At 42.1% G+C, this 53,103-nt stretch overlaps 2 protein-coding genes across 2 annotated transcripts; both read right to left on the minus strand.

The window, feature by feature from the left end:
* Positions 1-9,750: 9,750 nt before the first annotated feature.
* Positions 9,751-22,433, minus strand: LOC115405010 (golgin subfamily B member 1-like). Its single transcript, XM_030114402.1, has 17 exons — positions 22,300-22,433; positions 20,721-21,599; positions 19,461-19,940; positions 17,943-19,385; positions 17,768-17,854; positions 17,250-17,405; positions 16,053-16,169; positions 15,770-15,892; positions 15,618-15,674; positions 15,003-15,515; positions 13,921-14,142; positions 13,138-13,804; positions 12,579-12,709; positions 12,434-12,487; positions 12,191-12,350; positions 12,034-12,095; positions 9,751-10,818 (listed from the first exon to the last, which is right to left on the minus strand). Exons 1-15 carry the CDS (start codon positions 22,360-22,362, stop codon positions 12,222-12,224), a joined length of 5,121 nt encoding a protein of 1,706 aa, XP_029970262.1. The 5' UTR covers positions 22,363-22,433; the 3' UTR covers positions 9,751-10,818; positions 12,034-12,095; positions 12,191-12,221.
* A 1,326-nt stretch (positions 22,434-23,759) lies between these two features.
* Positions 23,760-47,475, minus strand: jakmip1 (janus kinase and microtubule interacting protein 1). Its single transcript, XM_030108638.1, has 23 exons — positions 46,999-47,475; positions 38,940-39,244; positions 37,938-38,270; positions 37,365-37,526; positions 35,435-35,647; positions 34,610-34,723; positions 34,209-34,355; positions 33,827-33,997; positions 32,286-32,345; positions 30,883-31,011; positions 30,575-30,703; positions 30,371-30,454; positions 29,401-29,463; positions 28,359-28,457; positions 27,388-27,489; positions 27,246-27,299; positions 27,080-27,145; positions 26,786-26,854; positions 26,508-26,585; positions 25,305-25,514; positions 24,377-24,442; positions 24,158-24,234; positions 23,760-24,058 (listed from the first exon to the last, which is right to left on the minus strand). The coding sequence occupies exons 2-22, from the start codon at positions 39,093-39,095 to the stop codon at positions 24,184-24,186; spliced, it is 2,556 nt and encodes an 851-aa protein (XP_029964498.1). The 5' UTR covers positions 39,096-39,244; positions 46,999-47,475; the 3' UTR covers positions 23,760-24,058; positions 24,158-24,183.
* Between the last annotated feature and the right edge of the window lie 5,628 nt (positions 47,476-53,103).

A 53,103-nucleotide genomic window follows, 5' to 3' on the forward strand; every position in this document is an offset into this window, starting at 1 on the left:
TTTGGCCTAATCAGCCTGCAGCTACAGGAAGAGTGCACAACTCTAGAGGTGATTTCCGTGAAATACCGGCAAGTAAATAAATGAGGGATGTTTTCCCCCCCCTCAATTAATCACCTGATTTTCTTACCATTAATAAATTAAAGCCGACAAAGACTAACTGAGCATGTGCAGAATAATGGCTCCATGAGACACCAAGAATAAATTATAACTTCAGCTGCAGATCAGATCAACACTGTTCAGGTCTTTTCATCTTGAACCAGAAAATGTACAGTTCCTCTTCATTTCCTCCTTTCTGTTCTCTGAACAAAGGTGGAGAGTTATAACATATTCATAACATGGCACTTGAGAGGATTCTTTCGCTCCCTACATTCGACGGTCTTTTCTACTCATAATCTCAGAGAGTTTAAAATGGAAACCTCATTCTAAACACTGTTAGAATCTTTTTACTTTCGGGCTTGATTTGCATTTATTTTGAATCAATAGAGCTTAATGCATGAAGGAATTTTGGTGATCTTTTTTTTTTTGTTAGCACTAAATCTCAATTTGCAGGGTAAAAAAATGTTGTAGCTTCTGAGTAAACTGTCTGAGTGTGCCGTGCAGCTCCAGTCTCATCCAGACTTTTACCAATAGGTGGGACGTCTATGACAGATCTTGGTCGAAGAAGTCCTGATGTACAGGACAGGTTTGAAAGTATTCTCTTTCATCTCAGACTTTAATCTTTCTTTCTTTTTGTCAGCACATATTTCAACACCGAGCACAAAAGCACACAATATATGTGCAGTGAATTTTGAAACAGGACAGAAGAAACACTGAATCTGAAGCCTGTGATCAGGTGAGTTTTGACAGCAGGTTTTCAAGACCGCTTGTATTTTCTTGGATCTGCCAGCAGAGGTCAATGCTGCTCTTACAGTCTTCTAAAGCTAAATCCACTGAGAAAATCAGCATCCACGTTTCCCTCCAGCTCCCAGGAAACACAAACCAGTATATTTGACCCTCCTCATATAGATACTGAGGCTGGTGATGAAAGAGGAGCACAGCTGTTCATCATGTTGTTTATTACCGTGAATCTCAAACTGTCCTAAAATGCTGACTGGTAAAGGTCATCAGACAATAAGTCTAACTCAGTGAAGAGTTTAGCAAAGCATCTCAACCTCCAGCCAACAGATTTCTGTATATGAGTGGAGAATATTATTAATTGTTCGGGCAGTGAGTGCGAAAAGCCAGGAGTGGATGCAGAGATGGATGTTTGGATCAATGTCCTAAAAAAGGCATTCATTGATTGATTATGCTTGCTTGTAATTGACCGTGCAAGAATTCTGAAAGGATGTAATAGGTTTGGGTATTTTAAAGCACCGCAGACTAGAAGCAGCAACAGAAAATAACCACTGATTTATAGAAAGCAGCATGAGGAGGTTGTGATGTTTCTTTCAGACTTTAGGTTCAGCAACAATGTTTTACATTCTACAGGGAGAATTATAAGCTGTCTTTCATTGTATTTACCGTCTTTTGTACCTTCCCTTCAATTTAAAGTGCAATGCAGTGAATAATAAGTGCCATGCTTAGAATAGATCACAAAAGCTTTCCTCACTTTCCTCACTTCTGTAGACACTTTTATTATGAAACAGTTCTGTCATCTGACCTTCCGAAGCCTAATGGAAAATTATATTTAGAAAAACAAAATATCATGAAATTAGATGCAATTAAGTATCATTAGAGAAGCATAAAACCAAATGAAACTGCATTATCACTGTTACACTCTCAGTCCATTTATGCCAGATGGCTTCATAACAACTATCCAGTTTCTGATGCAGGCAGTCTGAAATTGATTTTCATGGGACCCCAACCCTCAGTAAACAGTGAGCGTTAAAAAAAAAAAAAAAAAAAGATAATATGTGTTATTATCATTAGTTATTAAAAGCTGGGACTAAGCACAATTAGTATTTCTCCCTCTGATGTTTATCGACTGTAAAAAAACGGGGACACGGTCAGCTTCTCCTCATACCCAATTAAGACAACGTCAAACACTGAGTGGGAATAGGCAGTAAATACAATCCATAAAACTGCAAAGTGTAATGGCTCTTTAAGCGGCTGGTATTTGTGTGTATGTGTGTGTGTGTGGGGCTTTATGACCAGTGTCTGATCAGATGAAGCTCTGTGAAGTGTGTGTGTGTGTGTGTGTGTGTGTGTGTGTGTGTGTGTGTGTGTGTGAGAGTAAATGTCTCTTGGCAATGCAGCTCATTTCCAAGTTGCCTGTGTGTGTGGGCGTTTCGATAGTGTTGCATGTCATGGGTAATTTTTCACACACGTACATACAGTGTGTGGATGTGTTTGTTCATGAAAGCTCATCAGCCAGACTTTGTTTTTTATGATTTGTGACAAAGTGAGGCTTTACGTTGCTGTTTACTGCTGCTTCCTCCCCACAGACTGTATGAGTTGTTCTGCTAAAGACTCATTTGTTATGCAACCAAACCTCAGCGGCAGCTCCTTCATGACGTTATGAGTGTGTGAGACCTTGAGGGCAATTCTACCCACCGTGGCTGAATGCTCAAGCCCTCCAAAAGCATGTGTGTGTGTGTGTGTATGTGTGTGTGTGCATTTGAGTTCATCTTTGTGTTGTTACTGTATATGAGTGAGTGAGTGACTTCTTTGACGTTTCCTATCCCTCAAGACAAAATGTCAATTGGTTCATGGAGTATTATACTGTAAGTGTGTGTGTGTGTGTGTGTGTGTACCTCCAGGCTGATGCTGCACTACATATGGCTTCTGAAGGCTTTTGTATGTACCTCTTGATGTGTTGCAACAGTAAAATCACCAGAAAAAGACCTACAGAGTGTCTCTTGAATGTTGTGAACAAAAGATGGGGATTTTAACCCAAAAAAAAAAAAAAATTGGACCTTCAGAGATTCAAAAATGAAAAAGAAAAAAAGGGATCGCCAGAGTAAAACAGCCCATCCTTCTCTCAGCATCAGCCTGAGCACAGCTGCTCTGCCTCCCTGCCACACAAACACGTTTTATTACTCACATTCATCATGGCAGCTCACTCAGACACATTCGGCGCTCTACATCAACTTTATCTTTCCTCTCTATTAGCTGCTTACCGCCTTCATCTCTGTCTCCTTCTCCCGTCTCCCCAGAGAGCATACACCGAGCAGAACGAGGTCAACAGCAGACAAAAGTAGAGACGGAGGAGAGTGAAGAAAAGAGTTGCAGGAGCAGGAGACGAAAGATGAAGTGGAGTGAACTTTGACTTCTGCTTTAGTGGCACTGAAACATAAATTTGTGAACTTGCCTGCAAGACTGTTCCTCTTTACACAGAGAGCACAGTGAACCACTCTGAAGTGCTATTTATGCCTGCAATGTAAAGACTTCACTCACATGAACGCACAAAACAAATCTCACACTGAAGCACGTACCTTTGATGAGAGTCCCGGTGACCAGTTTGTGCACGGACATGGCGAACTTGATGAGTCCCTGTTTGCAGCGTTTGGCACATCCCGCCATCCTGACAGTGACCCGGGACACAGCAGGCTGAGCAGGGCCAGAGCAGGACAGGGGCTTCCAGGTCCAGGTCAGCACCGGCAGCAGCAGCACCGTCGCTCGTCAAAGTGGCAATCAATACAACTTCTTGTGGTGCAGTTTATGAATCCGAGCTCTTCTCACTGTGCCGCCTTTCGTCCTGCAAAGCTGGAGGGAGAAAAAAAAAGAAGTGGTGATCTCCCTCTGTTCTCCCCGTTTTCCCTCCCCCCACACATCCTCCTCCCCCTCATCCTCCTCCTCCTCCTCCTCGTTCTGCATCCCACCTCTGAATGTGTCCAAATTAGAGAGTGAGATGTGTGCATGTGGGGAGAGTGAGGATGAAAAGGAAAGGGGAGGGAAAGCGAGACAGATTGTAAAAGGTGTTAAAGAAGTAAATTCAGTGTCAAAGTGAAACAGCTACAGCTTGTTAGAGATACACTTACCAACCCAAGTTTCTCAAAAACTTCCTTCCAATCTGCAGTCAGACTTTTGGGACTGGAGTAATGAAGGTATCTCATGAACTCTTGTTGGGGATTTTTCTCTCTCTCCTCCCTTTTCTTCTTTTCTTTTTCTTCCCCGCCGCTTATTAAATTCGACCCCGTTTTAAGTGGCGAAGCAGTAATCCACTTTCAGCACCAGTGACAATGGACAGCTCCCCACAATGCAGTACAGCAAACACACTGTGCTCCCTCTGTTTTTCTCTGTCGACAAACACGCACACACACATACACACACTCACATTTACTGTACACACTCCTCCTTTAACCCCTCCCACAGCACTCACACAGCACATGAACACACTTGGTGCTCGTGGTGAGTGTTATATGAGATATGAGTGTTTATCTTTCAGTGTAGTCAACCTCCTTCATCAAAACATGCAGCTGTTATGCGTGTTTGACTGTTTGAGATATATCTTTAGTGACTGCTCACATCATATTTTATCATTTTAAAGCATAAAATATTACAAGTGACCTTCTTCTGTACACTTTTCCCATCATTTCTGCACAGTGAAATCTTTTTCTGCTTCTGCATCTGATACTTATTGGTGTGTACACATGATTTTTATGGTAGTCTTTCAGTTTCTTTGTATCTTTTATTTTAATTAAAAAGAAATAACCGCCCCAGGGGAAACAATTCACATCAGCCTACTTTAACACATAACATGTGCATGTAACCGGAGTTCTTCATAAATACAATGATAAAAAGAAAAAGATGATCAAATTTTAATGAGAGTCAATGGCCACAGGCACAAAAGAAAAGACAATTATACATGTAGTCTTCAGTTGAAAGAATTAATGAATAATTTTTCAGTGGCAAGTCCTCAATACAAAACGTAATTTGCAGAAGTGTTATTAGATAAACTAAAAACATACATAATCAGAAAATATACTTAATCTGAGATTTTTCAGAGATAGTCAGTTACACTTGGTCAAGAATAGCCTAATGGAAAACAACACAGTGTATCCTATTCTCATAGATGTTTCATGTATGCACAATTTCAGTTTCTGAAGAAGAAATTAGCAGCTGTTCTAATATAATTGAACTCAACTGAAATTCACACTCATTTTCTAAAAGAACGATGTTAGTCTAAGTTGCACTTGAGAATTTTAATCGAGATTATTGTACGCTTTTCTTATCATTACTGCGTCTTTTTCCTTCAGATATTTTACCTCATTAATTGCGACGACCTGCATATTAATACCATCTGCTTTACACCTCAATCGGTTTAATGCAGCTGTTGGATTTTGTGCTTTTGACCTTCATCAGGCCGCTGATTTGTCCTGACAAGGCTTTACACTGCACCGTCATCATCGTCTGAAACTGGCACATAACTCAAGAGAGATGTGAGACTAAAACAGACGAAAAGAAAAAAAGACAAACTCATGAGAGAGAACAAATGAGAAATAGGATGTACGAAGATAATCTTATAATGTCCTTCTGCGCTATATTTAGTATTGAATCATGTATGGTTACTGGACCAATGGTTAGGATGCAAAAACGCTGGGAGAAAAAAAAAACAGCAATAAGGGCAAAGTTACGAGGAGGAGAAATGAAGAAATAGATGAAAACAGTCACTATGGGGCTGGGGAGGGGGGAAGCAATGAAACAATAAAAATGCAAATGCAAGACATAAAAACAGCAGAAATGGAGAGAATAGATGGAGGAGAAGGGAGAACGAGCTGGGGAGTTTGCCAGGAGGTGGAGGAGGGAGGTGTTGGGGTGTAAAGCTCAATGTCCCATACGGTCTCAGGGTTATTTGCTGTCAAACTGAAAGGTTCTGCAGGGATGGGGATCAATACAGGCTCTGAACGTTCTGGTTTACACTCTCTGAAAGCAGCTGAACGTACGCTCCACAAAGTGAGTTCAGCAAGAAGAGAGAGAAACACAAGAAAGGAGGGAAGAAAACAGAAGCAAGTCAAATGCTTAAAGAAGAGGAGAGATCGTTTGCTCAGGCACCACCACTGTCTTGGCTGTTTGGAATGAAGGAGATTACTTTGCGGGGGAATTTGCATAAACATGCTTCTCTATTACCGCCCCCATTGTTCATGATTAATGAGATTAGGCCTGCCTTAGCACACAGATTCAAGGATGTAATAGCAGCTAATTGCTTGTATCTTCCCAAATTAGAAGTTGCGTTGTTTGATGTTTGCTTCAACATGGGTTTGCTCAAAGCGGCGAAGCTCTAGTTTTCTCTGCCTGGTGGGACGCAGTGCCTGCCTGATCGGCACTGGAAATGATAAAGATGGGGAGAAAATAGACAGGAAACCAGAGAGGAGAGGAGGAAAACAAAAGTGGCTGGAGAAGATTGAGTTTCATGGTTCATAACAGCAAGAAGCATTTCAGAATGAATGAAGAAATGGACAAACTTGGTAAAAAAAAAAAAAAAAAAAAAAAGAAAGAAAATCAAAATGTGAGGAAACATGGAAGAAAAAAGAAATAGCCTATGAGGTGCTGCTAAGAGGTGTGAAAGGAATAGAGACTGAAAGGAAATAGAGAGATTATAGTTCACGAAGAACACAAGAAAAAAAGAAAAAGGGAGAAAACGGAACTGCAAAGACACATGTATGCAAATGAATAAAACCTAAAAGAAGGAGAAGAAAGAAGAAGGGGAGATGAAGAAGAAAGGAAACGGGAGGACAGTGAGGGAGATGAGAGAGAAAGAGACAGAAGGGGAGGTGGAGATGGGCAGAAAAATGAGCGAGACAAAAAGAGGGGAGATTGCTTTGAACGCCGTAGATCTGTCAGAATTGAATCAGAGGCGGCCAGCTGTAAGCTCTGATACTGCTCTGCCTCTAAATATAACAGCCTGAGATGGACTGATAGGGCCACAACAACAGACACTGAAAGGGTGAGAATAAAGAACGCCTCACAACCCATGCCTAAAGAGAGGCGGGATGCTAAATGCCCTGCGCAGAGGAACAAACAAAAACAACTGCCACTTGCCAGTTTTAATTTTTTTTTTTGTGTGATGCCAGTTTCACTCCATACAAGTGTGTGTGTGCATAATACGATTCCCTGCACTGACAGAACACGTGCCCGTGGCCACAAATATAACCAGCGGCAAGAATATCACCACAGCATTATTGTTGCATGACAACGCCACAAAACACAGCAACCTTCCAGCAGGGAGCCCCATCTGCCCGGACACAGCAGAAGGATGGACCCACATTTAGAGCTCATCTCCGGGTGTGAGTGGCAAGCGTTGCCCTGGAGGGTCTTGGAAGTCGACTTCAAAGTGCCACCCGGCTCAGGCCGCCGATGCTCAGAGTGTCAGTGGCAAGTGGTGGAGTGACATCGTCCCCTCTGGGTGAAATTACAGCCCCGACCCTCCATCCCTCCTCTCCTCTCCTCCTTCTCATCTGCCGCTCTTTTTCCAGCGAAGCCCCTCAAGCCTCCCTGCTGATGACAACTGTCGGTCTGCATCATTGCACAGACACATGCACAGCGCTAGACGTGCACACCAACTCCTGCAGGAAGCTCCAGAAGTGTCTTTAAGCTCCACCACCTAAATCCTAAATATTCTTGCGAGAAGCCCAAAGTGCGTCTGTCGCCGTTATTGACCAACCTCTGACAAACCGTGCACAGGCACACATTGATCCGGAGCTCCTGGTTTTCCTCCATCTCTCTCCAACACCCATGATGGCCTGCATGGAATAGTCAAGAGCTGAGCTATGCATCATTAACATCCAGCGTGGAAAATTAATTAACCCAGGGGTCATTAACTCATGTAAACAAGACGTTAAGCTCACGCTACAGTACCGGAGGCCTTTGCGTCGTGCATGTTGGAGCACATATTGTTAATAAAGGCAAGTGTCCCTCGAGAGGGAGAGTGGAGTCCTGTGGGCTCAGCACAGCTTCTGATTTAGCGGCGAGGTGCATAAAAGACATTGACGCTGCAGGGTTGTTGTTTTTCCCAAGCCTCCTTTCAAGGTGCCGTGCAGCATTTCAGCGGACCACGTTTAATAAGAAGTTTGAGACTAATAACGTTGGCGGAGCTGAAATCACCAAGCAAATATGCAATCCAACAAATAATGGATAAAGGATGAGTTGTCTAATCCTTTTTGACACATCAGAACTAAATGTGTTTATTCTACATTGTACAAAGCTGTGATTTGTTCAAATATCACACACAAAAGACAACCCCGTGGAGGATGAAGGGGAAACCATTACACCAACATGAATCCTATGAATCCCGGTCTTTAGATGTGGGGAGTATTTATCTTTGCATAAGTTTAAAAAAAGACTGAAACCTTGCTTTGTGTTTTCACACAGTTTATGAGCCGATTAGCTCGCCTCAGACCTCCACCACCCCACAGCTCAGTCCCCTCCTCCACCTGTGCTCTTTCTGCTGAGCATGAGCAATGAGTTCCCGAAGGTGCAGACTGCAGAGCACAGCAGGTAATATTCAGCTCCTCCCTGCTGCTGATGCTTCTCCTCTTTTTTTTTCACTACAGTTTTTTTGGTGTTGTGCCTGATTTGTATTGAATGGTGAAGCAGTGGCTAAGATGTTTTGGACTGCTTTAGCGCATCAGCATCATCCACTCCAGTTAATCTCTGGCGAGAGCAGCTGTCAGATGTAAACATACAGAGTGGTTAAAAAAGGGGCTTTGGCCTTGCTGGCTGCCATCTAGTGTTCATTTGGAGGGGATTTCCCATCAACGTATTCTGGCCAGATGATTCATCTCAGTTTCATCACAATGAGGCCGGAGCTGTATGAGGAAAGCTGAACAAAACATCAACAATGAAAAATCAAAACATCCCATCAGTGTTTAATGCACAGAAATACATCTAGATCCTGAAAAATGTCATAATTATTTAAATATTTGTTTGCAAAACGAGCAACCGGAAAGTGATGATAGAGGGATCAAATTGTCCCATAAAGTGACCTTACTGACGTATTATGAGTTTATGAGCATTAAGATCATCTGATCATGTCAGTGAACAAAGCCCATAATGCTTTGCACTGTCAGCATGGTCATTTTGTCAAATGCACAGATGATTCAACACGTAAATTTATCAGGGAGCCCACCCTGAAAATATGTCTGTTAGCGGAATTAATTAAGATTCATAAACATAAATCTCCTCTTTTTGCAAACTCAGATCAGAAAAACACAACCATTCTGTATGTGTGAGCGGTGCTTCACCAGTGTGCTTTAAGCTACACCTTCTCTCCAGACTGATGTTGGAAAACACCTGTTGCTTCTTTGACTTTATAATTCTGTATCTTGCACGGTTCCCTCACAGACAAGCTCTCATGCTTCGTCCTCACTGCAGCATTGCTGACATTGCTGCGGTTTGTTGTCTCGCTCGTGGCCTCACTCTTCAGTTCTGACACACCAGAAGCAGCAGAAACTTATCTTGAAAAACGAGTCGTGTCTTCTTTGTTTCTTGGAGTGGACATCTCGGCAGGCCGACTTTGCCGCCAGCACCATACATTTGACACCCCTGATCTAAAATGTAAAACAGTTAAGAGCTTGGCTCAGACTCAGCGTGATCAGTGAAATTGTTATTGTCCTGAGGAAATAAATTGTTTTTATAGTACAACGTTGCTATAAAAAGTATTAAATAGTTTGACTTTCCTTCAGCAGCAAGGGCACACTAAACATTTCCATTTTTCCAAGAAACTACAAATCACCAACACACAGCATTTCAGCAGCTTGCATGTATAAAATATCACAGTTTTGTGTTTTGAGAGAAAGACAGAGAGAAAGACAGGAGCTGGTTTGACAGATAATATCATAGAAACATTTAATCTCTGTACAGTCGCAATGGGAAATCAATATTATCAATTACAGATAGAAAAATACTCTGCTGCACCATGATCACTCCACACCCGTACATACAGTGAGTAGGTAGGAAAAGAAGAAATTACGTGTTTTTAACAAATAGAGAATAGAAAAACAATATAGCGTGCAAAAATGAGCTCTATTGGTGTTAAAAACAAAGACAGTGTGTGGTATATTGGCATATAGTGATAATATTCTTTTCAAAAAAATATTTTAATTTCTTTTTTCATTCTATCCTTTAGATATTGATATTAATAGCTGTGTGCAAACTTTTGAACTTAACCAACATCTGGCTTCTGTGTTTGAAGACACGTCACAGACCTGCGCGGAGAAGGAGACAGAAAAGTCTTTGGAGTGATTCATCTTCTCACATATTTGGCTTCATGTGTAAAAATCAAGTACTATGACCTGTGGACGGTATTTGTTGCTGTTAGAAAAAAAAAAAAAGGAGGCCGGGGGGCTTTTACAGGCTTGTCACAAGTCCGGAGAGGCATCAGTGGAGCTCTCTGATGAAGTGAGATGACACGTGATCTCTCGGTGTGTAAACATGATGCAGACATCACTCCAGTAAACGGTGTCTTGGTGTCATCTGCAGCTTTTCACAACGCGACTCAACTTCACCTCAGAAATGTTTCCTCTCAGAAAAGTCTCAGGACGCGTCTGATTGGCAGCAACTCTGGAAATCACTTGTATTGGCAATCTGACTAAGAGGTCCATCGGGTTCGGCGCTGAAACAGAGTCCATCCAGACCATCAGCTTGTTTCAGTCACAGTCTGGGTTTTTTTTTTTTTGTTTTGTTTTTTGACATCTTCAGTGAATCATTTGGAGGTTTAGCAGCTGGCCACAGGTTACTGCACGTTACAGGCTGGTAATGACGACGAGATAGCTTTTTGTTTTTTAATTTCTGATGGGTTAACCTGAGCCTCACATGGCGCCGTCGTCCAGCAGTGTGACGCTTTCGGAGTGGAGGTGGAGGTCAGGACGGTCCCGCAGGGGGGGCAGCGGCTACAGATGGCTGTGCACAGACGGACAGACGCACACATAACACACACGACACACACACAGGACAGGAAAAAGTAAGCAGATCGATACTGGAAAGGATCAGACTTTATGAAGATGAAAATTATTCTCAGAGTTTTAGTGGAAATAATCACTTTGCAGAACTGATGATACACATCATGAAGGAGGTTTCCTTCACTGGTTTCATTCTTTCACACTCTGATATGATGTTCATGTAGTTTTTCAATGAAAAGAAATTAAGTAAAAGTAGATATGACCCCATTCAATCAAATACATGTCGTGTGGTTTCCAACATTACTGGAAACTGGTGATTATATACGTACAAAACTCAACCAAACATGACAAATATATAGACATTTTAGATTAAACTTTTCAGTAAAAGGCTTTTACAGTAACAACTGGAATTTGTTTCACGTACAAACTGAAAAAAGTCATGTGTTATGATAAATATACGTTCATTATCATTTAAAGGTTAATTGCTAGGTCATTTTTTTTTCCACTTATCACTCTATAGTTGTCAGGGAGGTTTCCGTCAAAATGCAACACAAAGTTTTTTACACAGTGAAAAAAGTGTCTCTCACACACATACGCGCACACACGCACACACACCTTTTTAAGACATTAGGGAACAAAATGCATCCGTTTAAACGCAGTAACTATTTAACACAATAAAAGAATGTCAGCTAGTAAAAATCAGCTTATACGAGAAGAACTACTCAAAAAGTATAAAAACATAAAATTCAATCAGGATGTATTTTTGTTGAAATCCTAAAATATAAGAAGATGAATAAAAAGCTAACCTGACCAGATGTGTCTCAATTTCATGATTGAAAAAACTATCAGAGAGAGCGAAAGGAGAAACACCAGTTTCATTTTTTTTTTTATTTGTAATCACTATGACATCTAGTTAAATAATTAGTAAAAGCATCTGTTCTTGTGAAAATGGTATTATGTAAAGAAACTGCATTATTCTTAGATTTACATGATCAATCAGCTAAAATGACGAAGAATTAAACAAAAAAGGCTTGAATCATTTCAGTTTATGTGTAATGAATCTGAAATATGTGGACATTGTTGTTTGAATTCAATTATGGGATAAAAAAAATGTAACATGACCTTTGTGAGGCACCTTTATATTTAACTGAAGTTGAGTGTCTGTAGTGAAGTCGGTGCAGCTCAGAAACAGACAGATGTAAAGACGCTGACTCACCATCGGAAGCTGATCCTTTGCCGGGACGGTCTTTCACTGAGAAGTCTTCTGGACGCACGTCACTGTTCACGTGAAAGAGACAGTCAACATGCTCAACACAGTGCCAGGCACACGTGAAGGGGAAAAAGTAACAAGACTCCTGCCCCCGCCTGCTCACCTGGGTGTTTTACTACCGAGGAGACTGAGGCTCAGAGCTGGGCTGATCGGGCTGATGTCCTGTACGCGGTGTGGACGCTGTCTGAAGCCAAACCGTTGGATCCCAGAGTCTGGACGCTGATGTGGTGCGGGACGCTCAGGTCAACATTCTCCAGAACGCACTGAAAAGAGGGAAAGGTGTCGCACACGTACTCTGTTGGTTGATCTTTTCCAGTGAGAGGATTCAGCTCGGGGTGTCTGATACCTTCGTGCAGGCTGAGCTCATGACTGATTTGTGGAAATCCCCGTCGACAAACACCTGAGAGGAAACAGGATATGAACAACAGTATTTCCTCTAATACATTGAAAACAAAGAAGATGTTTAGAAATTCCAGTTGATATTTGTTTACCCTGTATCCATAGACAAAAGTGCCGTTACTGCAGAACAGCTCGTCGAGCGGTGGTCTCTCCCAGCCAATCAGGAGGCTGCTCTGACCCACTGTTTTAATGACCTCAACGAAGCCAACCGCAGCTGGAGCCTCTGGAGGGAAATATAAATACATATTCTTTTTAAATGGTCCAACACATCATGCCTTTATTTGGTTTCTGTTTTTGTGAAAAAAAATCTTACTTTTTATTCCAGTAATTTAGAAACCTCAGTGATTTATTAAAAGTTCACTGACGTGTGTTGTTTTGACATTAAAACACAACACCGCACTGAGAGAAAGAAAATGTGCCGTAGTTTTTCCCCTAATACACAAGACAGATCTAAACGGCACCCATCCGGGCACAATGTAATCACATTACAGCAGAGTGCAGCAGGAAAAAAAAAACAAAAAAAACCTCATATTCTGCAACATGATGAACAACGCTACAGATGGTGTTTTATTGTCAAAACAAAAAGGCAGAAGTTACCATTTCATCAAAGAGAAATGTTTTCTCACTGAAATTTCAATAAAGGCAGCATACCTGGTTTGGGTTTGTCGGCCTTGATCCTTTCTCTGGCAGACTTCTTGGTTTTCTCCGGAGAGGAAGAAGCAGAGCGAGTGCAGAATGCAGCAAGTTCATGGAAGTCAAATCCAAGGGCAGTGCCACTGATTCCGGAGGCCGTGTCTGACACCGTAATCTCTGGGGCAGTTGAGTTCGAGGCAGTTATTTCTGGTTTCCCACTTTTACCGTCGCTGGCAGTGGTTCTCTGATTCTGATCTGCAGAAGCTGGACGGAGAGCGTCAGGTGTTTCGGGACTTGCGGTGACAACGCCATTCCTTGAAATGGGTTTATCTTCCCTCGGCGCCGCAGTGACAGGAGAGGAGCTTGAAGGAGTGGATGTTGTTTTAGATGTTTGCCCTTTACAGGGAAGGTTAGTAAACATGCCAGGGCGGAATGTTGCACCGGCTGACCGAGATATCACTGCATTGAAGAGTGTTGCTGACTTATTTGTGGCGGCAGGTTGAGCTGTTTCTGCTGGAGGGGGCTTCGCTTGTGTGGAAGCGGCGGTGGCTGGGAGAGAGGCGGTCTGTTTAACATCGAAACTCAGGTTCTGCTTCTTTGTGTGAGAGGAAGCATTCAGGTTTTCCGAAGCAGAGCGTGGTAGGCCCCTCTTGGACTGTTGTTGTCTCCCTCTGGTTTCTTGATCCTTGAGATAAAGACAGTTATTTATTGTAGTTTCAGTAGAAACGATCATCAAAACACAGAACATCATGTAATTCAGAATGAAGCACAGCACTTTAGCTTTCAAAATTCCCTGTGTACCTGATAGCTGCTCATCAGCGTCTTCTGCAGCTGCTCATGTAAGTGGAGGATCTTCTCGGGACTACTGAGCCGCCTGCTGGGACTGAGGTGTGCGCTGGAGGAGGGAGAGGCACGACTCAGCGAGGATCCGATCAAAGTGCTTCGATCCGAGGAGGGTTTCTCTGTTCCATCCATGTGATGAAGTCCAGCTTCCTCAGGTCCGCTGACGAAATGAGATGACTGCTGTGGAATTAAAAAGCAGACAGAATTATTGTCGATGCATTTTCAGTTCGTGCAGCTCATTATTAGCATTATGGTCAAACTGAAGGCTGCTCTCTGCTCCTGCCTGTAGCTGTGACTTGGTCCAATGCGCAGCAACTCTGAACTTTTCATAAAGCAGTTTTGAAGATGAATGGACAAATGAATTTTTAAACATACTGTGCTGAATTGTCAACTTTCCTGAATATAACCTACTCTCATGCATCTCTGAAATGTCACAATGTCAGTGCAGTCACAGTCTGCAGTCCCGGCCTATTTTTACAGCTTTCAGTTCATACATACGGAGCAAGAAGCAAAAAGGCACATTTCCCTCAGACCCATTAACTTGGAACACTTCACAACAGGCTCTGAAGTTGTCTAGTTTCCACTGAAATATTTCTAACAATCGTCGGGAGCACTTTAAAAGTCCCTGGAAGGTTGTTCTGGCTTTTAGCTCTATTTTATGGTATCAGTGTTACTTCATCGCACAGAAACTGTTAATTGTTGAAACTAAATGTTGTCCGTTTGTTTGTCTGAGACAGGTTAAATGAGATCCCATGCCAAAATGACAAATTAAATAATCATTAATAATAATAACAAATATGTCAAACTAAAGAGTATATTTTGAAGATGTGCTGTTAAAGATGGCACAGGAAGTGCTTCTTCAACACTCGCAGTTCTCAATAAACATGTTATTAATATGTCACTGGAAACATGAAGCAAAAAAATGTATTTGATGAATTGTTTTTTTGCTTTGTTTTGTTTTTTTTTTTGTTCCACAAGCCCAACCAGCATTTCAAGGCTTTAAGATGCATTTGAAAAAGGTTTTGTTTATGATGTCTTACCTGGACGGTCACCAGACTCTGCTTCAGTGGCACAGCAGGCGATGACTCTGGCACACTAGCAGGCTCCTTCACAGGTGAGTTGGTGATTTTCTTTCCTGCTGCTGCAACTTCATGAATGCAGACTTGTAGGTTTGTTGGAGGGTTTGATGTAACTCCAGCAGAAGTGTGTGTTTCACCTCCACAGCACTGTGTTCCAGCTTCAGGTGCGACCCAGTTTTGTTGCTGCTTGCTAAGCACAATCCGGGGTGCTGGGTCTGGTGTGAATCCCCTGCTATAATCTTGAATCATTGAAATGAATTCTGGTTTTAATCCAGTCCAGTGATCCTGTTTCTTGATGACGTCCACGGGGGTGAAAGCTGAGGTATAGTCCTGCAGGGCGGCGTCCTTGAGCAGCATCTCAACCTGCTGTGTGAGACTTGAGTCCACGAAGCCTCTTCTGTGCATGATCTTCATCACCTGAGCTAACAAGCTGTTCCTCTCCTGACACTTCATCACCAGGCAAGACAGCTTGGCCTGTGATTGGACAAACACTCGTTAGAGCACAGAGCGGCCGATGCATCAGTCGGAAACACACGAGTCACTGTGAAGTAAAAAGGTATTACTCTGTTTTCTCACCTTTAAGGGCGCTATGTCCAGATCAGTCTGGCTTTTCCTTTTCAGCAGGACGTCATACTATACACAAAGTAAAATAATGACAGCAATATAAATAAAGATGACAGTTCATAAATGTGATCCAAGTGTAAAACCACACCTGACAGGTGACCCACCTTGGCTCTGATGTCATTGTATCGTGTCCTGAGCGAAACAAGAGCAGCACTCAGTTCATCCCTGTTGCCCTGTCCTCTTTTCAGCACTATATACTCCGAGTTCAACTCCTCCAGAGCGACGGTCTGCAGGGTTTTTCAAAGACACACATCACAAGAGATGAAGCGTAATCTGGGGTTTCTATATATAATATATCATGTATGAGAGAGCAATGTCAGAAATTTACGATCAAACTTTGTCAGCTTGACGATATTTCTCAGAAAGAATGGCGTTTGTCATTTGTACCTTAGCTTTGAGTTGAGCTGTGAGGATACTGTATTGCTCCTCGGTTTGAGACTTGAGTGACAGAATGTCAGACTTCTCCCTGAGCAGGTTCGTCACTTTGATCTGTAACTGCCTCACCTGAAACACATGGGAGCATGCGCGCGCACACACACACACACACACACACACACACACACACACACACACACACACACACACACACACACACACACACACACACACACACACACACACACACACACACACACACACACACACACACACACACACACACACACACACACACACACACACACACACACACACACACACACACACACACACACATTTAGGACTGACAGACAGGTGCAACAGCCTCTTTGAGCTTCTCGGGTTTCCCTCCTGCAGAGAAGAGGTCAAGTCGTACTGACCCAGACTTTGAGAAGACACAGTCCTGTCATTGTTTGTACTGTCCACTGTCCACAGTTCATTTTTGAAGGCGGCTACTTCATGTGAGGAAAGGGCTAACCACTACACCACTAAGAGACATGAAATATCTGGCATGAAAACAGCCACTAATGACATTCTGTGAAACTGCATAGGCAGGGCATACAAACAGAAACAACTTCAAGAGTGAACCCTCACACATGCAGCTTTGAACAATGAAGAGCTGTAAAAACATTTTTTGACCAAGTTTGTTGAGCTCTGGAGGTCTGTCGTGTAGAGATGGGACGAAACTGGAACATGCATTTATTCCAGGACCAAAGGTGAATCAGTTTTAAGAAAACCAAAGCTTGGGCATTGGACCCTTAAAGATGGAGATGGATGTGTGATGCTGTCTGAGTGTGTTGCTGGTGAACTTGAACATTTGACAGGCGTCATAAATAAACCACACGACAGCTTAACAAACCAAGTGCATCACCAAGTAAAATGAAGCTAAGTTATTGCTTATTGCATTCTGTTTATTAATAAATGTGAATTGTGTTAAAATAAAGTCACTGCATGTAAAACAACTGAATATGTGTAAAAAGACTTTATGTGAAAATCAGAAGCACAGAGAAAACAATACAACAGATTTCAACTCAGCAATATGTGAAACTTCAAATATTTTCTTTATTATATTTCTTTTGACCCTTTATCAAAGTTTTATTCTTCAATGTATATTCATCTAAACACAGACTGAGAGGATTACACAGTGTTGATTGCAGAGTTAAATACCTGGGTTGTGAGGTTGTCATTTTCCTTGTTGATCTCCTCCAGTTGACTGGTGACGTCTGACAGCCTCGTCAGCTTTTCAGCCGCCTGACCTGCTTTTCTCTCCGCCTCTTCCCTCCTGATGTCTGAGTGACACAGCTCACTGCACAATCTCTCTGTCTGGAAATGCAGACAAAAATAAATTGGCAAAGCTATCAGCGATGGACTGTGGCACCGAAAACATAAAGTGATGATGAAAAAAGTAATGAGGGTTCTGAAATGAAAGCAAAAAATGTTGGTAAAGATAAATGATCCCAGGAGCTTCCATCTGTCTGGAGTACATTTAGGCGGTTTAAATACATGATAAAAGTTGTGGTACAAATAAATGAGAAGTGAACGTATGATCAAATATAACTATTCCCTATCTTGTGACATGTTCAGAATCTTAACACCCTAACTCTGGTAAAAGAGGTATAAAAGACAGATGGATGGACGTTATGTATATCATTTTCCTCAGATTGAGTAATTTCATTCCATCTCACCTCAACACGACTCTTGTCCAGCTCCTCTTGCGACCTCTTTAATTTTGCCCCCAAGGCTTCAATTTCCTCCATCAGGTCACGTTCTTCCTGTTACAGATCAAAACGGCACACAGATAGTAAACTACAGCACTGAGAGGATTTACAGCATAAATCCAGTGGTAGAATGACCTCCTACCTCTGTAAGGCTTCCTGTGTGGTTAGTTTGACATCGTTGTGCAGCGTCATTTCCAGCATGACTTTGGATCTTCTTTGTCACATTAGCGCTGTCTGCATTCAGCAGATTCTGCCTCTCAGTGCTCGCTTCTGTTGGTGTTTGGATGTCTTCGGCTTGTAAACTGCTTCCTTCCTCCTTTGGGCCCTGGATTACTAACATTATCTGTTTTCTGTTTTGTTTCAAACAAACGGTGCTTTCTTTTTCCTCTTTGAGAGGTTTGACTGACTTTATCAGCTCAGCCGGGTTTTCTTTGAGAGTATCAGATAATTGTTCCTGGTCTCTCTGTTCTTTGAGACACAGGAGGGAATTGGTTAGTTTATCTCTCTCCTCTTTTAAATTAATCACTGCCTGGCACAACTCATCACTTTCGGCCTGTAAACTTTGCAGTGACTGCATGATTTGATCCCTCTCTGCTTTTACTCTGGAGAGAGACTCTGTTATTGCCTCTTTATCCTTTTCAATAACCAAAATGGACTGTGTTAGACACTCTTTCTCCTGTTTTACACCACTCATGGACCTATCAAATTGGTCTTTCTTGTCTTTTAATCCACAGACCGTCCGATTGAGCTGCTCCTTCTCTTGCTTGAGACAAGCCAAAGATTGAGAGACGCAGTCTTTCTCCTCCTTCAGCCCCCAGACTGCCCGTGTCAGCTGCTTTTTCTCTTCTGTCTGCTGGTGGACTGACAGACTCACGTCTTGTTGCTGCTCTTTGAGGGCATTTATATTGTCAGTCAGGACTTTTTGCTCTGTTTTGAGGCTCTGGATCGATGTGGTTAGCTGGACCATCTCATCCGTCAGTACACTGACATGCAGAGTTTTCTGTGAGTTGCTCCATAATGAGTCGCTGTGACTACTTTTTAGGCAATCAGATGCTGAATCCGCAGTCAAAAGGTCAATCTCCTGATTGACTATCAACTGTGCTTCTTCTCCTTTGAGGACATCTGCGCATTCGTCTTTGTTGTTTAGGGGAAAACTTCCTGATATTACAGAATTATGATCACTTAACCACAGAGCGTTGCTACATTCTGGATGATTATCATTGAGTTCCTGCCTCTGCTCTTCACTCTCCAACAACTTTTGCTGCAGCTCCATAATAGTATTGAGATCATCTTCAGTCTTCTTTGTAAGTTCTGAGATCAAACATGCTTGCTCCTGGTTCTCCTTCTCCAGCCTGACAACATCGTCCTCTCGCCTTGAGATACTCTCTTTCAGCTGTGCTTGCTCCGTCACGGTCTCCTCCTCTCTGAGCTTAATGTGAACGAACAGCTCCTGGATCCGATCAGCCAACGCCCGATTTTCCCTATTCAGGGCCTGGATGAGATCTTCCTGGGGGAGGGCATGAGTTACTTCGTCTTCGGTTGAAGAGGATGGAAGATCTCCATGATCAGGAGAACTTCTGCATATCTGAACAGAGAGAAATTGATTAATGACTTCTTGGATGTGAAACAGTTCACTGTCAAAAACAGACCTGAGACGTACCTTTCCTCCTGAAGAGCCTTCCTCTGACATCGAGCGCTGCTCCTCTACCAGTTTCCTGAGTTGTAATTTCAGCTGAGTGTTCTCCTCGCTCATCCTCTGCAGCTGTTCCTGCATGTGCTGCAGGGCAGCCTGGAGGTGGTCGCGTTGCTGCTGAAGCTTTTGAAGATCTTCCCCGAACCCCAAGCTCCTATACGCTGCCCTCAGGGCATCAGATTCCTCACTTGGGCATTCCTCCACATTAAAAATCCCTTTAGAGCACCAGTCCCCGAGTTTTAGCTCGTCTAATGACTCTGTAGTGAACGCTGGTGGCTTGAAGTTGGGGTTGGAATCCGAGCCAAAGCAGAGAAAGTGTTTGAGAGGCTCATTTTCAGATGGGGTTTTTGATTTGGGTGATGGAGAGAGAGAGTCTGCTGGCCTGTGTGTGCTCTCTGCTGCGGCCTGGTGGTGAACAGCTGGAACTGTTCCTTCCTCTGAGGATGGCTGAAACCACACAAAGATTCCAGCAGGATTAGGTTTTATCTTTGCATCAAGATGCAAAATGTTCCTATAATTACAGTGGGAGAAATGGTTACAGAATGCAGTAATGAAAAAGAGCTCCAGCGTTCTCAAAGTGCCGGAGGGTAAACCTCCCTGCACCGGCAGCAACCCACATTTGAGAAACATGTTCAAACACATTTTCCGTCAGTACACATAATGATGAAATCACAAGTTGTTTCTACGTATTTTTCTCTTCCTGACATGATTTTGGGCAGACACAGAATAAGGAATAGCTTGCACAGAAACTAAAATATTTATTATACCATATTAGAACATGTTATGATCTGGAGTGAAAATTATCTTTCTGTCTGTAATGGGTAAACAAAACATCCTGCATTGTGTAAAGTTGCTGGTTTGAGTCGGAGGTAACTGGTTTAATGATGACTCCTGGGTCCTGCCTCCCATGAAAGGAAAAATAACCCTCGTGTTTAACTACAGCATTTGTGATTCACTGTTTCCAACTGGAGATGCATTATTATGTCATTTATATTCTCAAAGGAACAACTACAGTTCACAAAACTCAAGACAGCAAACGTTTTTCATAGAAGTTGATAATGAAGTAAAGAGAATTTATATTGAATTATTTTTTGTGAGCAACTGTGAGAAACTGAGCAATAAAAAAAAATTAAATGAATCGATTCAAATTAAAATGTAGTAATAAAGTCAATGCCTCTTTTTGAAAAAGTATCATTAACATTTTTGTATAACTCAGTCTTCACATACCTCTCCGGAGCTCCCCGTCAAAGACGGTCCCATCCCAGTGGCGAGTGTGAGAGGGAGTTTAGGCTTGATGCCCGCTGAGCTGGTCCCAGAACCTGGACATGAGGACTCAGGGATTGAGAAAGACTGGTTTGGTGTTTGGTTTGCTGCCTCCCTGAGGGTCTGCTGCAGTCTGTGGTTCTCCTCTTTCAGCTCATCAACCTCCTCCATCAGGGAGCTTTCAGAAAGTTTCAGCTGCTGCACTTCTGCCTTCATGTCCTCCACCCTGCAGCCCAGGAAGTGGCTGTTCTCCTGGGCCTCCTGGAGCTGCTCCATTAAGCCCCTCTGCTCAGTCACCCTGTCCTCCTCTCTCTCCAGTAGCACCTTTAGATCTTCCTGCAGGCTGATGATGAAGCTCTGCAGTCTGGCCTCGTTTGAGGGAAGTTTTGCATCATTGTTTTGTCCTCCTACATCATTTTCCATCTTTCCTTCATCATCCTCTTTCCTTTCTTCTCTCTCAGTCGCCACGTTTGACTGCCACTGCAGCCTCCTCTCCTCCTTTTTCTCCTCTTCCCCTTCACCCTCTCCTCTCATGGAAGACAGCCTGTGTTGTTCCTCCAAGTGTGTGACAGTCCCAGCAGTAATTCTGACTGCTCTCATGGTTGCCATGCCAGTGACGGCATTCACAGTCATCTCCAGCAGCTGCTTCTCCAGAGTGTAAATGCGGTTCTGCAGGGTCTGCTCTCTGTCCCGGGCCACGCTCAGCTTGTGTTGGAGCTGCACTTTAAAGTTCTCAAAATACTGCGACTGACGACTCATCTCCTCCTCTTTGGCCTTCAGTTGTCTCTGGCAGCGCTGCAGTTTCTCCCTCCACACCCGCTCCCCTTGCTGCTCCTCCTGAGTCTGGAGACAGAGGGATGCCGGTGTGTCAGTATCAAGGCATCATTCTTCTGCACACAATGACTCAGAGCTTATTTTAAGGGCCTCACAGCCCATCCACACGAAAACCTACTCTAGTCCAGCCAGGTTTTCTACTCTCTCAGTGTGAGGCGAGTGTGCTAACCACTACTCACATTTGTATCGAACAAAGTGCCACATTTAAGCAAGCAAAGTTTATCATTGAAAAGTAATGTAATCTGTTGAAAACATTAAATGTGGTTTAATTGTTGACAAGGTTGCACATCTGTTGCGCCTTTGCAGTTTTTAAGGCCAAATAATAAAGGTTTAGATGATATGATATAAAACAAATAGTTTTATAAAAAAAATACTAAGAACCCCGCTGCTTAAATAGTAATTGATGTGTATACTCAAATAATGCAACACAGGAACCAGAGACGTCTTCAAAACTACTTCATACAGAGACATTTTTGGGAATAAATCAATTACTCTTTGGACTTGAAAAACATATAATGTTCTTGGTCTGCACAGACCTTTCCTTTTATTATCAGTCCATTTCTTCATATACCTCTCAAACTCGCCTGTATATCTGCAGTACATCTGTTAGATGTCAGCTCCAATCGTTAGGAGCAGCTTTTAAAACCCACAAGCTTGGGAAAATGTTCTAGAGTTTGGATATTAAAGCCGACAGAAGCTGTTCACTCACCATGGTCCTGACCTCGTCCCTTAGCACGCGGAGCCTCTGATCCAGCCTCTGGGTGTGCTGCATGCTGGGCAGCTGACAGACAAAGGCCAAATGATGTAGCTGTAACAGCAGGCTCTTCTCAGACTTCTAACTCTAAAATCCCAACAGTAAAACCCACATAACAACAGCATAACAACATCAACAACAAGTAACATTTCTGATCTAAAAAGCAACAAACTTCAGTTTTGTCACATGAGATGAAGAAAAGATGTAAACAGAATCTCCTCTAGCGAGACATTGGAAGCATGCAGTGCAGTCGTGTGTGTGCGTGTGTGTGTGTGTGTAAGATACATGATATCACCAGAGCCAAAAGTGAGTATATAGTAGCAGGTGTGAGTGTGTGTCACTGGATCTCCTCCTCCTCCGTCTCTTACCTTTTTGTCAGGTAGCCGTCAGTCTGAATGCGGGAACCTGCGTTCTGCTCCAGGACCTCCTGTTTGTGAGGCACAACCTGCAGGTCCTGGCCGGTCACAATGGTGACTGAACCGCTTACGGTGCCTGCTCTGTTGGACGAGGTCACGTGATCCTCCACCGGTCAGCCTGTGCCCACTTGGTGAGTGTTACCTGTGGTACAAGAACGGATCATGTCAACTCGTTACCTGAAAGTCCAAAATCTGTGACACATTTTATTCACACATCTGACATTGCCACTGTTTAGAGATAAAGAAAGACAGAAAAAGATGCACGTACTTAATATTCACTTATCTATAATTCAACATGTCAACAGCTTGGTAGCAAGTTGTTGGGCAATGGTATCTCTCAGGTTACCCCAACTCCTATTCGACCTGTCTGCTCCTCCACCTCTGACTGTACCACACCGAACCGAGGAGTGTCGATCTCTCCAAGTCCCTCTTCCAGCAATATTCATATAGTCTCATGGTCATTCACATGGCTATTGCTTGGAGTAATTATTACCGTTGTGCATCTTTTACCTTAAAAACATAGTGAACTGCCTTTTGCTTTGCTTTAAGATAGGACATGAAAAAGCGCAACTTTTCCTCAGAACTCTGCAGGGAGTTTGGCTAATGCATAACCTGATACAAATAGCAAGTTAATGTGTGACCACTTCACATGAGCATAATCCAAAGATGAGGTATGGAAAACAAAGCAACAGAAACACCGGCATAAATTATCACTTATAAGCAAACAAGGTTTAAAGAAGAAATTTCTTCGAGGTAAAGTTTAATAATAACCTGGTTTTGTATTGGTCCTGGTTTCCTCCTCACACTGCAACAACAAGCTTCCAGTAAGTTCAGCTCCAGCTTTGTGAACTTGGTTTCACTGCCGTCTCCTTAGAAACGACGCAGACGTTGGACTTTGCCAGAATCCTCTATCCTCTCCACTTGGCATGCAGATTTCGGCTCAGTCTCTCCTTTTTTCACTGTACTACTGAGCAGTCCCACGGCTCAGGCTGTGGCTCCCTTTAAGTCAGTCCTCTGATTCAGAGTTTCCTCTTTGTAAATCCACGTGTTTGCTTCTCACGGAGGAGTTAAGGTTTTATGGTCCAGGTTAAAGAACCACTCTATAAATAAATCTCAATAATCTCATGTAATATCTGGGTATGCATTAAATTCTCAAACAGGTTCACATTCCAGGTAGGAGTCCTCTGCAAAAGTGCGCGTTTATCAAAAAGGCCATTAGGTTTTTGTGAACTGTCTACATATGCATAAAAAAAGTTGCTTCTCTTTCATCCTTGCTTGCATCCACAGCACCTTAACACCTAGAAGAAAAAAAAAATTCAGATTCTGATTTTAGCATCATCATTGTATCAACACCATAACTCTGTTTACACACTTTAACTGACACACACACACTTTACCTGATGTGGTTCCACTGTCATTCTCATTAAGGCCAAAGAATAAATGCTAAAGAGAAAAACAGAAAGAGGAACAGAAACTAAAGGAGAGAGAAGAAAAGATGTGTCATGAAATTTGTAAAATATCACAACTTAATTGCAGCAGAGATTGAAAAAAAAAAAAATCAATTCTGGCCCACATATTCTACAAGTCAGTGGCAAAAGTTACATTTAAACATGTACCTTTTCCTCTATTTCCTTTATTTGTCTCTTTTGCAAGTCAATCCTGTCCTCCAGCTCTCTAATTCTCTGCAAGACAAAAAACAGAAGTGGTTAGTGGGTCAAAATCTGTTTAGACACAAGGTAATAACACCAGAAAACAGCCGTTTAAAGGCGATGAACCAATTATCACTGAATACACTTCAAATAATCTGCTGGCTTCCCATCATGCCCTCTGTCTCCATGGCAGCTGTGCTGGATAAGAATGAGCTGTCATGGCAACCACGCAGCAGATTGAACTGAATGGCTGAAGTGAGTCCGTCTGTGGGACTTTAAAGCTCAGCAACACTTTGGATGAAAGAGCGCTCCGCTGCGATCGGCAGAAAGCCTCTGTGTCCTCGCGACGCTACACGACTGCACGGTCACTGAAACACAGCCGTTTCATAATATGACCAGCTGCTGCAAATCAATGCAGGCTGAAAGCTGAGCGGTTCCACAAAATAACAGAATTTATTTGATCTGATCACTTTGTCAATCCAAACTGATTTATTAAGGGATGTTGATGTTCGGTGGTCCAAGGCGCTGTTAGTAGGAGTAATTCAATTGACGGAAATGGCATTTAGGGCGCGGTGATTGTTGGTGCGGTCAATGAAGAACAACAACAAAGTGTTCAAGCCATGGGTGTAAAACTACTCAGCTGGTAGGAATATGGAGGAACACAGAAGGAGTTGGAGGGGGGGGGGGGGCTATTCATATCAACATGAAACACACACACACACACGCACGCACACACTCATCTGTTCACTCTTTCAGTACTGTACAGGTAGCACGCACAGGGATACTGCATCTTTTTCAGAGGTCTGGTGGGGTCAGAGGTTTCTGGTGGGTACCAGGGTTCAGACTGAGGGCGGGCAGGACTCAACAACCTGACTTGGTTTGCTTTGAGCCTTACCTGCTGGGCCTGCTGTAGGAGCTCCATGCGCTCCTGTAAGATCTGACTGTCATACTGCCGGCTCTGCCTGAGAATCTGACGCCGCAGCTTGTCCACGGCTAGCCTCAGCTCCTCCCTCTGCCTGTCTGTCAGCGACTCAGCCACCGCCTGGCATGCCGGCTGCTCCTGCTGCAGAGCGCTATACAGCGTGGCCTCCAGCTCCTCGATCCTCTGCATAGCCAGCCACATACACATACATACATACATACATACAGGTATACAGACACACACACACACACACACGCACACATGCACATGCGCATGCAAAAACACACAAGCGTGCACAAAGACACACATGGAAGCACACAAACACACACATCACTGTGACTATGGCAGATAGTGGGGACACTGTTCCACTTTATATTAGCGGGTACTTAAGCTTGACCTTTACATGGCAATTTCATTACTGAACAAACTGTGCTTTTGGTCTTATTTTCTAACAGGAAAATTGATATTGGCACAGCAAATACCATGTAAAAACCAAGATCTGAGCAACACAATGTCAATTCAGACTAAAAACAGAAACCAACACCAAAACTGACCGAACAAAATGGTTAGAAATAGATGGATATTGACCTAAATGTTTATTTGCAATCATCTCTTGAAGTCAGTATGAAAGAGAATATTTACAGATCATTCATTCTGACAAATCTACCGTTCAGTCAGGTTCAGCCCATCCTGTCTGGAATTTTCTTTGACTTCCATGTGAAGGATATTAAATAAGATATTCGTGAAGCGAATGTTCATTGTTGTATTTCGTGCTTTTTGTGAGAGAAAAACTGTGATTGGCCTCGTTAGAGGATAAACAGGAAGCAGTTGCAAATAAGCAGACAAACTCCTCTGTCAATTGAGTACCTCAGATTATTTCTATAATTTAGACTTTAGTGGTAAAAGATGCAGTATCCCAACACGATGTGACAAATTTTACCTTCATGGAGTATGTTGCGTTGATGATGTTTAATGAGGTCCCAAATGTTTATGTGTCATGCTGTAATGACAGTGTGGTGCCCCTGCATTCCTGAATCACTGTATAATAAGACATTGTTTTGCCTTTTACACTGGTGAATAATATTTGAAACAGAGTTTGGGGATTTCTGATATATTAAATATGTAATTTCTACAAGTAAGACCACACACTGTGTAATACTGCTCCGGGATTCGTACCATGTAGGCCTGGTCCAAGGCCTGCTTCCTGTAGTCCAACTCTTCTTCAAGGAATCCTTTCTGCTTACTGAATAGCTCCTGCAACAAGATCAGACAACAGCGTGGTAAAGAACACACAATGGAAGATGAACAGAAAAAAATCTATAAAAATCAACACAAAAAGGCTTTTCAACTTCATAGCAGGGAAAAAAAACACTTTCTGAATGCATTTCAGACAAATAAAACACAAACACTTTGTGGGTGCTAAAGTAAAATGTCCAAAATACATTTCTATTTACCTTGTCATTTTCCAGATCAATCATCTTCTGCGTGAGAGCAGCCTCGGTGCTATCTATCTGCTTTAACCACTGCAGGAATCGAAAGATTAGAGTCACAGGGGTTTCATCTTTCTTGATATTTTAGTCATTTTAGATTCAAATCTCAGGATCAGTCATATAGACAAGCGTGCATTGTTAGTAATTACATTGGTTAATTTTTTAATTCAAATAGAAAAGCTGTAATGGCCACAAAGAGAGATGAGCAATGAGCGTCCACTGGGTGTCACTGAAAGCACAGGGAGGATTTCCTCTCACCTTTTCACAGAGAGAAATCACTGTTCCGGCTTGAATCACAGCTACCTGCTCCTCATTCCTCAAATTCTACAGAAAATGAATTATTATATTAAATAATATTAAATTGAATGTTTAAAAAAAAGAGTGCCATTGGAGATTATTTCAGTGACAGGTTACTCAAACTCACCCCATTATCACCTAGAATATCCAGTTTTTTCATTAGCTCTGGAATAATAACATCCTGCACAAAGGTCAGAACCAAGATATCGTGTGAGAAATAGGGAAGGACAGAATTAATGGGAAAGTCTGTTTTTTGAAAGAATTTTCACCTTGACTCCCTCCTGGTGGCAGTAGATCTGCAGGGCACTGCTGCTGTTTTCAGGGAAGGCAGACATGTGCAGATTGAGGGCAGGAGATCTGCGCTCCCTCTCCTGTGAGAAGGAAACAGCGTGTTAATACTCATGCAGCTCAACAAACACATTGATGTACATTTTTTTCAACAAGATTCATTGTCACCAAGAATGTGAGTTCAGTGGAAGGAAAACCTAAAGAGAGACACTTTCTGTAAATGCAAAAGTGAAATGGAAGGGAATGAGGAATTTACTCACATGACACTGAAAACATGGTCGGGATCTGCCGAAATGAGGGAGGTGGAAACTCAAAAATTAAAAAAGGACAATCCAACCAAACCAGAAGGAAGTCATGCTCATAAAACCACAACCTGAAATTGTGATCTGGTGTTTCACCTGCATGACACAACAGCTATACAAACAGATAATCTGACTGGTTTGAGAGACACTGGAGCCACTGATCTCACTCTGGCAGACTGATTACTTTCTAAATTTCATACAGTATGTGTGATGTTAAACCAAAAATAACCAAATGCAGTAATGCACCACATTATTGTACCGTTTCACTTCTCAGTGCTATATATCTCTTGTCTCATGGAAAATGTAACAGAGTGGAAATGCATGCCAAAAACGGTAGACAAAATGAACAGGGGAGGGAATGGATGGTGAACGCAAATACACTTTTATTCAATTAAAAATTATATTCATCTCAACACATTAAACATTCATTAAATGAAATTGTAAAAAACAAATATTCCAGTCCAGTGACGGGGTATGCGCACAGCTGCCATGCAAAAAAAGGGAACTCAAAATACAGTGAAGAACTGAGATGAGTGGCGAAAGGGAATGCATGTCTGTCTGAGGAGTCACTGTATGTAGGTCTTGCGTCTGGAGCTGAGGCTGTTGTTGTCGCCTCCTGGCGACAGCTTGATGTTGGTACAGTCTCTTACTTCCAGTTCCAGCACCCTGAACTCCAGCAGCTCATTCTGGTCCCGAGCGTCCTGAACCTCAGCCTGCAGCTTCGACTCCGTCTGCTGCAAGGCACACATCTGCAGACAGAAATTTATCTTTAATCTTCAAGATGCTTTCATTGTATGACCTATAAATACAATCTGCGACACTGAAGCAGAATTATTTCATATCTGATTTGAGATAAAACTGATCACAATCTAATAAAAATGAATCAGACACAATAGATATCATAATCTAAATAAATTAGAATAAATGCATAAGATGCTCATGTATCATGTTCTATGTTAAGTTCATTGAAATAAATACTGACATAATTGCACATCTGTATATTAATGACCATTAAAAAGTCTTAAATGAGCAGGTAGAAAAGATATGTGCCTCTCTATCTTACACAGAGATTCATTAGTGATTAGGCTTTGTGTTTTACTATTGAATTTAAGGAGATATTTCAAGTTTCCGTACTTTACTTGAACATTATTTTCTGATGAACTTTTACTATTTCTGACTACATTTGAGCATAACTCTTCTCGACTCTCAGATCATCATCTGTTTTAACCTCTTTAAACATGATTCAGTGTTACAGTGAAGGATCAAAACTACTGATGGCAACAACAATCAAATGAGTTTCAGAGAACTAAGTATATTAATTAAATAAGCTCAGGTTTCAACAGCATTTTTGACGAAAGTGAAGTCAATAAATTTGCACATATTAGAAGACAGAGATGCTTATTTTCAATGACATACATTAGTTGACTGATAAGTAAAATGTGTCTTTTAAAAAGGGCTCAGCTAAGGTTTATGCTAGTATTAAACATTCATACTGTCATTTTAAAGCTAATTGTTGCTATTTTCAATTTTTTAGGTTTTGTTTCAGGCTGCATAAAAAAAATAAGCTTTTGTATTGATAATTTTTTTTAAGCAAACAAGATTTATATTTCACATGAGGTACTGCAAAAAAGAAACCCGAGCTGGTCCAAAGTATCCATGGATGCTGTGGTGCTAGCGAGTGATTCAGTCTACCTTCTCGTGCAGTTCCTGGTTGGTCCTGAGCAAGTACTGCTTCTCCTCCACCCACTTTGAATCCTGCCATAACAACCAAACAAATCATCAGCAACAAACAACACCGGTAAGAAGAGGACAGGAAGGAAAGCATCCCCAGTGACAGGACGTGATGACCACAAACCGGTCTTCACACATCTTACTGCCGAGTGACCATTTCCTGACACATGCAGATGAAACACAGACACAGAGAGGCAAGAACAGAGTGGCACGAGTTTTATTGATCCACAGGGATGAAGCACGGTCCTGAGATAACAGAACAGAAAGAGTTGCATTCACAAATCACAACAGGAGTTCACAGTAATGAGAGGAACAGAAGACAATGTGAGGTGAAAAAAAAAAATAACAGCGGAGCAGCAAATCAGAACCACAGCGCTGGATCACATCACAGTCCGACAGGCAACATGCAGAAAAGAAAAAGAATCGATGAGATATAGGAGGCTTACCGAGATTAATTCAGCGTTGTACTATCAGTAGTCTCTCATGACATTATTTAACTGTAGGTGAGAATTAAGGTGCTCAAAACTAAAGGTAGCACTGGTTTACTTCTCAGATTAATATATTTCATGATAAGTTTTGCTTGTATTAGTAAATTAAAATGAACCCTAACTGTACGTTCATGTTTGTAATGATAGTGAAATACAACAAGTTTATCTCTAATAATCCATTCGTCTTTTTGATAGTTGTCAAACAGTTCCGAGAGGCCAAGAAACAATGAGAAACACCATCACCGACAGTACGGGCGGAGGGCGAAGTGGAGCATGCAGGCACAGCTGGGAAGTCACACATGCAAGAAGAAACATCACAGGATTCTGCGGCAGACCTGGTCAGCATAGCGCCAGCCCAGGAGCAGAGCAGCCAGACACACATGCAGGAGAGCCAGTGACAGCAGGACCTGTGAGCTCCAGTCCCCATCCTTTGTCTTTATTACCTGCCCCCTCTCGGCCAGGGCCTTCTCCAGGTCAACAATCTTGGCCTGACAGCTGTGGAGCTCCACCTGCAGCTGCTCGCGGGTCTGCGGGAGAAATAAAACAAAGCGAAAAAGTGATTCAGCAAAGAAGAAAGTTATAAACAATTTATTTCTCGTGTTTACTTTCAGCTGTGCTTTGTTAAGGGACAGGGGACAGATACAAACCCTGGCCTCTCTCTCCGCATCCAGAGAGCCGCCGGTCTGCTCCTGCAGGAGGGCATAAGCCCGCTGAAGAGCCTGATACTCTCTGGTGAGCTGACGGAAACGAAGTTCTGATTCTTCACGGGAAACACTCTGCAGTGTCAAAGAAGGACAAGGTCAAACAAACGAGAAAGCCGTCACCTTCACATGTAGGAGAGTCATTTTCATATTTGTAAATAGTTTAATTTTTGATCAATGATTGTAACATTTATTTAGCGAAACCATCAACTATTATAAGAACAACATAACATGAAAACTTAGAAAAGATGCACCTCTTCCAGGTCCTCCTCCGGGGTGGCAGGCGTGCGGTCAGTGAGGTCAGTGTTATAGGAGGTCAGAGAGGACGTCTCGGAGTCCACCGACTCCTCATCAAATCCAAAATATGTCTCCACAACATGCCTCTGGAGGAAGTAGAGAGATAACAACTATAAAGTCACAGAAACATGTCCCAAAATAGATTAGATTACTTCAACATGTCAGTCTACTTTACAAAACAATACGTTATATAATAACTTCTTTTTGTAATTTATGTCAAATAAGTTCAAGCTGCTGCATGTTTCTTTATCATTAAAGTCCTTTCAAAAAGTTGCGATTCTGCAATTCCAACTTGTGGTGATCAAACAAAATTGCGAGGTCGCACAGAGATCGGTTGAATTTAAATTAATAGCAGAAAATGCAGCGTCGCAACTTCCTGGAGCGACTCTCATGAACTGTTTCCTCACCGTCGTGTTTGTAAGTCATCTCCTGGCAACCCGAGAAATAAAGGCAGACAAGCGCACACAAACAAATGAACGATGAGAAATAAAGGATGAGGAGGAGGTACTCCGTCATTCTGTCACGACAATGAAAAACATCGACAATAAACTATAAAAAAAAATCTAAAATCTAAAAAAATGTGTCAAAGAAAATTCTTTTTTTTCCCTCACTATCATAAAAAAAAGTTTCCAGATCTAATCAAGCTGCTATCACAGATAAAGCAGAAGGCCCGAAGCTGCGTTTGTCTCCCAGCTGCTTTCCAGTGTTTGAAAAAAAAAGAGAGGGAAAAAAAAAATTCCAGATGCCGGTCCAAAAGCAAAGCTACTCTGCCCGAGCCTGCATCGAACTTTCCAAGCTCACTAAACTGCTTCAAGCAGGAGAGGCGAGAGGAAATATACGGCAAGCATCTCCAAACTCCTCCTCCTAGCAACATCACACTCTGAAATGCCCCCGATGTATTCAAACAAACATGCCGACTCAGACGTACACACAGCACTTTTCTTTCAGAACCAATTAGATACTGTCAACACTGTTCTCCACATTTAGTCAGTGAAGCACAGACACACTAAATGCAAAACTCAACTTTAAGCTTTAGTGACCCATCTGTGAACTATTCTAAAGAAGAAAAAAAAATCACTAAATAGACACGACTGAAAACGTGAATCGTTGCCGTGTGTGTGTGTGTGTGTGTGTGTGTGTGTCTGTGTGTGTGTGTGTGTGTATGCTCAGCATGATGCTCCCAGCTGGAATGGAAGCTGTCATTATTGTCTCATGAGTCCAATTAAACACAAACACACACAAAAAAAAACACACACACACAACTGAAAAGGCTGCTTGAGGATCAGTCAGCCACAGATTTGGTCGTTGCTTAGTCACACCTCACTGCTTCAACAGATGTGTTGGAAAAACTCACACTTACTTTTGACATTTTGAGAGGTTTTCTTCTGGTTTTTTTGCACATCACTAATCGGTCACGTTCCTACAGAGAGAGAAAAAAAAACCAGCAGATCAGCCTGAACAGTTTGACAAAGCCACCATCACATGTGAATTTATGACAATGTCTCTGTGCACTGAGCAGCCGCATAGATCAATGAAAGAATGAACCGCCAGCCAAATTTAATATTTCATTCAGCATTGTCTAATTTAGACTGCTTAGGAAAAAAAATCTGAGGTTCTCAAAGGAAAAAAAGATATTGTGAAAAGTAATGTTGTCATGGAGAGATAATAAATTCTCCATGATATCACGACAGTCAGGAACATTTTGGTTCAGAGTGATGCTGAAAAATTAATCCCTGCATTTATAATTCCCTATTTTCAGGGTGTCCAAAAAGTCTCTCACGAATTCAAAATACCGCAGTAGAATTCTGACAGAAACGGGCTGCAGAAATCACATCTCTCACATACTAGATTCTACGCATTGACTCCCTGTCAAATCTAAAACAGAATTTAAGGTAACAGTCAGGCTTCGTCATATCTTTAAAAGCTGCTCGTCCCAGCAGAGCCTTTCTTCCTAAGAGTGATGCTTCATTGCGGTGTTTTCAGGTTCTTCTAATGTGGAACTGGCTCCCTATTCTACTAAGGGAAGATAACATTGTCTCAAAGTCAGTTTTTCCTCTCTACTTGCTCAGAGGGAATTGTTGGGCTTTGCCTCTCTGAAGGTGTCATTATATTGCTGCATAAATAAAACTGAAATGAAAGGGAAAATCTATTCAAATAATTGGATCGATTACTCATACACAACTAATGATGCTTCTGAAAATGTAAAACTAATTATTACTAAATTCAATCGTGACAGAACTCATGTGGCAATATCAAAATGAATCATTTTATTTTCTATTGTTATCTGATGAAGACTAAATGTAAACATTAAAGTACATTCACACAATCAAAAAATCCTGTTTCAAATGTGTGAAAGTAGCATGGCTCAGTTGACCTTTATGCAAAGAAATGTAAAAAGAATATCTAAAACAGTAATGTGCTGCATTAACTCCACTTATCCTACTCGGTTCATTACTTCATCAGATTACATAATAATGTCACGTGTGACGAAATGTCAAAACTATCTGACAGTGAGTGGCATTGAAGTAATAAGATTATGAGACTCCTCCCACTACAGTCTGGACATTGTATTTAAATAGGTTATTGGAACCCACATAACACACAGACAGATGTGAAAATTGATGTACGGATTTTACTTTCATATTATCTATGACCAATGTAGGAGGGGACTGTTTATATATTCCAATAAGGATTTTACATGACACAGAATTCTGGTTTCTATTGGAAGGCTTAATTATCGTAATCAATAATAATCCAGACTTTAAAAACCAAGAAAAGATTTTGTAGCACCTAATAAGTCTAAACCTCTTGAAATTCTAAGACACTGGCAGTCAGAAGTCTGAAGAATAATAGACATTGTATTCTGGAGAATGATTATTGTGGTTTTGGGAAAGTCTTGACCTGCGTGAGCTCGTCAATGATGCCTTGTTGCTCAGCAACCTGCAGCTTGAGAAACTCCACTTCCTGCTCCTCGTGAGCATGGCTCAGGTCTGTCAGGGAGCTCGGACGCTTCAGCTGGGTCTGAATGCACTGCTGCTGTGAGGGTGGACGGGAAGAGGAGGCTTTTTCCTTCTGAGGGAGGAAAAGAGAGAAACAGAGGCTTTTCCTCAAATAGCCAGCAGAGGTCCTGTTTTCTTTATAATGAAAGAGAAAAACAAAGCACCTCTTTGAGAACTGGAAAACAATAAGATCTTCTAGTACAGTTTAAAGTATTTAAATGTAATTTTATCTGTAACATCAAGAGAGAAATGAGAGCTGACAGAATAAAGCAGGCGGCTCTCACCATCTCGGCGTTCTCTCGGCTCAGGTTCTTGAGTTTCTCCTCCATGCGCTGTAGTGTTTGCAGGAGGTCATCGTTCTTCTTAGATAGCCGCTTGTTTTTCTCGAACATGGGCTTCATCTGACTTTCTGCTTCTCGAACACGCTTTAGCTGAACAGAGGGCGGAAACAGGAAGGGGAAATACTTTAATCTTATGTTCTGACCTCTGACACTGAAATTCCTCCCTGTGCTGAGCAGGTACGAGCTTCACTGAAGGACTCCTGAAGTAACCAGTTTCAGTTTTTCGCAGAAACTACTTTTCTCTGTAGGTTTATATTTTCATTTAACTCATCTTTTTGTGTGAAAAGAAAATGTGTATGACTGCGATCAACGCACAGGCGTACTCATACACGTGTCTTCCTTACTAATTCATTCCTCTCGTCGGCCAGCAGCGCATTTCTGTCCTCCAGCTTCCTGATGACTGAGTGGAGCTCCGCAATCTTCAGCTGGAACCTCCTCATGTCACGCTCCTCCACCTCCTGTTGAGTCGGGGGGAGAGGAGAGGAGGAGGAAGACAAAAACTGATAAAGGGAGAACATGCAGGCAGGCAGGCAGGTAATGGAGGTGGACAGGACAGAGGAGGTGATGGATGAGGGATGAATTGTCATTTCACATGGGGTAAATGTGCAGAACACACAAGTTATTTAAAACATTTTGAGTTTTTTTTTTTTTTTTTTAATTTAGATTGTGCACAAAAAACCATTTAAAGAGAGGGGGCAGGTCATATAAATATTACTTTGAGTCGTGATTGGCCACGGGGTCGGCTTTCAAACATGCCTGATTTAGGCTGTCCCAAATAATAAGCTTTCAAGTGGAATGGAAAACATGAGCTGCAAACAAATGAATGGAACATTTACTCAAAGTAGAAATTTTCCCTCCTGAAAAAAGGTGAAACCAGGATCAGTCACAATTTTTACTCAAAAACAGCAAATCTCAGGGACCAAGAAAACTGTGCGACTTTCCAGTGTCTTATTTTCTTTCTAATTTCTATCTCTGGGATTGTGTAACCATTTCTGAAGGCATTCGGTATTATTACAATGAAAGCTAAAATGAAAAAAGTGTCGGCATCAAAAAAGTGAATCACTGTATAAAATCTGATCTGTATCTTCGCCCATTGTTTGGTGTTTTCAATGAATGACTGTATCGATGCAGAACTATCTACATTTGTTTTTCTGTGTATTCATGTCTACCTGGTTGTTGACGAGGTCTTGGTTTTCCCCGAGTCCAGGCATGATTTCTCTCTTGGGGCTGCCGTGGTTGTGCCTCTCAGCCTCTCGTACCTGACCCAGCTGCTCATCCAGAGCTTCCTTTTGGAGCTGGAGCTTCTGAGCATAGCCGGCCTGCACTCCCAGCTCCCGCTCCAGAGCACACATCACCCGATCCTTCGCCTTCAGCTCATCCATCTGTGAGAGTGTTGAATGAGAGAATGGTTACTAAAGATGTAAAGGTATGTTAGGAAGGTTTTAATTATCAATGCAAGTTTTCACAATAAAAAAAAGTGCAACCTTGATTGAATTAGGAAGCTTTGAGCTTGCTCTGTATTCACACAATTCATTATGACAGTTGTGAGCACCTCTGCTTCCCTCTGTATTTTGTTCTTTAACACTGGTATTTCCTGCACTGCCGTCTTTCATCATTCAACCATGATCCTGCATCCTACTCTTTCACTCTCCTTGGTGAAACATTCCTGAGTTAGGAACGCATGTTGTTGCAGCCACGCTGTGTGTTAAATGGTTAATGACTAACTGCAGCAGGTATAAAGACTTAGAAGCACCACGCTGTGAAGATAAACTACAGGCAGGCACTGCAGCCATTAGCTACCAACAGACCAGATAAGCTGAGCTGGAGCTGAACGTCAGAAGCAAGAAACCAGATGCCGGTGTGTGAGGACTAGATGATATCAAAATGAGGTCGTGAAAGGGATCGCAGAATTACTGCTTGTTATATGTCACAGATTGTTTGGCAAATATCAATGTAGAATACATTTGTGTTATTTATTTTCTTTGAAGTATTTGAGAAAAAGGAAAAAAACGTACTTTATTGATCCTCTTGGGGAAACTACTACTCTGCACTTCACTCATCCCATTCATAGTTAACCTTGACGGCACATGCATAAAACGGTGGGCTGCAACAGAGTGGAGTACTGGGAGGCCGTGGGGTCAAACATCTAACTCTGTGACCTACAGAGGGTTCAAACCTGTAAGTCCCCACTTTCAACATCCAGGCCACTACTGTAACTTCATACTCTGTAACTTTACTGCAGTCAGCTCATTGAGAGTCAACGTCTCCTGTTATGTACATCACAGAGAAGTCATTATGGGGAAACAATCATGCTCGGTATCAAATTTTAAGACCCCAAAAATCTGCTTTCTCAATCAGCTTCTTAGAAAAAACAGAAAGATTTCTATTGGTGGCTGCAGGAATCAAAATTTAGTTTGAACGTGACGTCAAATGGGGGCTTGTTTGCTCATGCAACAGACACTGCTGTAAGCTAAGCATATAAGAAAATGTGTTAGTTGTAACAGTGCTTCCTGGTAATATGCCTTCTGATGTTTGAAATCCTGTTCTTTTCCCACTTTAAAGGTGTATCCTTTTTAAGGAATATAAGTACATTAGTGGGATGAGCCGCAGAGCTTAGATGTAGATTGTGCCAATGGAATTTTTTTAGTTAATAGATTATTCCATTATTGAGCTTTTTTTGATTGTATGAGGGAAGCCTTGAGGGAAAAAAAAACATGTATGATCATTTTTTTGAAATAGAATCTTCCAGACTCTTTTAAAGAATCATACAAAGCCACAATAATCTTCTCCTGTTGCCCACGCAGCTCATACACTGCTGAGGGTAACCAGTTTGTCACCCACACACTCAGCTCTGCTGCTCATCCCACAAATGCATGTTCCTTACTAACGTAGTATAATTTACAAGCAGAAATAAACCAGCGTTGCTGCAAAGAAGTATTATTGACCAAGAGGAAAGTCAAACAGAAAGAGCTAGTACAAATTATGTGTTAGAACATCACAGTCGTTGAAGGTTTTATTTGATTAAAGTTAACTAAATATACAGTTGGAAGTGATAACAATTATCTGTAATGCACATTTTCCAGTTTCATGCGGTCTCACCAGTCGGCGGATGTCTTTCTCACAGTCGCGTTTGATACGATGCACCTCATCTTGGTGCTGTTGGTAGGCCGTTCGCAGATCAGCAGCTTTGGCTTTATCAGCCTGAAGAGCGTTTGCCAGCGCCTCATCAGCCTGTTTCCTGGCTGTTTTCTGCTCCTGAATCTAAAATACAACCACACACACACACACACACACACACACACACAACAGTATCAGTGCCCTGTACAACAGAGGCTGATATCCATGCTTTCATAAACAGTGTTTCTAGCCCATTAAACTGTTGTAAATTTAGATGCCATGTCAGTCTATGAAGGCCACAGTGAAACAATAGCTTGGCAACAAGCTTTTCCACCCTGCTTCCTGTTTTTCAGAAGCAAATTTTCAAAAGGTATACACAGCCACACATGAACAAAGACACATGTAGAGCAACACTCAGTGTTTTCAATAATTAATTTTCTGAGATTATAAGACGCCAATTTCCTGTGTTGTTACTACAGTCCATGCAAGCTTTTTTCTAAGACCTCAAGATAAAAATATAGCAGACTGTCACCTACACATAAGAAAATATCCTACCTCCTGCTGTAGCTTAAGTCTCTCCCCATCAAAAGCCTTCCTGGCCTCCTCCCGAGCCTCTCCGAGCAGAGCGTTTTTGAGCTTGTCAGCTGCTCCATCTCTCAGAGCGTTCACGAGGCCCTGGAGCCGCTGCACCTCGGCGTCACGGATCTTGATGGTCCTGGCCAGTTCAGCCTCATGCTGTCGTGCCAGAGCTTCGCGGGCAGTGGCGATCTCACGAAGCTTCTCTTCATGAAGTTTGGCACGCAGGTCAGTGAGTGCAACAGCATGTTTGTGCTGCTCGAGCTCTCGGGCCTGCCGCTGCTCCTGGAGTCGCTCACGGAGCTTACATACCTGAGAGAGGCACAAAAAAATAGATAATGCGCTAGTTAAGCGTCTTGCTATATGCACCGTGCACCAAAATACAATAACGGGTCACTGATCATACCACCTGGATGACAAGCCTAGCATCCAAGCACCCTATTTACACATATTTTTTCTTTAAAAATTTTACATCAGCTGTGTAAATTTGCACGTTTGCTACTTATAATTTACAAGAAAAATGTATATGTTAAAAAACTGCCTTTTGAATGGATAAAAAGTGAAAAGTGTAAAGTAATTAGATGCATTCCTTTCAAAGTGCATCTTGCATTGGGAACTGCTGCTGTACTTCAGACTAATAAGGATACAGAAAGGCGGTGTGAGAGGGTGTAAGGCTGTCAATCTGGAGACACGAAGACCTCAAGGGCAGCCATCCAGTGTTGTGCATGCCAAAGAAATAAATACATCACAAGGCTGAAACAACTTCTGTGAGCCTCCAATTTTTAAAGCTGCTATTCATAAATGTCTGTTACGGCTCGTTTTGCTGCCTCCAAAATGTGTAAGGCAAGATATTTCATTAAAAATCATTTACCATTTTCCCTACTGGACTTTTTCACCACGTATGGCAGGTTGTCTATAGACTCTCGTGGGAATCAAATGGGTACACTTCCACTTGTTCCTCTGCTTTCTCTGCCACCTCACCTTTCCACGCTCCTGCTGGAGCTCGATCTGAACATCCATCAGTTTGCTCCTCAGCTCCTCGTTGGTGGCCGGCACCGAATCAGCCATCACCTCCGATTTCTCAGGCTTCCTTCCCTTTTTTTGGGGTTGGGCCGACGGGGGTGTGGTTGATGACATAGCACTCCAGTTGTCCAGTCAGGACAGACATAGAGTGCTGGGTGTGCCTAAACGGAGGAGAGTCAGTCTCTGCTCCTCCTCCCTGCGAGGCCCTGCATCACCAGCGTGTCACCGAGAAGTCTACATAGCTGCTCGATGTCGGAGAGGTTCTGTTTGACAAACAGACAAGTGGACAGGAGAGAGGGAAAAAGAAAAGATGGAAAATGTGTGAGTCATTGTTAAAAACTGGGTTACACGGCACAACTCTGCACAATGCTCTCCACCAAAGACATGTGACGCACTCCAGCCGGGGGAAAACAGACTATTTTAGGGAATAACATTTACACTCTCCTCTGTCACCCTGTTCTCTCCAACATTTACTCGTGGGCCATTTATCAGCATCCTATTGCAGTCCCCGAGCTGTAGTTAGAAGCTCTACAGTGCATGAAAATGTGTCTGGACAACACAGTTTCAGACCTTAGCTTCTAGCACCTTGCTGGATGCTTCTTTCTTTCTTTCTTCGTAAATCCTTCCATTAGTTAGATTAATCTTGTCATTCCTGTGTCAAGGGAGCACATAATCTTTTTCTGTCCAGCAAAAACTAATGTGATGTCTGTGCTCCTTCATTACTTAACTGCAAATTCCCTAAACTAAGACAGCCTGCTCTAATGGAGTCCCAGAGAAACATTCAGCATTTAGGTGAGAGGACTTTGCTTGATTTCATCTGTCTTTCGCACTGCTTCTCTTTATTTATGCACCCTCATGAGTTCCATGAAGATTTCAAAACAGACAGCAACCAGCAGTCTGCCTGACATTCGTTCATTTTACTATATCCATTAGTGTAATTCAAAATTAAAATTTCATTTTCCAAAGACAAGAAAAATTACAAAGGTCAAATACCTGGCATTAGCTTTTGGATTTAACCTAAAAACCTGTATGTAAGTATTAACATGTTAATCTAGATACACTTTTTTCAATTAATGTTTGAACGTAAACATAATTATATTGTATTTTCTCAGTTACTTTAAATGTGAAATACTTTTGGAAAAGAGGTAAATGTGTTACGTTAAGAGAAGTCACTGCATATATTTTCTGTCGCGATTCAATTTCCAACAGAAGAACGCAATGAAAATTATGTCAAGTGACTTATCATGAAACTAATCTACGAGTCGGGTCAAAGATGGAGTCTATCGTTCCAACTCTCAGGAGGAGCTACAAGCAAACAACTAAATCCACATAATTTAGGAAGATCACTAGAAAATGTACTGCATTCTTGTGCTTCGGAGTTCAATTATTCAGTTATCCCAATAATTAGTGGTAGATGCCTTCAGCTAAGCTACACAAAACACTGAGCCCCACAAAACGCGGCACACACAGACTCTGTTCTCTCTTCCTTTCCTCTCCATTCAGCTGAGGCATGTTTTCTATACTCATAGACCTGATGTAGGTGTGTGACAGTGACACGCATTTACTGAGCTGAAAGTGGACTCCTCTAATCTCTTCCAGCAGTGAATTGTAACCCAGTAACCTCCCAGTCGTTCTGTCTACTATTAAATAAATAATGCAGTGATAAGGGAGATGAAGCATGAAGACCGTGGGCGCCTCCATCTTTTTCTGCACACACATTGCCAAACATTCACACAACATACACAGATGGCAGAAATAGTTACCAAGGCAACCCTTGCTCTCAAAAACTCTTCCTTTCATACCAAAGGATGATGGGAAGGATGAGTCTCAAGCGGGCTGAAAACACACAGGAACGCCATACACACACACCCTCGCTGTAATGGTAGTATAGAGGCTGTGTGTTTCAAGCACTCATGATTTTTGTTATCTGGTCCCATCTTTGAGTCGAGGTTGAGTGAGAGACAAAAATGCACTGATGCTGGAGGGCAAGGAAGCTTTCTTCTGCATGAATCTTTACACAGCACACACAGACAAACCCGGAGTGAGAACCAGAAGAGAGGGAGAGAGAGAGAGAGATGGAGGCTGATTACGCTGATAATAGCGAGGCAGACAAGAGGAAAGAGCCAGAGCTACATAGAAAAAAATGCAGCCCACTGGTGGAGAAACCAATCTTTAACCATCTCCCCCTGCTCCTCTTACATTCTTCTCAATCCCTCACCCCCCATTTGCTGGCATGGTGATGCTGCTGATCTCAGTCTCATTCACAGAGACAGAGAGCGATCATTCAGACACAGCGAGCTCTGACAGGCTCGCATTCACTCCAGCCTCAAACTGAACAACCAGGGACAGATACAGCTGTCACGTATTCTCTCTCTCTCTGGTCACAAACATCCATTGATTTACAGTCGGTTGATAGGCTCACCGTGCAAGCATGTCTCACAACTTGCACATATAAATCACTAGAATCTGAGTGACACAAGGTAAGATGTTGCAGGTTTTATTCCACAGCGCCCCAGAGGGCCTGAATGCATGCACCATGCTTTCTCAGTGCTCTGACGCATAATTGTCATGTCTGAATTTAGGGTATCATCAGCTACACAGACACAGTACTTTTATTTTACTGGAAGCTAACAGTTTGTATAACAGCATCACAAAACCAGCTTCTCTCTAAACTGCCTCAACAAAAAACAGGTGTTTCTTATTTTCCCACCCCATGTAATTCAAAGAGATTTGTCAGAATTCTAAACTATAAAGCACACAGGTCAAATAAATCTGTTTCACACACTCTAAATTCAAATTTCACCTGAGACCAACATGTGTTCACAGGCACAAATAATATCAGCCACCCACAGAGCATCCTGGAACCACATGTTCCCAAGCTGCCAACCGGGCGCTAAATCTCAGAGTTTATAGTTCTCTGAAAACCAGGAATGTTATGTGGGAAACTAGAACGTTTTATTGGGGCAATGAGACGCCAACGAGCAACTTCAATGTTCACAGAAGCAGAACAAAGCCAGCGCAGGTCCTAGTCATTAAGTTGCTTTGTGTCCTTCAAGTATCAACAGTTAGTCTATCTTTTGTTCTGCTGGAGAGTCTCACAAAATGACAAGAAACCCTTCAACAGACAAAACGTCTTCATCACCACTCCTAACATAAAAAAAAAAAAAAAAACCGGTTGATGCAATCCCACATTCTTTACCAACCTCAAAAAAGTGTGTGACTCATTAAATCAAGCCGTACTGGAACCACTTACATAAATTGGGTAACACATCGACAGAGTTGCACCTTAAAGCCAGTGAAAGCAGCACTCAGGAGATCAGCTTAAACACTAAATCACTGAATCGTGGGAACAAGGAACTGATGATGAAATTCTGCTGTTTCACAGCAAGGAGAACTATTGCTGAAGGAAAATATTGGTATCAACATGGATTAATCATCATCAACAAAACATCAGAATATTTAAACACACATAGAAGCAAGGCTGTAATTCTTGTCTGGCTAATGGCAGAACACGAAGTGTTTAATTTTATCTACTGTGTGAGATGAGAGGTCTAAAAAAGGTTTACAGCAATGCACCAAGTATTTCTGGGTTTAACCTGGTAGTTAATTTTGTGGGAATCACTGTTAATGTACAATATAAAGCCTTACAAATATTCATGCTAGTAATACATCTGAGAGGCCAACTGAAAAAGCTTTAAGTTCAACAAGACAGACATTTAAACTAATATTACTTTGTGTCTCACAGTCACAGTTCAGGCTGTGGGATTCTGTGTGGTTGCATGTTCTTAGAGTCCATGTATCGATTTTCTCCTGTTACACTGCTTTGTTTCCACGGTCCAAAAACACTGTTTGTTTAGAGTTGGGGTCTCTAAATCTCTCGCAGGTGTATTGCTGTTAAACCTGATGCGTTTGTCCGGTGATGGAAAGGCAACCTGTCCAGGGAGAACCTAGCCTGGTAAACCAGGCCCGCCCACTCCTCATCCAAGTTTGGATTTTGGAGTTGGGCTCAGTCTGGGTAGGAGCCCATAGAAGGGGATTCGGCTTGGTCATGAAACGGCCGAGCCCATCAGCGTTGCCGCTTTTTGTTTTCAAATTTTCTTGGCAAATTCCGGTGGCTAAATCGGAAGCGACGCCATCACTGCGCGTAGCGGAGATTATGGAGATAAACTTTAACCTTTTCTGAAAGCTGCAATAAGTAAAGTTATAGCCAAAATACCATGTATTACAACAAGAGCAAGAGTCTGCACTTGGTGAGTTTCTAACAGGAAAAGACGTTTTCGCGTGTCTTTGCGTGTAGAGAAGCTAGAGCTAAAGAGCTAAACCTTAGAGAAGCTTTTGATTTGTTTTGAAGCGCTGATTGGCTGAAGTACGCTGTCAGTCAAAGGAGTAACCGACACCCCCTGCACGAAGTTTCTATGGGCTCCTATCCAGACTAAGCTTAACTCCCAAATCCAAACGTGACTGAGAAGTGGGCGGGGCTGGTTTACGAGGCTAGGATGAACCCTGCCATTGCCCAAAGTCAAAGTCACCTAGAATCAGCTCCTGCACACTGAGGCCCGAAGTTGGAAGGATGTCTTCTCCAGAACCGTGACAGAGTATCTCAGGAACTCAGCTAACAGAAAAGCAAACGCAAGTCAAAGGAAAAAACATACTAAACAAGCTAAAAATAAATTCACACGTTCAACAAACATTTACTTGCAAATATTTACCTACAAGTAAGCAATCACAATTCTGCTGTGTTGATTTTTTCCATCCGTTCTCTTATTCTCTCTGCACTGTTGAAATCACCTGGTCTTTAATGTTGACATCACTAAAGCTATACAATTATTTTACTGTTCATATTTTCCAGAGCCCTCCGGTCTGTTGCCTCTGTTGTTAAATTACTGCTGTTTAACAGTCAAACTGGCGTTAGAACCTCAGTGTGCAGCCCTCCTCCCTCGCCACCATTACCTTCTCATCCGTCCACCTGGTCAGGGAGTCTGTCCACCATTTCTGCCAACTCTCTACTCTAAACCACTATCTGGACTCCAGCAGGGCCCCCGACATGTCTCCTGTCACATGTGATGTTGTTTCAAATTCCGGGAGTTTAATTTGCAAAACTTCAACATTTATTCTGTATGACTTCGAACTGTCCGGGGTGTAACCTGCCCTCGTCCGAAGTAGCTGGGATTGGCTGAAAAGGATGAAGCCGCTTAGAAAATGGATGAATGGATGGTAAACACAGTTTTATTCTGTTCTCACGTCTGTCTCGTTCCCTACTGAAAAAGAAAGCTACACAGAGAGGTGGAAACAACTCTGTTTCAAAAAAAAAAAGCCCAATTACCGCTTGACAAAAACAGGATCAGCCTGCACCACACTCTGGTTAAAAATGAAAAATAGATGTTTTTTGTTAGTTTTTCTCATCATATGGTCGTATTTACTTCCTACTAACCGTTTACCATGTTACCATGTTTGCGCTGTCAATATTTAATCAACATGTTTTGTACAAATTCCTAATGCAAGACATTGTGTCTGACAAAATGAACAATGAGAGAAAGGAGAAGCAGCTCATCCTGATACGAAGAATAGGATGCAACCATCAGTTTCCTTTACTTTATATGTCAAATAAGAAATTGTTACGAAATCAATGGTATTCCTTATGTCCCAATTAATTATCTTCATGTGATATCCTAAGTTGAAGATCAAAAAAGGAAAAAAAAAAACCCAGGTTGTTTTCCTTGGTTCCAGTGCCCAGAGTTCCTGTGCAGGGTAAAGCAGTAAAGAAGATGGACGGATGGATTATTTTCCACATAATGCAACCTGATTCATCGCTTCTCACAGTTCAGAAGTACACTGCATGTTTTACAATAATTACAAACTGCAGCACATTATCTTTTCTTTATGTGCACTTACACAGTTTTGTTTGCAGAGAGATATGCGACTACTTCAACATATATATTATTACCAAGCAATCAGACTAGGCAAAAACACAAATCACCCAAAAACTGAAAAGTGAAACAGTTTTTTTAAGCTTGTGCAGATACAAGTCTTTGATTTGGTGGAGTCAGATTCATAGTCTTTGTAGTGGTCGCAAACTTGTTTCACACACAAAGCCAGAGACAGACCACATATGTCCGCAATGTGTTATATATTAACTAGGCTACAGAGTGACATAAAAGCCCAATAAAGATAAAACGTGTTTCAGCTGGTGCTCAGACAAAGACACCTCACGAGGCGAGGATAAACATCAACATCAAGGGTGTGGCTAGACTGATATACGAGTGCTCCTGATACTGCACATTTGCTGCCTTATCTTTAGCGGTCTCTCTCTCTCTCATACACAAACGTGTGCACATACACACATACAACCCTTGTTATTGCAGCCGTGTGTCAGCATCAGCCAAGTGTCGACTGTCAGAACAGGTCTGGCCACAGTCCCGACATCGTTCCACTGTCTACACACACAGACACACACACACTTAAAACACAGTAAAGATCCCGCTGAGAGGCTGAGTAACCGTGCTAAGAGCAGCACGAGTGGAGCATATGACCTAAAAACTATTACGCCAGCAGAATCACTACTAGTTAGTGACCTCAATGACCAGTCAACCCAAACAGACAAGCGCAAAGTGTCTTCCTGACTCAGGTCGCTGCTTCATATGATCTGGTGTTGCGAGTTTTATTGCACGGGCTATGATCTCTTTCACCTTGCCTCTGAATTCGTCAATACTGCTATCCAATACCAGAGACACAGAGTGTTTTCCATGTTAGCATGCACAACAATGTGAAGGGGTATTTTTGCATGCATGAGCGCATTATGTGTTAGCAGGGATAACCTCACCCTCCTCTACAAGACATGACAGTCTGGTAAGGATAAACTGTGGTTGCAAGAATTATGAGGAGGCAAAGAGGAGGTCCACTGGGATTATTCTGGGAACCGCCTGTCAATCATTACACTAAGGACAGCAGTAGCTATGAAGGAAAAGATAGAATTATGTATAAACAAATGAAGTTGTGACAAACAGGGGGAGGGTTGTTGGCTTAGGGGTAATGAAAAGAGTAAATACGGACATGTACATTTGAAGTCAGTAAGATTTTGGGAAATCCCTGATGTGAGACTCAACAGTGACTGGGTGAGGTCATCTTGAAAATACAATTCACATGTGTGGTACTATCCACAGTACAGCTGCTTTTGTTCCACACCGCATTAGCCCCAATTAGGAGCGCCACAACATGCATCAGCCTCTGATCAAACCGAAGTGCAACACATGCTGGACGTCCACTGGGGCAGATTTACAAGCCTCCTGGAGCCGCCTCTGCTACAGAAAGCAGGGCTCCCCCGCCTGTCAACACAGCGGTCAGGCATGGCAGTGGGCTCGCTGGGTGGAAAGATTATGCTGGAGACATTGGGGTGGCTTACTGTAATGTGGCTGGCTCTCTAATGAGCTGTCAAAGAGGAGATTAAGGGGTGAGGTGCTGCTTGCTGCTGGGGGAGAGTGCTTTCACACTACTGCTGACAGTCTGTCCGGCTCTGCCAACCACACCCCACAGCGACATGCATGGGGCTGCTGCAGCATCCTCTCCAGCCACAGAGGACAGGCGTCCTCACACTCAGGCAGCTTCATGTGAAGTCTCTGACTCCCATGTAGCATGTCCATCATGCACCTAGAGTAGCCACGCCACACCACAGGGCCTCGTTTAAAGCTGGGCAGGACAGGGAGGGAAATGCAACGATTATATGAGATAAGAAGGGGGAAACACTATTTATGATTACTCGTCACGCCCCACAGCTTCCTGCATGCAAACAGAAGCATGATTTTCACATCCCTGTAAGAGGATGGACGGCTCCAACTCACACAGAGAGGCTGCAAAGATGAAGCCCAGGAGGGAAAGGGGAGGGCGGCGGGCTCCCTGCCCGTCACCGCGCCGCGAGCTGATGAAACACGGATGTCGGACCTGTGCAACAGCAGCCTGCCGCCCGCTGGAGTCTACAACCCGGTCAGTAGAAGTTGCCCCAGCCTCGAGTCCACAAACTTACACGAAATGGACGTCCAGCGATCCCCGAGCGGTCTGCCGTCGAAGCGTCGCTGCGTGCTCACATCCAGGAAGGGAGGCTGGGCTTCGGTGCGGGTGAACTCACCTCCGGCGCCTGAAGATGCGCTGACCGCTCGCGGCGACCGCCGGGAACTTTACCCCCACAGATATAGCACCCAACCCCCGCCACCGAGCAGGCGCTCGCCGCTGACACCCTCCTGAGGCTGCGGACCCGGCGACTCAGCTCCGGGCTTCTCCCCTTCTCGCGCTGCACGTTGACATTTTTCTTCCACGCCCACGCGCATACAATCACGCTACGTCATCCGTTCCCATACACACGAGGGAGGAAATAAATAAATAAGGCGGTTTCCTTGCTGGTGTCGGACGTGGACGGCAGGAAAAAAAGAGACGCCGGTGGGCGTCACCGGCAGCGTGATAGAAGCGCGACACCTGACTGCGTGTTCAAGAATGACACCGCGCGCCGGTAAATGCGTGGAAGCGCAGCGCGCGCGGGAGAGACGTTACGTCGTCTGCTGGCACGATGGCACACACGCGCGCATCCTCAAAGGCAATGCGTGTCGAGATCGATAGTAAAATAGCTTCTTTTGGTGCAAGGAGCTCCAAGCACATTATGAAACACCCTGAATTTAATTAAATATAATGAATATATTTCACAAAACCAGAACGAGCTGTGCATTTTCGAGTATGTGCTATTTTTAACGATGTCTCCTCGTGCAATCAGTGAAATTTGTAATACAATGTCGTCCAAGCCACGTTCATATCTCATGTTGAATCATTTCACCTAAATATGCATAATAATAATAATAATAATAATAATAATAATAATAATAATAATAGGAATTCTAAATCTGTTCCAACATCTGAAATCCTTTTTGTAGGAATGTTTCTCTGCATGCATGAAGATATATGACGTTTTTACATATTCACACTGAAAGCATGATGCCAATGCTACTTTACATTTAATAAAGTAACTAGATTTCACTGATGCATTACTGATCTTGGGCTGTAATGTAGTGGTTACTTGTGTTAATCATAGTAAGAATGTTGTGGATCCTGCAGGGGGTTTCTATGAAGAGTTTGTATATCCTGCTTCTGTGTTTGTGGTTTATTTCTCCTGGTACACTGGTTTTGTGCCACAGTCCAAAAACATTCATGTGAGATGATTGGTGACCCTGAATTGTTGGAGCCCCTATTTGCATATTCTCCCTGAGCCTGGGTCATTTCTTCCATACCCCAATTTCCTCTCTCAGTCCAAAACATGCATGTCAGGCTAATTGGAGACTGGAAAATGCATGTAAATGTGAGTTTAGCGGTCTGTCCCTCTGTATTTTCCCTGATGGACTGGTGACATGTCCAGGGTGTATCCTGCCGCCACCCACTGTCAGTTTTGATTAACTCTAGCTCCACTAAATTGGATAGAGTGGTGTCAAAGAAGATGGAGCAATATGTTACATGAAACTTAATTTGACTTTGAACAGAAGGTCACTGTGAACAAATCTGCAACATACTGTAACCATTGCACCACATAAAAATTAAGAATTTAAAATGGCAGTTTTTCAGGAAAAAATAATTAAATTATTGGTGAACAATCGTAACATCAGTTTCACCCAGGCAGCCATGTGCAAGTGGTAATTGTGCAAACTGTGGGCAATTATTCTTTGCCATTATTCTGTTCTATACTGTAATTCTGTCTCACTGTAACCCGCAGAGGATTTCCATCACTATAAACAAAGTTCAGAGAAAACAAAGCAAACAGTAATTTTAAATTCATCATTATCAAGCATTGCTCTCATTCATGTTTACATTCTACTCCATTCCTAATGAAAAGTTTAATTTAAAGGTAACGTTGGCCTCTAAACCGAGAGTACTTTTTTATAATCTAGGACAGTATGACTTGTCAAATCACAACAGTGGGTAAAATAATCTGACAACGTGAAAGTGGTGCGAGTGTGACCTAGTTTCCGGAGGATGCATTACTTACACACAGCTGCCTGTGTCTGCCTCACCACACTGTGCCTGCCTGTCTGCCATTCACGAGCAGCACCACACACACACTGCCACTGCTCTCTGTAGCTGCAACATATGTGGTCCACTGCTGCGGGGCAATGTAAACTGCAGGAAGTGGTCGAAGCAAAAAGAAAACAGTCAGGGATGAATTCAATTGTGTACATGCACTCTGTTTCCAGACTAATTGCTCACTCATTTAGAACTGTTGCTGTGTATTATTATTAGTTTTTTTAATTTGTGTAGGGCATTAATGAATGTGGTTGAGGTATTATTCTACACTCCAGTTGAGACACATGTAATGGTCGAGGGCAGGCAGAAATACTTTGGTTTGGTGAAAAATCGGGCAATTATGTAACAGAGAACGGTATTTTTTGTTTCTCTAAGTTTCTTTGGCTCTTTTTTAAGTGTTTTAAACAACATTGTGTTTTATCAGTTTGTTTGTTGCTATTCAGAAAGAACAACAGTCCAGCTCACAGAAACGGGATGAATGAAACCTTCTTGTTTGGCGTCACACACTGACCTTGTGATGAGCTATGTGACGTCTCCTCCTCAGATAAAATAACTTGAGGTGTTATTAGATTCAGGTGACAGCACTGCTGTAAGCGTATCTTTTGTAGTTTACTAAAACGTGTCCACACACATCTGGTCAGCATATTTACATTCCCCATTGAAAAAACGTGGTTTTATCAGGAGTCACTTTTGTGATGAGCTGAGCATAATCATCTTAGGTTTTCAGCATATCTATGAAGGCTGTCCATAATAAGCTTAACATATTCATGACTCCGGGCGGATTAAACTCATATAGCTTCATGAGAGTGCCTTCAGTATTCACAGGCGGGCCAAAGCATCAAATGATTACCATAACTAGCTAACCTTCTGTTCATCCAGGATTTTTTTTTTAAACTGTGCACACAGAAAGAGGCATGGAATCAAACAATATTCCCCTTTTAGTCTGTTTCTGCACTCATGCACCAAACTGACCTGTTTTATACAATGTAAACCCCAGTCAACAGTCTGGAGTGGTCATGGTGATGTAACACTTTCATATGAAGGTAATTATGCTTTCTGGGCATGACTCACTGCTGTTAGTCACTAAAAAAAGTCTGAGTTTGATGTTCCACATCCATCCCCAAAACCTTCATTCACAATATAAATCCACAGTCTTCATGGCTCTTTTCACTGTTAAATCTTCACAAAGTCACACAGATTTTTATTTTCGGGGTGAGCACCAGTGTGAGGTATGAGATGAATCATGAAAAACTGCTGTTTAGTCGCTCTCACATTTTCCACCATACAGTCCAACTATTCGAATGTTCCGCAAATACACAGTTTTACTGCCTCAGTCACAAGAAAAGCTTTAAAAAGTGGCCACAGCACAGCAGTATGAGTAAACCGAATTATAGTCTAAATACATTAAGGTTCACGTTAACATTTATTGCAGTGGCAAGTAGGCCATATGTGGGATAGTTTTTCTGTTTCCGATGTGGACTGATTCAAGTGGAAGGTTTTTATTGATGCTTGAGCATCAGACCTTTTTCTAAATTCACAGTACACAGTGAACAGCAAAAATCTAACATTATTTATCTGCAATGCTAAATTAATGCTTAGATCTAAAGCTATTGTTTACAGTCAGTCCTATTTCTTCTGTTTAATGCATTGTGTTGTTAGTTTGTCTGTGTTTTATTCTGCTTAAAAAAAGAAAATATTTCAAAAGAGGATGTTGCACTTTCCCTCTTTTGAAAGTGTGCAGAAATGTCCACGGCTTGAACAGGATGTAATTTTACAAGTCAAGTTACATCATTAGTGGTTTCAAACATGCAACTGATTGTAGGAAAAGATAATGTCTGTTCTTCTACTACGAACATCAATCGATCGTTGATGGAAATTCAAACTGACTGTGGATGAAGGCAAGACACAGATGAACAGGTCGCCTGTTCATCACAGGGCAACGTAAGGGAGACAGACCTGTATGCAATTAACCTCAAACACATGTTTTCAGACTTTAGGGGGAAACTGGAGTCCCTTGAGAAAACCCATGCACAAACAGACACATAGAACTCCACACAGAATGACCCAGCTTGGACTTGAACTGAAGCACTGACCACTAAACCACTGGGTTAGCCAAGGAATCAATGAAACACCATAGATTCTCAAATTTGGCCAGAGTATTACTGAACTGCATTCCTGGCAGGGAGAAGTTTCAAAGGTCAGGATAACCACCAGGCTGCATTCATGTTGGAAGTTCTCTTCTTCACTGCAGTCAACATCCAGTAAGCTCTCTGGCTGCTATAGTTACTGACCGTAACGCCTCTTCTCTACCTCAGGCCTCTCCTCCTCGGTGAGTCACTGGCTTTGCTGAGGTGGGCCTGAGGTCTGCACTGCATATACCTGTACTGTTACCACAGAACAGAGAGTAGAGAAAGCAGGTGGGCCGGGTGTATTTTCAACAATCCATTGTTATGTCATGTGTTTCTGGAGTGGTGACAGGGAATCTCCCTCACTTCAGGCCTGGGTCATTACATCCTGGAGGGAAATTCTGAAGAAGAAAACAAGCCCACCGTACTTACCAGACGAGCTTATTTCAACTTTTCATCATGAAAATACAGATCAAATAGTTTAAAAATGGCATGTGTTGACAGTGCAGGAGAGCACAGGGGCATTGTGGCCCTGACTAATCTGGGATTTGCATAATCAAAGATTTGGACTCATAACAAGCTGATTATTACAAATATCCGTCTTTAGCTGCTCAGTTTAACTTAGATGAGATGCATTTGTGAGTGCATGTGTGCTTAAGCCTGTTAAAAGACAGATTGCCTCAGATAGATTTAATGTGTCCATGTGAGTGACCAAAACCAGTTGAAGGAGTCTTGTTTATCCTCTCAAATGGATTGTGTAAATCTACTAATCAAGACCCATTTACATAACAGCTTCAATGCAGCTGCAGTTGAGCAATTACTGTCCTAATTTCCTTCTTTTCCCACAGTGCAAAAGCTCTTATTCTCAGCCACGAATCTTAATCTCAATCTCTCCCCTGAGTCTTGTTGCCTTTAAAGTTCTTTGTCTGCTCTCCTTCCTTTTTTTTAGCTGCTTGCCCCCTATTTGAACTTCATCTTTGGTATCATTGTGTTTATAGCTGCTGATGACAGGATGTTTCACTCAGCACGAAAAGTATTCACACTTTCGATCTCCATAAAAATACCACTTTTGTATAAAACAAAACAAAAAGTTGTTTAAAAAAAACATATTACCTTGATTGCCTTTTTTGTATAATGTATTCTCCATGGAGTTTGAACCAAGTGATTATGCATGATTGATTAATACAAAAGTAAATCTGCTTGCATACTTGGCAGATTCAGCCCCTTACACTGTTTAATCTAAAACAACACTTATCCATGCAAATAAATGGATATTTGCTGCCAGTGTTTCTCTGTTGAGCTTGTTTGCTTTAGTGACACAGCATAGAAAACAAACTATGAATACAATGAAAATTAAAACGTAACATGCACGAAAAGGGGTAGCAAGAAGCTTGAACTTTTTAAATCATACCCCCTCTCCAGTTCATCTCTTTGCATCCTGTTATTTTTTAACCATTCAAATTCTCATAAGCCTAAATAACCACAGAACAAAGACGCAACCAACAAGCAAGTTAAAACTGAAATACAAAGAAAGTTTAAAAAAAAAAAAAACACCTACTGCATATTTTCACCCTTCTTCTTGCTACAGGTTCTTGGTTTGATGAAGTCCTTATAATATGATCAACTTCAGGAGTTTTAAGCTTTCTCTTCTTTGAAAAGACTGGAATAGAGAAGTAGAAGAACAGTCTTTATTGTTTGGCGTGGTAATAATAACAACAACAACATCAACAATAAAAACAGGCTGAAAAACTGTTTAGATGAACATTTTAAAGTACTTGTTTTAAAAAGATTTTTTTTTTCAAAAGAAAAAAATGTTGTATACTACCATCTAGTGGATAAAAATTGATGTTACACATTGTAGAAGAATAAAAAGAAAAACATTTATGTTAAATGTCAAAACTAAAGTCAATAAAAATTAGATCATAGATAAAAAATTGGAATATTTG

This window comes from Salarias fasciatus, chromosome 2 (assembly GCF_902148845.1).
Source record: "Salarias fasciatus chromosome 2, fSalaFa1.1, whole genome shotgun sequence".
NCBI lineage: Eukaryota > Metazoa > Chordata > Actinopteri > Blenniiformes > Blenniidae > Salarias > Salarias fasciatus.

Excerpts from the sequence above, each read along its gene's own strand:
- LOC115405010 (XM_030114402.1), bottom strand. The coding sequence starts at position 22,362 with ATGCAGCACACCCAGAGGCTGGATCAGAGGCTCCGCGTGCTAAGGGAC. Across the intron at positions 21,600-22,299 it reads GGGACGAGGTCAGGACCATG|ACTCAGGAGGAGCAGCAAGG; the intron begins GTGAGTGAACAG and ends CTCTGTCTCCAG. Across the intron at positions 19,386-19,460 it reads AAGGCTCTTCAGGAGGAAAG|ATATGCAGAAGTTCTCCTGA; the intron begins GTACGTCTCAGG and ends CTCTCTGTTCAG.
- jakmip1 (XM_030108638.1), bottom strand. The coding sequence starts at position 39,095 with ATGTCATCAACCACACCCCCGTCGGCCCAACCCCAAAAAAAGGGAAGG. Across the intron at positions 31,012-32,285 it reads AACCTCTCAAAATGTCAAAA|AGGCATGTTGTGGAGACATA; the intron begins GTAAGTGTGAGT and ends TACTTCCTCCAG. Across the intron at positions 25,515-26,507 it reads CCTTGGACCAGGCCTACATG|AGGATCGAGGAGCTGGAGGC; the intron begins GTACGAATCCCG and ends CTGGCTATGCAG.